This window comes from Carcharhinus amblyrhynchos, chromosome 9 (genome assembly GCF_965287045.1).
Source record: "Carcharhinus amblyrhynchos chromosome 9, sCarAmb.v2.hapA, whole genome shotgun sequence".
Classification (NCBI taxonomy): domain Eukaryota; kingdom Metazoa; phylum Chordata; class Chondrichthyes; order Carcharhiniformes; family Carcharhinidae; genus Carcharhinus; species Carcharhinus amblyrhynchos.
This window is the reverse complement of record NC_137332.1, coordinates 96,607,585-96,679,673: the sequence shown is the minus strand read 5'-3', so window position 1 is coordinate 96,679,673 and position 72,089 is coordinate 96,607,585. Positions and strand designations below refer to the sequence as shown.

At 42.1% G+C, this 72,089-nt stretch overlaps 1 protein-coding gene across 1 annotated transcript; it reads right to left on the bottom strand.

Annotated features, from left to right (window-relative positions):
• Window positions 1-37,997: 37,997 nt before the first annotated feature.
• Window positions 37,998-46,253, bottom strand: LOC145348635 (FMRFamide receptor-like). The gene is made up of 2 exons (XM_080196801.1): window positions 46,139-46,253; window positions 37,998-38,899 (listed from the first exon to the last, which is right to left on the bottom strand). Exons 1-2 carry the CDS (start codon window positions 46,251-46,253, stop codon window positions 37,998-38,000), a joined length of 1,017 nt encoding a protein of 338 aa, XP_080052927.1.
• Between the last annotated feature and the right edge of the window lie 25,836 nt (window positions 46,254-72,089).

Below are 72,089 nucleotides of genomic sequence, written 5' to 3'. Positions count from 1 at the left end.
TGGTGGAGTTCCTATGTACCTGCTTCCCTTGCCCTACTAGATGGAAGTGTTTAGAAGATGCTGTGTCAAGGTCTTTGGTAAATTACTGCAGTGCATCTTTTAGATAGTAGATTTGGCTGCTACTGATCGGCCATGTTGGAGGGAGTGGATATTTGTGAATGTGGTGCCAAACAAGTGTTTTTTTTTCCTCGATGGTGTCAAGCTTTATCACTGTTGTTGGACACTCCTGTCATCCGGCCAAGAGGGGAATATTGCGTTGTACTCCTGGCTTATGCCTTGTAGAGAAGCTTTGGGGAGTGAGTTACCCGCCGGACTATTTCTCGCCTCTAAATTGCTCTTGTAGCCATTCCGTTTATGGGGCAAGCCCAGTTGAGTTTCTGTTCAATGTTAAACTCAATTATGTTGGAAGTGAGGGATTCAATGATGCAAACAGTGAATGTGAAATGGTGGCGGTTGGACTGTTTTTAATTGGTGATTGTAATTGTCTGACATTTGTGTGCCGAGAATGTTATTTGCCACCAGTCAGCCCTTTTTTGTATCTTGTCAACCTCTTATTGAATTTGAACATTGACTGCTTCAGTATTTGAGCATACGCTGAACATTGTGCAATAATCGTCGCACAATCCCAATTCTGATCTTACAATTGAGAGTATTTCAGCAATGTAGCAACTGAACATCTCTGACCTGGAAAACACCCCTAAGTGACTCCCGAAGATATCCTGGAGGGAATACAACTGACTCTACACAACCATAACCATTTACCTATGTGCGAGGTATGACTTCAACCGGTGGAGGGTTTACCTCCTGGTACGCAATGATTCCAATGGTACTCCAGTATTTTAATGCCGCACTCTGTCGAATGCGGCCTGATTGCAAGGGCTGTCACTTTCACCGCAGCTCTGGACTTCAGCTCTTTTGTCCATGCTTGAACCAAATCTTTAATAAATTCAGGAACTGAGTGACACTAGCAAAACTACGTAGCAGGTTATTGCTGTGCAGGTGTTGCTTTAAAGCACTATTGATTACCCTTTCCATCACTTTGTTGATGATTGAGGATCGTCTGAGAGACTGCTCATTGGCCGGGTTGGATTGCTCCTGTTTTTTGAGTTCAACCCAGTTCTGGGCCATCTCCCATATTATCGGGTGGATGGCAGTCCTGTTACTTTGCTAAAATAGCTTCTTTAGGAGAGCAGGAAAATCTGGAGAGAAATGTGTCAGTACTATTGTCAGAATTTCGTCAGAGTCCATTGCCTTTGCAGTGTTCAGCTCTTCCAAACTTCCATTGATATCACGTGGAGTGATCAAAATTGGCTTAAGACTGGCATCACTGAGGCTGGAGACAATTGGTGGAGGCCGAGATGAATATCCATTTGGCACGTCTGTCCAAAGATTGCTGTGAATGTTTCAGGATTGACTTTTGCATTGATGTACTGATGAGTTGGAACATTGTGCTATAGTACAGTTCTGCTATTGTTGATGTCCTATGGAGCCTCATGAATGCCAAGTTATAATTTGCTTTTAGAAGTCCATCACATATAGCACATTTAACAGTGACGCACAGCATGTTAGAAGTTATGCTCAATGCGGAGTTGGCACTTCAACTTCAGAAGGACTGTGAGATGGTCTCTCTTAACGATACTGCTATGAACAGATGCATTTACAGCTGGTAGATTGGTGAGGATGAAGTCGATTTTTTTTTCCCTCGCTTGATGGTGCCCTCACCACGACCGCACACCTCATATGATAGCTAATGAAGTGAAATCATTGGGGTTCAATTGATAGATATTTAACTAAATCGTATAGCATCATGACAGTCACAGTCTGAATCGTAGTAAATGGAGATTCCATTTTACGAGTGATATTAAGTCAAAGGCTATGGCCTACATCACTGAAGGAATAATTAAATGATGAGAGGAGACTAAGATCGATTTATTTAACGGGGTGGTGGCGTGGTGTGGGCTAAATGTCAAGGAAGGAATAGATTTTGGGACCTCAACTATTCCGACTTTATTGATGTGCATGATCAATACGCCAACTGTAATTTAGCAACGTTTTGTTTTACGTTGCAATGCAGGTTCTGAAAGGTAAGAGTGCGAAACGAGATATACATAGCTCATGTTGTGGGCAAATGTTTGCATATAACATGTGGGAAAGTGCATTTCGTCCAACTTTAAGGAAAAACAACACTACAGAATACGACTGAAATGCAAATAGGCTGCAAATAAAGAGGCGTTCATTCTCCTGTGCAAGAACCAAAGAATATAGAGTTCGTACTACAACACACAGGTCAGAAAGCAAACGGATATTAGAGAATTTCAGTTGGGAAATTGAATATGAAATTGAAGGTGAAATTCGCCTCGAGAGTGTGCTGTGCATTTTGTTGTTCAGAGCGAGGCCAAAACATTCCAGAATTGGTTGAACTACAGGTTGGGACGGTGATGGCCTGGTGATATCATTGCGAGACTAATAGTCCGGAAAATCAGATAATGATCTCGGGAATTCCGGGTTGGAATCCCACCTTGAGCAGATGGTGGAATTTATAAAAATGTGGATTTAGAAATCTACTGATGATCGTGAATCCATTGTCGATTGTAACAAGCACCTGGTCTTTTAGAGGAGAATCAGCCGTCCTTACCTGACCTGACACACACGTGACTTCAGAGCTACAACAATATGGTTAGTGGACGGCACGATGGCACATTAGTTAACACCGCTGCTTCACAGCGCCAGGGATCTGGCTTCTGTTCCCGGATTGGGTCTTGGTCTGTGGGGAATTTGTACAATCTCCCCGTGTCTGTGTGGGTTTCCTCCAAGGACTCCAGTTTCCTCCTGCAGTTGAAAGATGTGCGGCTTAATTGGATTGGTCGTGCTAATTTGTCTCTTAACGTCAGGAGGGCGAACTAAGGTATAGCCTGTGGCTAAGGGAATGCGTTCTGGATGGGATTATCGTCGGTGCAGATTCGACTGGCCGAATGGCTTCCTTCAGCACAAATAGGATGCTATGACTCTATGCTACGCTTCTCAACTCTCCTTGGGGATCGGTAATATATACTGGCCAGCCAGCGACGCCCATGTCCCTCAAAAAACAACTGCTCTGTCAGCTGATCCCTGCGTTGAAGCTTTTGCCTTACCAGGAAATGTTAAGCAGGGGTTTGTTCTTTGAAATTCGGAAGAACAAGAGATTTTCTGATCAAATACTACACAGTTACCTGCCTTTATGTGCTGACATTTAAGGTAGTTAGCGGCGGAGGCCCACTGAAGAACTGATTGGAGTATACATTAATGAGAGGGATCGATCGGGTTGATAGTTGGAATGTACTCCCCAGAGTTGAAATGTTTAATACTATGAGACATGCAGTAAAGTGAGAGGGGAAAGTAGAAAGGAGATGTGAAGGGCAGGAATTTTACACAGAGATTGTAGGTATCTCAAACGCGCTTCCACGGGTGATGAGGATGCAAAATGCTATCTGGACTTTTAAGGGTCTTTTAGATAAGCACATGCATATGCACGAAATAGAGGGATATGGACCAAGTGCAGGCACGTGGGAATCGTTTCATTTTGTTTCTTGTTGGGCACAACAAAGGGCCGAAGGGCCAGTTCCTGTGCTATACTCTTCTATAATTTTTTTTTAATGTTCCATGTTCCATGTTCTGTTCAATGGCTAAGGCAACTTAAGAGCACGTTTTCAGAGCGAGTACTCTGTCATTTCTTACGTAGGTATGGAGGAGGTAACAGCGCTGTCAGCCGTTCGTATTTGGAACTGTTTCACCAAATGAGTAATCGAAACTCCGTCATTGACTATCAGCTGAGGTTGAAAACTTTGATTTAGACTCATTATTGGCTGCCCAGATTTTCACTGGTCATACCACTGAGGAACGAAAATTGTTTCGTGGCCACTGTGGATCAATAATGTTCGTATTGATTAACACAGCTGGCTCTATTGGTCGAATGGTCCACAGTTCCCCTTACTTCACATGTGAGGTGATGGTCTGTACAATTGACTTTCTGGTTGATTGGGAGAGGTTGAAGTTCATTTCACACATGCATTTATTACGGCAATGAACGTGCACCTGGTAAGTGAGATTCGAAGGATGTTCAGGAAATGCGGGTCTTAATGTGTCCATTCTATGCCATGCATCATGAAATGCTATCCCCTAATATTGACATTTTTGGTAAACCTCGCTGATATTCAGTCAAATGTGTACGGGCGTTAGAACAGAGCAGTGCAGAAAGAAAAGAGCAACCCAAAAGATTTGATTTGGGGCTGTGAAGCCCTGCTAAGCAGTTAGGCTGTGTAGGTTCAAATTAGATAATAAAAAGGCTTGAGAGATTGAATAATTGTTTTTAGTGAAGTTCCAACTACTTATTAAATCTGCACATCGTTACTTCTAAAGAATGAGTTTTTTTTCACACAAAGGTTTACAATTTGGAAATTATTAGTTCCATTGTTCCAACAATAAATAAACGAATACATTACGAGATGGATACTGAGAGATCTAATTCAAGACCACGATCACTTTGATGAATTTGGAAGATAGACACAGGAGCAGATCAATCGATAGAAATGCCTGTTTCTGAGTTTTCTATACTGCTAAAGCACTTTTCATTCCTGTGAAACGAAATTATTTATAATAAAATATAATTGATTATTCAGTGAAAATGTCAGCCAAAATATAACAAACTTTATTTTGGATCGAAAACAGGAGGCCATGACACTCACGGAGAGTTGATGTCCCCTAATAAGCAGAATACTCCCAGCCCATTGATAAACTTTTGAGGCAAATGGGATTTCAGCTGTAAAATAGTTGGTGCTAGTTCCCGCCAAAATTCAGCATTTATGAAGTGGAAACATCAGAACTCATCACTGTGATTTCCTTACTTCTTTAGAGTTTCAACGAATTGAGTAATTGTCGTAAAAGGATATTTCAACAGGTTTTTGAACTGCTCCCTGATTCTGGACTGTGTTACCACACATATAATTCTGTTTGTGCAGCAACTAAAATTCACCAGCATGACTCCTATGTCTCGAAAGCATATAAACCACCAACATAAAGATTGGGATTACTTCCTACAAATGCACAATAGGAAAAGGCTACAACAGATATCAGCCATAGAAGTATAAAGCTACCAGATATGGTAAAGAGCAATATGATAGATTTCCTTGTGCTTTCAATTTTTGGGTCATGGCATTTCTTAGAGTTTCTCTGACCCCTCAGACCCTTATGGATTTGACTGGCCACTAAAATGCATATCACTGTCAAAGTGTTGAGCAACAACATTGAAAGGAATGGCAACCATGGGCTTAAAATCATATCATATCAGTCAAATACCACCCATCGTGGACCAGTATAATAGCTTGATTTCTGACGGCAGAAGAATGGCACATTGATAATTATCCTTCCAGATTAATAAGTTTAAAAAAAGAACATTTCTTAGCAAAGCAGAATGTGTGTTGTTGATAGTATAATACTGGCAACTTTCCGCTTTGCAAAACTTATCTTTCAGCTTCTGGCAAAAATTGGCCACAGTTCGGTCAAAGCTGAAAGCCACGGTGAACCAGACAGAGTAGTTTTGAGCTGCACGAGACAAGACCAGAATCCATCTGCACACATAAGTGATGTCTAGGAAAGATTCTGCGAAATAGCAATAAAAGACTCTCCACAGTATGACATCAGAGGTGATAAGTAGTAGATCTGCCACTGCCGTGGCCACCAGATAGCGAGTGGGGCACATCCAAAGCCCACACTTATCTCTGGAGCGGATCACAATCGCCACTATGTTAACAGTGAAACAAGAGAAAGAGATTCAATATTGCTGATAAATTATTTGATATACCCCTGAGCCTAAAGTGAAACAACTGAAGTTCAATCAGAAGTAAATGGATATAATCGGAAGAATATGTTATATGCAACATAGAAGTAGCTCCAACCCATTCACCGCAAGGTTGAATGGAATGAGGGATTTAACTGTCCACCTACACTCCCAACTGTCAGGTTGATACATTATTCATTGGAGCCAAGCTACAAGCCTTTGACATATACTATTAACAGGTTGAACTCTCGCAAATGTTGCCCACATGTACGACATCGGCAACACTATCTGCTGAAGAAGGCACAACGAGGGATCTGGTGACCCATTGTCTAAAACAGGTAACAACAAAAATAGGGAACCCTATTCTGGGAATAAAAAAAAGGTTAAATCGCAGTGTAAGTTTTTTCTACAGTACATATACATGAATCATCCTTCCATTACATTTTGAGACAGGATACATTATAAAAGGGAATAGACAAACAGTAAACATGTTAAACCTTTTCTAAATCTGTTTTTGAAGTCACAATATCAAATTCTTACTATTCCAGTCAAAGTTATTACTGGTGGACAATGCCCACGAATGGACACATGTCTCAAAACTTGTATATTTTAAAGGAAGTTGGATAGGCAGTCTCTCCTCTCCCACTTAGCAGTTAACGACAAAAAGTCTAAACATGAAAAAGTTTCACTTTTAAACAATGCATTTGCATTTCCGCGTATCTTCACAAGCAGGCAGCAAGGTTGTCAAACTCTACTACCGGAAAGGTAGGCCTTTGAAACCTCGGCTACACAATGCTTCTGTTCAACTGTTTTCGGTGAGGATCCACTTTCATGATTTTGAGTTGTCCTTTTAAGCATTGCCTGTCTTTAAAAGCCAGCATATTTATGTTTTTAGACAAACTCTCAGGTATGCAGTCATGCCTATAGAATTCTTGTGCTTCACAGGCAGTGTCATGCTCCCCGCTAGCCAATTTCACTGACTCTGCGCTTTTCAGATATGTCTTTAATTTCAAGAAACATTGCCTTTTTCAATCCCAGTTATATTTGTCACTCAAACATTACATCTTCGTGTTCCTTCATTTATTCCCTTTCAATTCCCCAGTTTTGTAGAACGATATATTTATTACTTTCTGTAACGTACTTCCCCTCACCCCCGTCACCGCCCCTGCACCCCCCCCCCCCCCCCCCCGCCCCCCGCGCCTTTATTTCGTTGCCATGCTTCTTCTTCCGGGAGAGTTGTTTCTTCGCCAGCTGATAAGCTCCCACTGACATTACTTCAGTAAAATAGGAACAAAATGATTTATGGAATTTAAAGGTGGGCAGTGGCTGCTAAGCTAAAACTCAGCCCTTCCCTAAAATTGCTTCTCACATCTCAAATTCGGAAATCAGAATCCAGACACAGTTGCCATGCATGCATACTCCAATGGTTAGCATCAATCTTACTAATGTCCAGTGGTTTCTTTAAAAGAAACAATTAGTTAAACTTCGAATATTCTTAAAAAAAAACTTCTGTTAACTGTTGCAAGAAGGGAAAAGAGATATAATAATGGAGAAGCTAAGGAGAAACTAGAAAAATAGATTATTAAGTAACATTTCATACTTAAAATGATGAACATTCGAGACAACAAATCCGCTATATCGTTCATTCTGCGGCTCTAAAACTTATGTCTGTGGAAGTAATGCCTCCAGTAAAACGTATTTTCCAAAATCGACGAGATGTTAAAACGTTTTCAATACATTGTAACAGAGGAAACAATATTGCTTTTCTGGAAATGCACTCGATCGAAAAAAAAAATGGGGAAATGCAGATCAATTAGCTGAACGTCCATCTTCAACAAATCATTAGGGAAATTTATAATTAGAAATTTATAATTTATTGAAACAGAAAGAAATGAAGTTCACGAAATTGTATTTGTGCCAGTTTGTGGAATTAACAAAGCGAAATATTATAAGTGACCAACGGACTTGGAGCGTCTGTATTTCCAAAAAAAAGTTGACACGGTAACATATGAAATGAAATAAGCAGAATGGAAAGAATATATGAGATATAAGGCATCCGCAGAACAACGTTCATAGCAAACATAAACTGAGATTAGCAATGCACCAATAATTCTCGAGATGAACAGGGTACAATTGTCAAGCGTTAATGGCTAAAATGCAAATTTAAATCTGTCCCTTCCTCTCCGTCGAGTGCCGCTGACTCAGTAATTTACAATCTAGACTCAGAATGTTGGAGAAGAACTGAAAGCCATAATTCGCGGTACGTTGGCCTTACACAAATAGGTCTGCATGGAAACTTGAGGCCAAAAACTAAAACAGATTAAAATCGTGTGGGCATGCTGGGTGGATCGCCGATCAGGTTGCCAATTTGGGGTGCACAATGTTGGGAACACGTGAAGTTATTGTTGGGATGAATTGTTGAGCAGTATGTTTTAAATGAGTAGGCAATGTAGTCTACAAATGTTAAAAGTGCTTATTCTCTCGCGTAAAATAAATAGAGTGAATTGACATATTCTTAGGCAGCAATTTGAAAAGAAAACAAGTGAAATGTTAGCCTACAAGAATCTTGAATAAATTGTCACGGTAAGGCTGAATTGAATTCTAGCCCAATATAGTTGACGCCCTGTGCAAAGATTTTGCCCGCTTAGCTAAGCATGAAAATATATTTCTTTCATGCGGGGCTGGAAACGTGGATTAAATTTACTCCTCATGCGAATGGATGTACGAGAGTTTGCATTGGTTAGATCTGTGGACTGGAGTTCAGAAATATAATAGCTTCTATCACTGAGCGTTTTAAGCTTGCAAAATCAATTTTATTGATTCATTATAGTATATCAGTTTCATCATATTGGTCGTTCAGAGTAGCGTTAGTGTTTATGGTAGCAATAATATAACATTTAGCACTTATTTTCAATTGACTCTCAGGATCATATTAGGCGAGGGTGTTTAATTTTCATTATTACAATACAATAATTAGAATTAAACGGTTTTGACAGTGAATTGTGCCTTTTTTGGCAACATCAAAGAGATATCAACGATTGTATTTGTACACTTTAATAGCAAACATTTGAATACCAGTTCAATTCAATGTAAGGCATAGTTGCATGCGTTTTCAAACAAAAGCAAAACTGGTCCCCTTCGCCATGGGAACATTACTACTAAAGTATTGTAAAAATTAAGAGATCAGTCACATCAAACCCCAATATTTCCCTGTCTCACTGGAGTGCTGCATTCCCGTTTATGTATGGACTAAGTATTATTCTGCGGTAGCTGGCAAATAAGGTAAGACATGATAGGTGCCACGTAATGTCATGAACCAAGTGTGCAACTCAACAATTCTCCAAAGCTTTGGAGAATTGACTGCACTGAAGTTTGATTAAGGAGTGCATGATTTCAAAATAGACTTGATAGTTTGGGATTTTTTTTTTGATTCAGGCAGCATGACTCATTTTTCAATTTGACAATGAAATGAAATGAAATAGTCAACTTGGAACGTTTTCAGGAATAGCATTATATCATTGATAACGCGTCGGTATAATGATGAACAGTGGATTGAAATAAATAAGCATGGGCATGCAACAAAAGGAAAACTTCAAGGTAATTATCGCTGACCAGGAACACGAATGAAGGTAAGGATCGTGTAATGTATCTTCTTGACAATACGTAACGTTTGAATTATTTTCTGCAAAACAAACCAATGCTTTCTGAGGCCACTCATCTAAGTGTAATTATCTCTGAGACGCTGCAATTCAGCCACTTGCAATTTATGCGTTGTGGAGCACACGGACATTACAATTGCAACATCATTCTTTTTCGAGCTTCCTGAGAGTACAAAACAAATGAATCATTCGAGTTACACAAATTTAATCATAGGCAACTTTTGTTTATGAGGTTCAACTGGAGAACAAGAAAAACCCCACATATTCCTGAATATTTAAGCTGTGTTATCCGAGAAATGCTGTTGTTGCAACAGCAGTTTGAACACAATGGCCACGATGCTACCTTTCCCGGCTGCCACTGTTCTGGCGGGTCCGGCCAGGAGTCGCGGTTCTGGGGCCTTGAATGGCGATTTGTACATGTGCCGAAAACATGTGCGCATCTCCCAGATCCAGTGAACATTCCCAGCCAGACCATGCTGGAAACCGGCGGGAAGGCAGGTAAGCAATTTAAGTTATTTTTAATCGATTTTAAATACATAGATTAGTTGATTATTTCAGGTCATTCAGTTCCTGATCGAATCTCCCACCCGGACAACAGTACTTCATTCTGGAGGGATTCAAACTAACTCCCCACGTTTGGGAAGCTAGCGGGATACACCACCATAATAGAAGGGGGAAATTAGGACACCCCAGGGGATAGGGTGACGGGTGGACGGGGCGGCGATCGTGCCCGCTGGGCATTGGAACCGAGCAGTTCCAGCTTGTGCATTGGCAGTTCCAACCTGGGCCTCCGGCACACCCAAGGACAAAATGTCCATGGCCAGGCGGCACTTTGGCAAAGCCCATTGGGCATCGGGCAGTGCCAAGGGGGCAGGGCCTATTGCAGGTGGGGCCTGGGGGCGATTAGTGTGGTTGGAGGGATCCCTCTGCTGGTCTGCATTGGGCTCGATGTTGGATGGAGAGAGGGCAGCCTTTGGGTCGGGCTGGAGTGGGTCTGCTGGAGAGAGGGGCTGCCTCCGGGGGGTCTGACCCCTGGGAAGGGTCAGCGGTGAGGGTGCGGGGGGGAAGTCTGCCGGGCTGAGGAGGGTGGGGGGTGTTGTACCTGGGCATCGGGGAGCTGTGGGACAGGGAGGTGTAAACACAGTAAGCGTTCTCACAATACCAGTTTTAAGTCCAAAGGTTCATTTGGACTTTAACCCGGCGTTATGAGACTTCTTACTGTTTTAACCACTCCAACGCCAGCATCTCCACATCATGACTGGGAGGAATGTCAAAGCTGTCCAAGAATTGTTGTGGGGATCGTAATTAGGACATGGGGGCGGGGCGGTGGGGGCTGGAGGGGTAGCACTGCGGGGATCCCAGGCTGGCAGCGATCGGGCAGACCGGCAAACGGGACTTTTACAGTTTGGGGCCAGTGCACATATGCAGAGCTCCAGAACTTTCAAACTCCGGTGCAAATTAGATTTTTAATTAGGTTCACGACTGGGACTCTTCAGTGCACAGATTGTGGAGATTCAGGTGAGAAGTTGAACTGTCTCGATCTAGAACAGATTTTTTCCGCCAATTCGGTACTTTTGCAAGAATCGTCTCCAATATTTCGCCATTTTTTTTACTGACATTCTTAAAACTTTCATTCTCATGGTGTTGCACTGCCCTCATAGTTTTATAGTCAATGTAAAATGCTGATTTTCAGGGCAATTTGCCTTTAGTGTTGACACGAGCTACCATCTGATTAGTGCGGCAAAAGTTATTCTATAGGAATGTAAATGTTGGACCTTGATGCTTAACGAAGATACTTTGATGATAAATGCATGCATTTTCTAAACTGTCTATGTCTTAATAAGGCGACCAATGTTTTACAGCATACATTAAAGTTTGATGGATAACAAATAGAGTAATTTCTTCAATTAACGAACAGTATGGTTGTTGTGCTACTTTCAAATGTGAAGGGAGAGTGTGGCGTAAACTAGACGTGGTGTATTAGACCATAACACATAAGAATGCAAGTCAGAATATGGACCCAGGAGCCACCTCTGCCATTCAATGAGTTAATGACTCATCAGGTATGAAAATCCTCAATTCGACTTTTTAACCGCTCCTGCATGAGTGTTGGTTCACAAACTAAACAAACCGTGCCTTTCTGATCTTTCACCATAATTAATGACTCAACAACTATACCTCACTGCAACAATGAACTCTATAGATTCACGACACTCTGACAGGAACTCATCTCTGTCTTAATTTGTCGACCCCTTACTCTGAAGTCATAGAATCTCCCATAATTGTTCCTCTCAGTATCTACTTATCCAGCACCCTAAAAGGTATTTATGTCTTCATATGGATGTCACTCATTCATCTAATGAATACACAACCAACTTACAGAACATATTCTCAGAAGAAAAATGCCTCCAATCTCTGGATCAAACTATTCCCAAAATTCCCTGTTATGTGTTTGAATATAGTGCAATTATTTTGTTGAATTGTTAAGACATTTGAGGAGGAAGCAGCTTGGATATTTGTTTACATCTGGTACGCTTTTTGACACAAAATAAACTTGGTATTCAACTGAAGGGAATTCTGATGCAGAACTGAGGTGAGAAGATAGTTATTTCACTCTGAAGCTTGTCAAACAGTGGAATCAGCCTTAAAACAGTGCAAATTCAACGGTGGAATGTATCTACTTTTGTGCACAGCTTGTAGTGTTATTCATTTCGTAAGCATGTTGTCTCCCATATAATCTACTTTAAACAGACGGGAAGAAGCTGTTCCCGAGTCTGCCTCGTACATGATCTCAGATTTGTACATGTTTTGCCAACGAATAAGCTGTAAGCCCTGGGCTGTGGTGATCCCTGAATGTGCTGGCTACTTTTCCAGGGCAGTCGGAAGAGTAGATAGAGTCAATGTATGAAAGGCTGCTGAGTGTGATGGACTGGAATATGATCACGAACCTTTTTAAATTCCTTGAGGTCCTGGACTGATCATACCAAGCTGTGACACAACAGAACAGGCGCTTTCTACGGTGCATCTGTAAAAGATGGCGAGCATGGTAGTGGATATTCATAGGTTATAAGTCGGTCCGCCTCGTGTCCAGCGAGGGGCATACACGCGATGGGGCTGCTCTTGGTTGTTCGAGATTGGCCTAGTGCTTCATGTCGTCAGTGTGTGCCTAAACTGGACCAGATGCTGGGCAAGACGACAGCTCAGTGATTATTGCTGATTGCTGTGCAGACACATGGATTTGGGCCGGTGTCTGTTGGAGTTTGCGCATTCTCCCCGTGCTTGCGAGGGTTTTCTCCGGGTGCTCCGGTTTCCTCCCACACACCAGAGATGTGCTGTTAGGCTGATTGGCTGGAATAAATTGTCCCTAAATCAGTTTCCCTCAATCTGGATGGCCATAAAACATTAGACAAGGTTCGTGGGTGGAGAGGGGGACTGGTGGTGTTGAGATGGCAGCGCGGGCTCGTTGGGCCGAAGGGCCTGCTTCCCGGGCTGATTTTGTTCTTTGTTCTTTGATATGCCGAATTTGACTTTGCACCAAAAATACCCTGAAATTCTGATTTTTTTTTTCCATTTCAGTTCCGTTGATGTAGAGAGGGGCATGTCCTCCAGTACTCTTCCTGAATTCGATGACTATCTCTATCATGCCTTGACATCCAGTGAGAGATTCATGTCAATGCACCAGTTCACCGGATTCGGGGCGACTTTACCATCGAACTGTGCTTGTTTTGGGGCGCAAAATAAAAAAGATAAAGTCGGGCGTCAGGCGAGTAAAGTGATCTGCGCCACCTCTTCGCTGGTTCCAACTTTATCAAGACCCGAAAATGGCCACTATTGGGAACACACCGAAAACGAGCGTGAGGTTCATTTAAATGCATTTGCATGTATTAAAAAAAAACACTTCCTGAGCTGCACACCTGATTTTACCGGCAGGTCTGCCTTTACAACTGCATTGGTCAATCCGGAATTGGCCTGGAAGATATATGTTCCACAACGATTCAAAGCGGGAGCTCCATCGGTGAGGGTTAATGAGGAGGTAACTGTGTACCATCAGTCTGCTCACTGCTGCCACCGTTTCGTGGTGGTCTTTTTGTTTCTTTGTGTCGGGGGTAATAACTGAGTGTGTCTGTGTGAGTGGATGGGTAGAGGGCTATCGAATATTACGGTGTCCAATGTGCCACATTCAGCACAGAACTGGGTCTCAGCACTGATCTCAAGTGGATGCTGCTGGGTCCTTGTGCACTCAACACATTTGCTGAAGGACGTGCACAAAGCCTTGGAAATTGTCCTCTGCAACCTCAGAACTTTTCAAGGAGTTATGTTGCTAAGGGGTATGTGGGACCGAAATGGGTATCTGTGTTGGTAGGGGCATGTGTGTTTGGAATTGGGGGCCTGTGTTGCTGGGTGCCTTGTGGGTGGGGAATATAAGATTTGGGTTGCTGTGGGGCATGTCAGTGTGGGGAAATGGGCAATATGGGGAGTGTATGTTGCTGGGCTAGGCCAAGGAGCGTTCCTTAGCCCCATCCATGTTTTTCTATCCTTCCCAAACCCAACTCCCACTCTAGAGTGACGAGATGGTTATTGTGATAAAACTGATTGATCTTTCTGCCCTCTTGGTTGAGGTTGGAGCTGAGGAGGAGGAGCAGGAGGAAGAATTGCAAGCGTAGGAGGACCAGACCTTACCAATCGCAGGAGCAGAGGGATACAGCCAAAAGAGGCAGGAGGTAGCCCCCATTCGCCCAGGGACGGTGGAGGGGTGGGGGGGGGGGGCGCAGGAGAAGGAGGGAGCAGAGAACCTGGCACTCCCACATATGAATGTGGTTTGAACAGATGTCGGACATTGGGTTCCACCGACGGTTCTGCCTCCAAAAGGAGATAGTCCAAAACCTGTGCTACTTGTTACATGACTGGGCCACACGGGGAGTGGGGTGCGGGGGAGGGGGTGGTTGGGGAAGGGGGGAGGGGGAGGTGCCATCCCTTCTCGGTGGCTGTTAAATTGACGACCTCTCTGAACATTTATGTCACTGGCTCCTTCTAGATATCCAGTGGAGATGATGTGGATATTCCTATTCAGCTGTGCATGCTACAGTCAAAACAGTTATCTATGCTGTGTATGCCGGGCTGGCCAGAAAATCAACTTTCACGTACGGCAGACCCATCAGGAAACCCAGGTTGCAGGGTTTGCCGTCATTGTAGGGTATGCTTAATAGGGAGCCATTGACTGATCCCATGTTGCGCTCAAAGTCTCACTGCAGAATCCACGAAGATTCATCAATAGAAATGGGTTCCACTTCCGAAATGTCCAAAGGGTGTCTGACCACAATATGAACATTATGCACGCCTGGGCGAGACACCCTGGCAAAATGCATGGCAGTTTCATTCTGAGCAGCTCCAACATACTGAAGGCCTTTGAGGAGAAGCACAAGCTGCAGGGATGGCTCTTGGATGGCATGGGTTACCCTCTTCAGTCAGGGCTGATGACGCCTGTGCAGTGGCCTACGACTGCAGAGGCCCGGTGTATTGAGGCCCATATAGCCTCCCACTCCAAAGTGGAAAAGTGCAGAGTGCTTCTGAAAATGTGGTCCTCGTTCTTGGACAGTTCTGGTGAGTTCTACAGTAACCTTCTGATCTGTTCCCGCACTGTGAGGTGTGCTATGACCTACAAAACCAGTTACAACAGAGAGAAGATCTTATGGCAGAGGATGAGGACGTGAAGATCGGCCAGCGAGGCATCGCTGGGGAGTACACCATCCAGCAGGAGGAGGTAGAGGAGAAGGAAGAGGATTATGCCGAGAACACCACACAGATGCTACAGGGCAGGCAGCAAACAAGAGTCATGTGTGAGCATCTAGGGAGACATTAATGACCAGGTGCTTCACTAACTCGAAGTCTCTGTCTGTGCACGTGGGTTCCATTCCCCATCCCCCCGCCAGCCCTCACCCTGCCCCCCCTCTTCCCCGCTGCCCCCCCCCCCACCCCCGCGAAGTGATTGTATGTACTCCACCATTTCCTCAACAGAGTGGTGGGCCTGAAAATGCTGTGTTAGCAAGTTTCTTTGGCAGACCGATGTTTGACAAAAACTCAGTAAGCATCATTATGATGATGCCCTGGAACAAACTAGTCTGAATCCTACCTGAGCTCCACATGCTCGCTGGCATTGGGCTCTCGTCTGCGTAGTGGAAAAAGGATCTGTAAGCTCCCATACAGGTCGCCGGAGTTGTTGGGTTGGGGGAGAGGAGGGAATTTCCCCTGGGTTCTAGGGAACTAATGGCCTATTTTGCCCAGTGACACAGCGTTAACGGGCCTCCCCAACTGGCAGCAACATGAATCACGCCTCCAGCAACAGCCAATGGTAGAGGATTCCTGTTCAAGGCAAATCTGAGGCAAATTAGGTGGGTGGTGAAAAAACATTTAATGATTGCAATAACTGTTTATAAATAGTATGTTCGAAAATAAAAGTGTGTGAACAGAAAACGTAAGGTGCTTAAAAATCTATCTAAGTAATGCAGCTCTTGCAGCCCTTCATCCGTGCCATCTCAGTACAAATACAAATTTCGAACCTCACGTAGCCTATGTCTGTACCTCAATGTCTCTCCAAAATATGCGTCGGAGATAGAGGGAGCCAGTTGCCTACCACACCCCATTGGCTATGATGCGCTTGGCAGACATCCTCTGGAGGCCCTGGAGTCTGGCTTCCATGTGTCTGGAATGTTTCTGTAACACAATCTTCATTCCAGTGCACCTGAGATGCCCCGGTGTCAGGAAGGGGGGATTCAGAAGGCTAGGAGGCCTTGGCATGGGCTCACGTCCTCCTTCTTGCTGTCGAGAAATTGTGGGCCCTGGATCACTGCATGGGATAGTGGTGTTTCTGAAGTGAGCTCCGAAAGCTCTGGCATCACTTGGTCCTGCCTGTCCTGGACTACCCATGGTGGTCAAACCCTCAGCGATAGCCACGTGAGTCAGTCGCCGCCGGTCAATGGCTGCAGCACGTACCCTCTAAGATTAGGCTATGTTCTGCAGCCCCTCTGTGACTGGACCAAGCTCTCAAGGGCTGCTGCCGTAGCCCTTGTGTCTCAGCACTGTCCCGCAGGATCTCATGCAAGCTCACGAGCCTCTCAGCCATGGTCTGCAGAATCTCAAGAAGCCTGTTGAATCCTTAGGTCGTGGCCCATGGTGACTCACTCATTGCCTTCTGGGGCTCTGCTGTACGTTGCCATGACTCAGCCATTACTTCGAGCCTGTCAAAAATGGTAAGGATTCACTGTCCCAGGCTTTCCACCGCGAAGCCAGCCTAGCACGTTTGGCCTGAGAACCATTTAAACGATAGCTGGTCTGCCAAAAATCTTTGGAACTTCTCCTAACATCCTCAAACTTGGTCCAGTTTAACTGTCAGCCCCTTCTGCGTTCTTTCCTTCTGTTACAGCATCTCCAGAGACTGCAAAAGAAATGTTGTCAGAGGCCCAGTAAATAGCCTGGGGTTAGCTGAGTCCTCGGCTCCAGTTTCACCCCGTATGCCAGAGGCGTCTGACGTTCCTTCCTCTATCCGATGTAAATTATGAAATGTAGCGTGCTCACCATAGGCTAACGCAAAAGCCTCGTCACTAACGGGACCCACCAACGCTTCATTATGCGGGATGGTGAGCTGTGAGGTGCAAGCTGACGCCAAAAAGATGGCACCTTCATGGGCCACTTCACCCATTGCCTCTGACGATTCGTCCGAGCAGTTGGGCGTAGGAGCTACAATGGCGTCCGCGATTCCAAATGGTCCTAGAGACTCCGGATCTGTGCCTACAATATAGGATACAAGGTTAACTGCAAGAAGGAAGACGAATCCACAATGCAAAAAACTTGATTTGTATTCCTCCATTGAACTTCGAACAAATTGCAAAGAAGATTTTATCACAGGAACTTCGGCCCACCAATACTGCAGCGACCAGGCTGCCCAATTGAATTGTAGCTCCCGGGGGGACCATATGCCTCCCTTCTCATCTCATTCAAGGAGGTATAAAGACGCCCCTTAAATGTTACTCTCGTATCAGCCTTCACGAGTCCTCCAGCAGCGAGTTCCAGGCACACACCACGCTCCGTGTGTAAATTAATACGCCTGGTACATCTCTTTTAAACCTTACATCTCGCACCCAAAACACATGACCCCTCAATTGCTTGAAATTGAGTAAATGATTTACAGGTGCTCAAATCCTGACTTCAGCTGGCCACGCTGAAGGTGACAACTCGGATGTCCCCTTTCCTGGCCAATTGCATTGCCGTTCTTCAAAGGGGCTGAGGACCCAGAAGTTTGGCTCACTATCCCCTTTCTGCATCCTCTAACGGGTGCTATTGCCGATCTCCTCCGGTGCCGACAGAAGGAACAATGAAATAAATGATGGCATGAGTTCTGCAGAGTGTAAGGGAGTGGCCCTCAGAGGGCAAGAGCATTGCAACTCTTGGGGAGAGGGAGGAAGGAGCTGCTTGGTGGTCAGGGAATGGAATAATGCAGAACGCTGGAGTGAAGGGATCGGGGGTGATTTGGAGAAAGATGCTAGAAGGGTTTAAACATTCACTTGCTGTCCCGAAGAGGTTATTGAACATTTTGCAGCTTCCCCGTATTGGGCACGTGTGCCATGGCACTGAACGAAGCGCCAACTGCCTACCAGGCCGCAATGCCGCCAGTCTTCTGGGTCTGCGTCTTGCCGGGAGGTGGGTGGCCCGTCTCGCCTCTGCCGCGTTTAGCAGTCTCTCGTGTTCGCCTTCAGTGAATCTCGGTGCTAGGCATTTGGACATTTTTTTTTCCCTGCAGTGCCTGCCTGCTTACCCATCCTTCGTGATTTTCTCAAGCTATCCACTGTTATGGCAAACCAGCTGCAGGCAGGTTGAAAGTGCATTCCACTGGGAGCCACACTGCAACAAGAGGAACGCATATGTGACCCGAGAAAGAGTTCTCTCAGGAAAGGAAATTATTATTCTAATCACAGATATGGTCCAAGTGGATAAGACCTCAAACAATGATGAGACGGAGAACTGGGAAAATGTGTATATACATGTTTTACGATGTTTTATTCTGAGCGCTGGCGGACTTGAAATTCAAAGTCTTTCGGATACGATTTGTGGGAGCGTTTCGAGTCCCCCTCCTCCCCACACCAGCCATAGGCACTCTGCCTGCAAAAAAAAATCTGCAATTCCGAAACTCGCTGCAGAAGGCTGTGGATGGGGCTTAACTTGCCCGAAACTCTGCAGCACCGATTGGAGTGGGTCGAAAAGGGGGTGGGGGCTGCCACTCTGCCTGTGATCGGTGGGTGGGAGGGCAGAGGGGGCAGTGATCGGTCTGTGTGGCGCGGGGTGGGGGGATAAGGAGATCAGTACTTTTCGTGGAGTATTACGTGGTGACAAGGAGGAGGCATGAACGGCCCGGGAGGAATGTGGCAGGGGAACAGCGTTCTCCACCTCCCCCCCACCCAAACACCAACCCCCCCCCCCCCCCCCCCCACGCACGTTTGGTGGCTCCAATCAAAATTGCAGGGTTCGGGCATGTTAACCCCCGTCCACTGGCTTCCGCAGCGAGTTTCACAATCACTGATATTTGTGCATACAGAATGCCTATCCCTGGGGGGTGGGCGGGGTGATGGGCTTGGAATGCTCCCACTAAAGGGATCAAACTCTTCAAGTTTCAAACCCGCCCGCACTCAGAATAAAACATGGTAAAATATTTCGTTCCTGTACTCCGCCTCATCTTTGTTTGAGGTCTGACCCACTTGGACCGCATCTGTGAGTAGAATAATCATTTCTTTCCCAGAAAGAAGTCTTTCTCTGTTCAAATATGCGTTCCTGTTTTTACAATATGTTTCCTCTTTAATTTCCATCAATAATTTTTAGTAAGTCCAGGAGTATTTCAGTAAAAACATATTGTATCATTTTTCATCACTATTTTGCTTCTAGCCTATTAGTTTGTTAATTACCGTCATTTGTTTCCTCTAAAACTGGTATATTTTTGATTAATAATTTTTTGTATTCGTTCAATGTCAATATGACCACGTCCCCTTATGTTAATGCCTATGTGAGATTCCATATGTGTCACAAAATATCCCAAAATAGTACTGCTACCCTTTTTTTTCTCGAGCGTCAATACTTTCTCTCACTTAATCGTTACAGGAATACTACTTCAGAACGTTAGCATACTCATGAGTTTTCTCACGTTTTCAAAGGTTTTCTTTCACTTTAGCGATCACGGCATTAAATCCACCGCAATTCACTTTGTATTGCAAATATCTCACTGGACATTCTCCTTACATCCCTGGACTTTAATTGTTACACTTCTGGGACAAGTTCAAAGTCGTTCAATGTATGTGTAATGTACTTGATTGCTTTCGTTTTTTTCACCGCTGAGAAACTACTGCAAACATTCATTCATTTACCTGGCAGGAAAAACGTTCTAACATTAATGTTGGTGAATGTTGCCCATTGCAGCTCCCTTGACAAATCAGGTGAACGATGTTCCAATCTATAGAAATCAATGGTATTTTAGACACTAAACAAAGACGATTAGGTTAAACAAATTCTTCTGGGGAATGGGATACTCATCTGATTCGGACAGAACAAAAAAATAAGCAGGGGTAGGCCACCACTTCCTAAAAGTTGCCCCGCCATGCAAAACAATATCTGATCTACGCAGGCCTCAAATCTGTTTTTGTGTCATTTCCACATAGCCCTCCATTCCTTGAGCTATCAAATTTTTTCCACCTTCACTTTAAGCATTTCTAATGATTCGAACTTCGCCATCCTTTGTGGCAGAGAATTCCAGACATGCATCACCATCAGCGGGAAGAAAATTACATGTACCTCTTCTTTAAATGACCTGCACTTTAACTTGTAGCTATCTCCCCTCGGTTCAAACGTTTCTATTAGTGAAAAGTTTTCTCCATCTACCCTAGAGCTTCCACGGGATATTATATGTTTGAAAGAGGTCACTTCTAAACTAGAAGGAATACACAATATATATCTAGTTTCTCTTCGTAGGACAGCAATCTCATCCGAGAAATTAGCCTGGTAAATATTCTTTGCGCTTCTTCGAATGTTATTATAGAATTTATTAGGTTAGTGGACAAAATGGTACGCTGTATTCTATATGAGGCCTCACCAACACATGTACAATGGTAAAAAATAACCTCCCTGTTTCATAGTCCAACCCCAATGCAATGAAAGGTAAAATGCCATCTGTCTTCTTAATTATTTCTTGGACATGCCTGTCAGTTTCCTCTGTGAGACAGACAGTGGAACAATCCAATCGGCCTGGGCTTGACTCACTTGCAAGGGCGATTTTTTTTACTATCCCGCCAGCAATGGGAGTTGAAGGGACGGGTGGAACAAGGAAATGTCCAAGGACCTCGGGCGCGATTTTAAGGTTTCGGGACGAGAGACGACCTAAGTTTCTGTCTGTAGTCTCTGTCCATTTGCGTAGTTTTCTGTCTTTTGATTGTTCCTCCCAAGTGGATAATTCCGTACCTTTCTCCCATTTTTAAGCAAGGGACTTTCATTGACTGATTTGCAATCTTCTGCTACCAACGCCGCGTCGCCGCCCGCCCCCCCCCCCCCCCCCCCCGCCCTCCCAAACCACCGGAATTTAGCGAGAAATGAAAAAAAACTCAAACAAAAATTCAAACATTTCTGCAGTCTCTTCGATTAAAAACCTAGCCTGCTGTCCATCTGGTCCGAGTGATTCGTCCAATTACAGCCATCTCAGTTCCTGTAAGACTCTAACCCTTAAGATGTTGATTTTTCGAAGTTTTACAATGTTATCTGAAATCAGCCTGCCTGAATTTTAAGGGATATTTGCAACGTTTTTCATAATGAACTCCGATGAAATAAATACTTATTTCGCCTGACATTTCGTTGTTGCCATAAACAATATACTGGAGATGGAGCTGCTTTCAGGAATTCTATCACATTTTGGCCGCTTCCACTTAGGGGATCCGTTAAAAAAAAAGATTCATTATTAATTCTTCTGTATTACATCAAACCAAATTTCAAATACCCTTCGCACGGGCAGGTTCCACAAATTATTGCTGTAAAATCAGGTCATGACACGACGCACACATTATACTTCTATGCTGGCCTTGCCGATTCGGCTTGTCCAATTAATATGCTGATAAAATATTTCACGCCAATTGCATTTACTTCAATTTTGCCGTTTATATTTCTTCACCAACGCGCTGAATTGTTGAGAGTTTCAACTTTGGGTTTTATAGACTACTTCCACCTAGTATGTGACATTTCGTTGTATCAAATCAACAGTGTCATTCAGCTGAGCTCCCACATTTACCTCCGCGCCCACTTCCTAAGTCTATTCTGTAGAAACTCTTACCGTTTACTTTTATGCTACATGCAAGTTTGATCTCAAAAATTATTTATTTAATTCTACTTGACTTTTTAGTCTCTTGCGTTTGGATCCTAAAAATACTCGGTACACGGATTTATATTGTAAGTTTTATATTATGCTTTTCAAAGTAACAATATTCTCGAACTCCTTCCTTAACCATGGATAAATCCTGCTGAGCATTTTGGACAAGATTTTGCAATTTCTGCTACCACTCATTTACTGACCTTCACCTTAGGCAACCCCACACTCATTCGATTATAACTGCCCTTAAATAAGCGCAAGATACTGGGGATGGACCTGTAGAGTTTAAGCTCAATCTGATATTAGGAATTCTATCATATTGTGGTCGCTTCCATTTAGGGGATCCGTAAAAAGAATATTCATTATTAATCCCTCTGCATTACATATGACCAAATTTAAAATACCCCTTGCACGGGTAGGTTCAACAAATTATTGTTGTAAAATCAAGTCATGGCACGACGCACACATTATTTTTCTATGCTGGCCTTGCCGATTTGATTTCTCCAATTATTATGCAGATAAAATATTTCATGGCAATCGCATTTTACTTCAATCATGTCGTTAATATTTCCCTACCAATACGCTGAATTCTTGAGTGTTTCAACTTTGATGTTTATAAACTAATTCCACATAATGCGACATTTCTCCTTTGTTCGTACCACTTAATTTTGTTTTCGTGTAATGATTGCTGTATGAGCTATTTTACTTTGCGAAGTTGAAGTGATTCACATTTCCATTTCTTGCATTTTTTCCACATTTTTCTGCTTTCCAATTCGGGCTTCTTCATGATCTTTGCTTTTTTAAAAAAACATTCTTTTATGACTGTTTCCTCAGAGTTTGCCCCATCTTTTTTCCCCAATCAATGTTTGTCATTTCTCTTAATTTGTCTTTTGCTTCCCAATCAACTTTGTCTTTTTTTCTGTATGTAGAATGGAGGTTAGCTACTTCTGTCCAGGATATAGCAATTTCAGATTTTTATTCCTTTAATATGAAATGTGAGGTACTGCCGTTATTCGCTTCATGTCGATGACATAGATTTATTTTCATCCCTGCAGACATTGCTAGTTTAAGTCAACTCAAGGCGAACAAGTAAGTCACTGTTAAATCTTCAACTCAGAAAACAAATCATTGCAGAAGTCGAAGTCATTTTTAATTTCAAAACGGCATTATTTCTCATCAAATCGTATTCTTCAGTACAGTAACTTCACTTTTAACCAGTTTTGTTTTCATATGTATGATTTAAGTGCAAAATAAACCTTTAAAATGAATCTTTCTTTTATAAAACTGTGTATTAAGAAAGGCTAATGTTTCTGTAAGCATCAATTCGTCCCATTTAATATCATGTATACTGAACGGCGCAAGAAATAGTGATTATAGTTTATTGAAAGTCTCCAACATCCAAGAGGCTGCTCTCCGAAGATATTTCAGAGTGAGAGTGGACTGGCGTTGATTTCACGCGTGCGTCAATACACCTGGGTCAATGCTGGAAATGTGAGCCGTTCGTGTGTGATCGAATTATCTGCTGGAATTGTACCACTGCTGGTGTCATTCCACATCACCCCCCAGTCGTCCAGCCAACTTTGCTAATCGAATGTTTATTAGCCAGCAATGTGTTTGAAATATTTCGAAGCACTTCTCCCAGAATTTCTATTGTAACACGCGTTGTCCATTTTATCCCAGCCCACGCAGTTCCCAATAAATATCTGCAATTAATTCCACACTCAGAGTTGCACTGGTTTGGTTGCATGGAGGTTCGTTTTCCAGTAGATTTCTCACGATTCATTCAAAGCCCGTCCGCAATTGGATTTATTCCCTTGAGATATCAAGAAAGCAATGTAAGCTCACGATTAATTTAACTTTTTTAGAGCACCATATTCCAGTTCATTCAATGTCTATTATCATTTTCACCCGGAGAGACTTTTCATGCCGACAGAAACTATCTGTTACTCGGCGAAAATACAGATTTTTCTTTCTTTTTGGTGTCGTAAATTGCCCACCCTATGAACTCTTCATGTCAAAAGTAGTAAAAACCTCTTTCTAATTTATGTGAAAAGTAAGTCCCCAAATGGATCTGATAAAACTGAAACCAACATTTGTCTTTCTTAATGCACAAATAAAACATGACAGTTCATTCTTAAGGTTTATTTTATACTTACCATACATATGCAAATAAAACTGCGTTAAGGCTATCTTTATTTGTCAACAAACCGTCTGTACACCACATCAGCAGCATTACTATCATCAGCACTCTTGGTTATTGCATTAAAATGGCAAACTTTATAAAGGACATTAACAAAGTATATATATTAGTTAATTAAATAAGTTCATATTCTTACGTTAACCAGCATTTTCCAAAGTAATTAGTAATTTTCAACGAATGTTCATCCTCATTGTTTCCAGAGGAGCAGATGGAGTGGAGACTCAGTGCAGACAGCTGGAAGGTAAGGAGGATTTTTACCTTACTTTTTTCAGAGGATTTTTTTTTCTAAACTGGGAATGTAAAACCGGAAGCAAGCCCCAGTGACCACTGGAAAGATTTTTTTTCCCCAATAAATTTGGACGGAATGGAAACTTGAGTCTCTAGACTTTTAGAGTCTTCCCACCTCCCTCTCTCTTCTAAACTATAAAATAAGGCTGGGAGTGAGAGCAGGTCGGCTTTTTTTTTCTTGTTTCACTTATTCCTCTAATCTAAGGGGGTGAGGAAAATCAGACAAGATTTTTTTTTTCTGTTTATCTACAGGGAATGGCAGTGAAAGCAATGCAATGTTCCTCCTGCAGGATGTTTGTGCTGAGGGATGCTGTTAGTATCCCTGCTGAATTCAGCTGTGGGAGGTGCACCCATCTCCAGCTCCTTCAAAACCGCGTCAGGGAGCTGGAGCTGAATGAAATTCGCATCATTCGGGAGGCAGAGGTGATCATAGATAAGTTTCAGTTATTTGGAGACTCAAAAAAATGAAAATAGATGGTTGACAGTGAGAGGGGCAGGGAGGAAGCAGTCAGTGCGGGATCCCCTGTGGTTGTACCCTCAGCAACAAGTATTCTGTGTTGGATTCTGTTGAGGGGGATAACCTACCTGTGGTATGCCAGAGTGACTAGACTTCGAGCACTGTGTCCGTCCCTGTGCCTCAGAAGGGAAGGGAGGAGAGCAGAAGTGCAATAGTAATTGGGGACACGATGGTGAGAGGGACAGATAGGAGGTTCTCCGGCAACAAAAAAAATACTCTCGGATGGTATGCTGCCTCCCGGTTGCAAGAATCTGTGATGCCTTGGACTGTGTTTTCAAGGTCTTTAATGGAGGGTGGGGGGGGGGGGGCGGGGGGGAGGATCAGTCACAGGTCACGGTGCACATTGGTACCAACGATGTAGGTAGAAAGAGGAATGGGGATTTAAAACAGGAATTTAGCAAGCTGGGCTGGAAGCTGAAATCTAGGACCAAACATGTTGTCATCTCTGGTTTGTTGCTGGTGCCACGTGCAGCTGAGTTGAGGAACAGGGAGAGAGTGTAGATTAACATGTGGCTGCAGGAATGGTGTAGGAGAGAGCGTTTCATTTACTTCGATAATTAGAGCACAATCTGAGGAAGGTGGGACCTGTACAAACAGGACGATTTGCAGTGAGCCAGAGGAGCACTAATATCCTGGGAGGGAAATTTCCATCTGCTCTTCGTGGGGGGCGGTGGGGGGTGGGGATGGGGGGGTGTGCGGTTAAACTAATTTGTCAGGGCGTTGGGAAAATGAGATGTAGCCCGAAAGCCAGTGTTGAGGATCGCGAGGTACTGAGGAAGTTGCCAAGGTCACAGTAGGGTACAGGCAAACAGAATGGTAGACTGAAGTGTATCTACCTCAATGCAAGGAGCATCAGGAACAAGGTAGGTGAACTTGGAGCGTGGATTGGCACTTGGGACTATGATGGTGTGGCCATTACGGACACATGATTAGAAGAGCGACAAGAATGGTTGATGACAGTTCCGGGGTGTAGATGTTTCAGTAAGGGTAGGGAAGGCGGTAAAAGGGGTGGAGGTGTAGCCTTGTTAACCAAGGATAGTTTAACGGCTGCTGAAAGGTATTTCGAGGGCGATCTGCCTACTGAGGTATAATGGGCTGAAGTTAGAAATAGGAAAAGATCGGTCACGTTGTTAGGAGTTTTCTATAAGCCCCCAAATAGTAATAGAGATGTGGAGGAGGAAATGACAAAGTAGAGTATGGATAGGTGTGGAACTCACAGGGTAGTCATCATGGGCGACTTTAACTTTCCAAATATTGATTGGAACCTTTATAGGTCGAATAGTTTGGAGGGACACTTTTTGTACAGCGTGTACAGGGGAGTTTCCTGACACAATATGTGGACTTGGTACTTGGTACTGGTACTGGACTTGGTGCTGGGTAATGCACTAGGCCAAGTGTTAGATTTGTTTGTGGGAGACCACTTTGGAGGCAGTGAACACAATTTGGTGTCCTTCGTTATTGCATTGGAGAGGGATAGGATCACACAACAGGGCAAGGTTTATAATTGGGGCAGGGGTCATTATGATGCGATTAGGCAAGAATTAGGGAGCATAGTGTGGGAACAGAAGCTGTCAGGTATGGGCACAAAAGGAAAGTGGAACTTTTTCAATGAACAAATACTGTGTGTCCTTGATAGGTATGTCCCTGGCAGGCAGGGAGGAAATGGCCAAGTGAGGGAACCATGGTTCACAAAAGAGGTTGAATGTCTTGTTAAGAGGAAAAAAAGAAGTGTATGTAAGGATGAAATAAAACACGGTTCAGTTGGGTCACTTGAGTGTTACAAGGTAGCTAGGAATGAGTTAAAGAAAGGGCTTAGGAGAACTAGGAGTGGGCATGAGAAGTCCTTGGCGGGTCGGAAGAAAGAAAACCCCAAGGCTTTTTACTCTTATGTGAGGAATAAAAGAATGACAAGCGTGAAGTTAGGGTCAGTCAATGATAGTAGTGAGAACGTATGTATGGAGTCGGAAGAAATAGGTGAGGTGTTGAATGAATATTTTTCTTCAGTGTTCACTAAGGAGAGGAGTCATGTGTTTGAGGAGGAATGTGTGATACAGGCTGACAGGATGGAGAAGGTAGATGTTCTGAAGGAAGATGTATTAACAATTTTGTAAAACCTGATGGTGGATAAGTCCCCTGGGCCAGATGGGACACATTCTAGGATACTTTGGGAGGCAAGGGGTGAGACTACAGAGCCTTTAGCTTTGGTCTTTGGGTGTTCACTGTCCACAGGGATAGTGCCAGAGGACTGGAGAGTGGCAAATGTTGTTCCTCGTTTCAGGAAAGGAGGTAGGAATGACCCTAGTAATTATAGGGCAGTTCATCTTAATTCGGTGGTCGGCAAGTTAATGGAAAGGGCCGTGAGATATAGGATTTATGACCATTTGGAAAGCTTCAGTTTAATCCGGGATAGTCAGCACTGTTTCATAAGGGGTAAGTCTTGCCTCACAAATTTGATTGAATTCTTTGAGGAGGAAACTAAGTGTGTAGATGAAGTTAGAACAGTTGGTGTTGTATACATGGATTTTAGTAAGGCATTTGATAAGGTTCCCCATGGTAGGCTCATGAAGAAGATAAGGAGGGGTGGAACAGAGGGAAGTTTGGCAATTTGGACAAGTAGCTGGCTGAATCATAGAAGACAGGGGGTGGTGGTGAGGGAAAATTTTCAGATTGGAGGCCAGTTACCAGTGGTGTACCACTGGCGTCATTGTTAGGTCCTCTGCTTTTTGTGATTTTTATCAATGACCTGGAAGAAGGGGCTGAAGGATGGGTTAATAAATTTGCTGATGACACCAAGATTGGTGGAGTAGTGGATGAGGTTGTGGGCTCATGCAGGCTGCAAAGAGACATTGAAAGGATGCAGAGCTGGGCCGAAAAGTGGCAGATGGAGGTTAACCCTGATAAGTGTGAGGTGATTCATATTGGTCGGGCAAACTTGAATCAGATTACAGGGTCAACGGCAGGATTCTAAGGAATGTGGAGGAACAGCGAGGTCTTGGGTTCATATCCACAGATCTCTGAAGGTTGCCACTCAAGTGGATAGAACCATGAAGAAGGCTTATAGTGTGTTACCGTTTATTACCAGGTGGTTTGAGTTTTTGAGCCATGGGGTTATGCTGCGACTATACCAGATGTTGGTGAGACAACATTTGGAATATTGTGTTCAATTCTGGTCACCTCATTATAAGAAGGATGTGGACGCATTGGAGAGAGTGCAGAGGAGATTTACCAGGATGCTGCCTGGTTTGGAGGGTAGGTCTTATGAGGGAAGGTTGAGGGAGCTGGGGCTTTTCTCTTTTGAGCAGAGTAGGATGAGGGGCAACTTAATAGAAGTTTGTAAGATGATGAGAGGGATTGATAGGGTGGACGTGCAGAGACTATTCCTCGGGTGGATGTGGCTGTAACTAGGGGGCATAGATATAATGTTCATTGTGGGAGGTATAGGAGGGATGTCCGAGGAAGATTCTTCACTCAGAGAGTGGTTGGGATATGGAATCGACTGCTTGCTGTGACAGTGGAGTCGGACACTTTGCGAACTTTCAGATGGTTATTGGATAGGCACATGGAGCACTCCAGAATTATAGGGAGGGGATAGCTTGGTCTTGGGATTGGATATAGCTCGGCACAACATTGAGGGTTGAAGGGCGCGTACTGTGCTGTAATGTTCCATGTTTCTATGTAATGTATTTTTTTTCTAGAAAATTCTCCATTATCTAAATTAAATTGATAGATCTGTAATTGCTGGACTTTCCTTTGCCATTCTTTCAAATTTCCAGCAATTGTATTTATCCACCACTCATGCATTCCACTTGCTTCAAATTGAGTCAACAACTTTGACAGAGGGTCATTTGGATTCGAAGCGTCAGCTCGTTTCTCTCCTTACAGATGTTGCCAGATCTGCTGAGATTTTCCTGCGCTTTCTCTTTTGAGTCAACTATGTATTCACTCAGTCTTTACTTTGTTTTGCTTTGGTTTCCTGGACACTTTTGAGTAAATCATGCAGCCTTATGAAATGTTAGTGCAGAAAACCCATCCAATGCCTCGTGATTTCGTGTATAAATGCTACAAATTCCTCAACTATCTCGACTTTAAACATGACTTTTCCAATCCAGTCGTCTTTACCAGAGGTTGAAGTAACATATGCATGCACTAATCCAGCTATACCCCCGCCTCCACGTGTGATTACAGTCGTTTCCCTAATTGTCCCTATGCACGTGTATATAAATCTTGGAGTCCGTTAAATATTAGCTGCCAGTTGACTTTCACATTTCTTTCAACATCATATTCCATGTACCTTGGAAGGTGCGTTCGACAGCCACTCCCTTGCACCCATATTGTTGCATGCGCTGTTAAGGAAACAACAATAGTTTATGGCATTTATCTATTTATCATTACATGTTAGAAATGTGGTATAATGTTGAGTGGGTATGATTTCATATTATTATTCTGCCAGAAAGGGTAAAACCTGCAATCTGATTCATATTGGGAAAAGCTGTTTGCATGCGACGTTCTCATGACATTTCTGTTGTGCTTAGCGCGGGTTTCGAGTGAAGGGTAAATGAACCAGTAGTAATTGCTGAGCTACAATGTTCCATTTTCCAGAGGGATGGGGTTTGCTTTGTTCTTACATTTAGGCGAGTTTAGGGTCGGACAGCAGGGAGCAAATCACCCTCAAGTTTGCCAGATAAGCGGGACAGGACGAGAGAGTGGCAATGACGCAGAATTCCGAAGGGAAAAGTTACAATACAGACAATCAGGAAATTGGTCGAAGGAATTTTAGAAGCGTTGGAAGTTAAGGAAAAAGTGACCAGGCTATTGGTACTATTCAAGGATGCGTAAGCTAAGCGTTTTGAGTTAAATGGTAATTGGAGTAATCAGACCTAATGTGCGGTAACATAACTGAAAGATAGATCTAACATCTGATGCCATTTTGTTCAACCCTAGAAGTTGACATTTTGAGAAACTGTGAATGTTTTGTGGAGCAACGAACTTTTGGAGGGTTGGTGTACGTCCTGGGTTGGATTCGCCGTTAAAAGTGGAGCAGAAAGATTGTTGAAAGATGTCGTTTGGAGAACCTGAACGGGATTGTGGAATGTAAACTGCTAAGACAAATTTTATTTGAGAGAATATTTTGAAGAGTTGTTTTAGGATATAATTTTTCAAATGCCTATAGGACAATTGTTTGGAAGTTATTACGATACTGTGCCCTCGAGAAAAGTATTTTGATGGAAATTTTCTGCAGAATATTTTAAGCAATCCCTGGCACTGCGTCTGATCTGTTTTGGCTGCAGTTGATATCTGATTATTACTGATGTGCTATAATTGACATCTTAAAATAAAAGTGAACTAATAGAGCCTACTGTAGTTTTAGAGTCTCGCTGTGATTGTACAGTAGAGCTTGATTGGGTTACTTGGCACGTCATTTCATACCAATGGAGACTGCAATATTTTTACAGAAAATTTCAGCTTACCATTTCGAATGTTGTTTTTCAATCTGCAGAGCTTCATCATTTCCCGTGTCTGATGTTTGAAGACTGGAAGCTGCTAGAGACAAGGTTTAGTTTTGTTTGTTGTGTGGAAGACGTCTCATTCTCTGAAAATGGCTGTCTGAATGTCTGTCTACAGGTGTTAAATTTGGATATCTGGTATCACTTCAACAGACCTGTTCAATTTTAGTTAGTTCTGAAGAAGCATGTATGCCTATGGGTAATTGATTTTAAATTGGAACAACAGATTCCGAGTTGTTAAGGCTTACACTGTGTGTTAAGTCTTGTAATTGGTAAACGTTATGCTATTTTTTGTAATATTCTCACTCTGTTCTTGAATAAACTTTGAGTTAAATGCTTCCTAGTGGGTCACTTGAATATTAACTGGAGTGAAACAAGTCATGTTCACCAATGCCAATATGACATGTAAAACTTAATAGGAATAAAACACTGCTAGCGAAGTTGAATCTCCTCTCGGGTACTGCTGAATTAAATCAGGAGCTCTACTGTTCGCAGTGTTTCTAAAATTCTATGCAAAAGCATAAGACAAGCACATCCTGACCGATCTTCAGAAATGTGTCAAACTAAAAGATCCATTAAAGCGAGTGGTGATAATTAAGAAAATAAAATGACCTAATGCTTAGCAGAACACATTTGCCTGTGCAAACCAAATGAACAAATCAAGTGGGGAAATGGAATGCGATGGGAACACCAAAAACGTGAAGAGTGGGCGCCTGAAAAACCTGGTGCAAAAGGCTGGTCATTTGCATTAAAATTCCGAATTAGAAAAGCAATTGAATTAAAATTCACAAGCAAATCATGATACAGGGATTGGTTTAAAACGTTTTCTTCGTTGAAATTTATTCCTTAAAATAAAGTGGATTTCCAGAGGTATTATAGTTGAGAAACTTAATTTGGAGGAGGAGAAGGTATGCTGAGAAACGATCATTAAGTTCACAGTATGGCGGATGAAGAAAGATCAGCTGTGCGTGTTTAGTCAATGCAATTATAATTCGTGAACGCTTCATGTATGCTATATTCCTGTAGAGATGGTCGGGCAAGGAAATTATCGAGATGTGCAATCTGTGGACTGCAGACAATAGGGACCATGAATTGCCTATTAGAATTACGGTACAGGAAAGGGTGATAGTGAATAATAGTGACATTTTGAAAACTTTTCAGAAAGAATTCGTTCGTCAGTATGTTCTCGCTCAAACTCAAATCAGGAATTTCCTGCATCTGGTCCGCAAAAAAAACATGGTGAATCGAGTGTTACTGAAAGAAATTGAGTAAACATGATAAATACATCAAAAGATTCGGATAAGTAATGGCAAGGAGCAAAGGACGCTATACTAGAGGTCGCCCACATTGCTCAGAAGTTAACTGAAACAAGGACGAGAAGGGTCAAATGGAAACATCAAATAGAATAAAACAAAATGGGAATCCGGCGACTTTTTATACTCAACTTGAAGGATGAGTAGCTCGGGAAATTAACTGAGTAACATACAAATTTTAGGAAAACCCAGGAAAAGAGGACCAAAATGAAACTCAGTCGTCATACAGAAAGCATGCAACCTGTGGAGAACAGCTCTGTCAGTCCATTCCGGAGTTGGGAAACAAACAGCCTAATTCGTTTTTTTTTCTCTTTTAAGGCACTTTTTTATTGAAATGAGTTGAACTAAGGAACGTCCGTAAGGAAGAGTTAAATGCACAGTTTAGAAATGAAGCAGTGAGAAAAAGGTGCCGAGTTTACCAAAATGCTAATGATTAATACATAGATATGGATAAGGTAGCAATGACGAAAAACGGGGGCGGCTCTGCTGAGCACTGCTGCCTCACAGCGCTGGATCCGGCTTCGATTCCGGCTTGGGTGACTGTCACTGTGTGGAGTTTGTACACTCTCCCTGTGTCTGCATGGGTTTCCTCCGGCTGCTCCTGTTTCCTCCTACAGTCCAAAAATGTGTGGGTTAGGTGGATTGGCCATGCTAAATTGCCATTTGCTGTCATGGGACGAGCTGGGTTAAATGCAAGGGTTATAGCGATCGGGCTTCGGTGGGATGTGGTCGGTGCAGACTCGATAGACCGAATGATCTCCTTCTGCATTGTCGGAGTGTATGATTCTATGGAACATCAACGTGGTATCAAAAGACAATAGGAAGCATTTGTGAGGCGGCCAGTATAACTTGAACACAAATTCCAATGGTGCGACTGCAGGTTAACTAAAATCATTAAGAATGCCTATTGATAGTTCAGTTAAGTGAAAGGTATTTTAATGGGACATTAACGCTTGCCCTCCCAAGCGATCATGGGGAGCTTGAAGAATTCAAGGTGATTCTGATTCGCTGAAACGTTAACCTCCTTTGGACTGGACGCTGTGCTTACTTAATCGAACGGGTTTTGAGTTGATAGCTATCGATAAAGGGGTGGTGTGAACGAATATTGCCTTTCCCAAGAGTACGGAGGTTCCTATTCTTTCCTGACAGAGCCAACATATTTGACTTTCCTCAATGTAACAGTTCAACTGGGCCTATTTTGTTGGCAATTTCACTGTGATTTCAAGTAGTCATTAATATGAATTCCATATCTCGGCTCCACTCCTCACAGTCGCTTTGGAAGTAACTTAATGGAACACTTCGTCAGTTTAAATTATACGTTGTTCCCGTATTGTATCTGAATTAATCGGCGTCTCAATCTGTTATGATTGGACGACATTATCTACAGGAAATTATTAATCTAAATCAGAGTGTGTGGGAATCCACATCTCACCCTTATTAATGTTCATTATACATTTTATTGTAACCAAGTAGTTTGTGTCAGCAGAGAATGCATCTGTTCTCATGCAAGCAAGATTACGTAGAGAGATTAGTTGTTGCTTTAGACGTAATTGTGCAATGATACCCTTAATTCTCTTTCTATCTGACTTTCAACTCATTAAAGGAAAACCAGTGGTTTACTGTATATTCAATAGATCAAGGCTCATTTTCCAGTGATCAACTAGAATGTCATTTTGTTTGTAAAAGCCAGATAGCTGTTATAAGTTTAAATATTTTAATTATGTTCAGATGAAGTCCGGCATTCACATTTTTAAACAATTGCTAAAAAAAAAACAAGAGCTGCAATTGCTGAGTGCGTTACAGTTCAGTTTTCTTGGGGCACACTTCGACAGTTCAATGACGATTCACTCTGATTGCGCTGTGTTGTAGGCCGAGACGGGGAAATGGTCGAATTATGCAATTGAAGGAAAATTTCTCATATCTATATATTCTTACAGAAAGCCACAATTATTCCAGAATTAGTAATTAATTAAAGTTGAGGTGACAGCTTGAAAAAGATTCGTTTAATTGACGAAGTATAGAGTCATAGAAGCCTACGGTGCAGAAAGAGCATTCGATCCATTGAGTGCACCGACTTTCTGAAAGAGAAAATTTGTGTGGCTAATCCAGCTAACCTGCACATCTTTCCAATATGGGAAGAATCCGGAGCATCTGAAGGAAATCAGTGTAGGAAAAGGGAGAGCGCCCAATCTCCGCACCGTCACCGAAAGCGAAAATCGCACCTGGGCCTCTGTGGCTGTGAGGCAATAGTGCTAATCGTTGTGCAACCGGTTCACAACAAACGTTCTGCTAAGAAAAAGTCACAGGATGTTGTAAGAAGTAATGTAAAAGTGTAAACATTTATTTTAGTGTTAACTTAAGAAGGATTGGCTCTTCTTTCCAGGAACCATTATTCTTGGTTCAATAACACACATGTCCATTTTCGGAACGCAAATCGGCGTACTACAAAAAAAAATCATCTCAAAAATAAATTTTACACCTTCAGTATTCTTGAAAAGTGCATCGAATGCAAATGAAATATTCGTGACATTATCAGCATAAATATTCATCGTGGACCGTAATTGTCCTTTCGATATTTATTTGTTTCATTTACTTCAGCTTATTCCGTGCATCCCCAGGGAAATATTGTCAACTTTCGCCTTAAATCAAAAACTGACTGGACGATATCTATAGCCCTACAATAATCAAGTCTCAGTGCTGAAGTATATGAGGAGTTCCTTGTTCTGTTTTTGAAAAAAAGCTAAGAATGAGACAAGTAGGGATGTTAACTGACATCAACCATTGCTTTCTGTCCATTGCAAGTTGTGAGGGCTTTTTGTTTAGAAGTAGGTGTGGAACATAAACGGTAACCTGGTCTGATACCTGCTTTTATAAATGGAGTGAAGAAATACAACATTTGACATTGCAAACACCATCATTACATATTCGGTCTTTTTACAGTGATTGTCGTTATATGAGTGGTGTGAGGAAGGGTTAGGCATAATCACTGCTGTTTTGCAGGGGTCACGTTGCAAAAATTCTAATCCGGCATCAAAACCAGTTCCTTATTTAGTCAACGAGCATTCCGTTGGTCAGGTTAGTGTCACATCAATTCCATGTGCAAGACATTGATGCTGAAAATGAACATGAACTTATGACGATCTTTAAAATGATCGATACAATTCGGAAGTCGATTTATAAAACAAGGACTACGAGGTAACAAGGAAGTCAGATAAAGGACAACCAGTGACGTGAGTTATTTAGATTTCCAGGAAGCCTTTGCCGAGGTGCCGCATAGAAGACTCTTAAATGAGTTAAGTGTCCATGGTGTTATGGGCGAGATCCTGGTACGGAGAGAGAATTGGCTGACCGGCTGAAGGCAGGGAGGGGGATAAAGGGGTATTTTGTCAGGATGACAACAGGTGACTCGTGGTGTGCCTAAGGGGTCTGTGTTGGGGCCACACATTTTCAGAACATAAATTAACGATTTGAAGAAGGAACTGAAGGCTCTGTTGCTAAATTTGTAATTATACAAAGATGCGTAGAGGGACCGGTGGTATTGAGGACACAGGAAGCTACTGAAGGAGTTGGACAGGTTAGGAGAGTGGGCAAAGAAGTGGCAGATGGAATACAATGCGGAAAAATATGAGATTATGCGCTTTGGAAGGAGGAATCGAAGCATAGGCTATTTTCTAAAGGGGGAAATGCTTAGGAAATCAGAAACGCAAAGCGACTTGGGACTCATTGTTCAAGGGTCTCTCATGTTACCGTCCAGGTTCAGTCAGCAGTTAGGAATGCAAATGCAATGTCACCATTCATGCCGAGAGGGCTAGAACGAAAGAGCAGAGATGCACTTCTGAGGCTGTATAAGTCTCCGGTTAAAAGTCATTTGGAGTATAGTGAACAAAGTAGACGAAGGTAGAGCAGTTGATGTCGAACACATGGATTTTAGTAAGGTGTTTGATAAGATTCCCCATGGTGGACTCATGAAGAAAGTAAGGAGTTGTGGGATAGAAGGAAATTTGGCCGATTTGATAAGTAACTGGCTGTCTCATAGAAGACAGAGGGTGATGGTGGAAGACAAATTTTCAGGCTGGAGGTCGGTTACCAGCGGTGTACCACAGTGCTCAGAGCTGGATCCTCTTCTATTTGTGATTTTTAGTAATGACTCAGAATCGGGGGCTAAAAGGTGGGTTAGTAAATTTGCTGACGACAGCAAGATTGGTGGAGTAGTGGATGAGGTGGAGGGCACTTGTAAGCTGCAAAGAGACATTGATTGGAGGCAGAGCTGGGCCGAAAAGTGGCAGATGGAATTTGAACCTGATAAGTGTGAGGTGATTCATTTTGGTGGGACAAACTTGAACGGAGATCACAGGGTTAACGGTAGTGTTCTAAGGAATGTGGAGGAAGAGAGAGATCTTTGGGTTCATATCTAAACATCTCTGAAGGTTGCCACTCAAGTGGATAGGGCTGTGAAGAAGTCTGACAGTGTGTTGGCGTTGTCTAACTGGGGGTGTGACTTTAAGAGCTGTGGGGTTATGCTGCAACTATACCGGACCTTGGTGAGACCACATTTGGAATATTGTGTTCAGTTCTGGTCACCTCACTATAAGAAGGATGTGGAAACATTGGAGAGAGTGCAGAGGAGATGCCTGGTTTGGAGAGTAGGTCTTATGAGGAAATGTTAGGGGAGCTGGGGCCTTTCTCTTTAGAGCGGAGGAGAATGAGAGGCGACTTAATAGAGGTTTATACGACGTTGAGGGGGATTTATAGAGTGACGTGCAGAGACTATTTCTTCGGGTGGATGTAGCTGTTACTAGGAGGCATAACAATGTAGGAAGGATGTCCAAGGTAAATTCTTCACTCAGAGAGTGGTCAGGGTGTGGAATAGATTGCCTGCTGTGATAGTACATCGGCTACTTTAGGAACTTTCAAGCAGTAATTGGATAGGCACATGGAACACACCAGAATGACAGTGAGTGGGATAGCTTCATTTTGGTTTAGGACATAGCTCGGCACAACATTGAGGGCCGAAGGGCCTGTACTGTGCGGTACTGTTGTAAGTTTCTATGTAATTTTAGGGCTCATATCTAAGGACGTATGTGCTGTCCTTAGAAAGGGTCCCGAGGAGATTCACAAGAATGAAGTTTTTGTCGTATGAGGAATGGTTGAGGACTCTGGATCTGTAGTCGTTGGAGTTTAGAAGGATGAGGGGGGATCTTATTGAAACTTACAGGATACTGCGAAACCTCAATAAAGTGGATTTGGAGAGGGTGTTCCCATTAGTAGGAAAAGGTAGAACCAACCTCAGGCTAAAGGGACGATTCTTTAAAACAGAGATGAGGAGGAATTTCTTCAGCCAAGGAGTGGTGGATCTGTGGAACTCTTTCCTGCAGAAAGCTGTGGAGGCCAGGTCATTCAGTGCGTTTAAGACAAACGTGTTCTTGATTAATAAAGGGATCAGGGTTTATGGGAAAAAGGCAAGAGAACGGAGATGAGAAAACTATCAGCCATGATTCAAGGGTGGAGGATACTTGATGGGCCGAGTGGTCTAATTCTGCTCCTAGGTCTTATGGTCGTATGAAAAGTAAAGATTTTTTTTCATATGTCGAATCAAAGCTGAGAGATTATAACATTTCTTCTGACGTGTTTTTTTTCCTGTTTTTTGATAGTGTAAGTACTGAGAAGGTACTTGACAGACGGTGTTAGAATTAGCAACTGTGGAGCCAGTGGAAATGCCAAATGAAAGTATTCAGTACTAGGAGAACTAAAAAGAGGGGTTAAGATAAGTGGTTGAGACATATAAATGTGATCATAATATGAGCCATCACATTTATCTACTGAATTTTTAGTAACTGAAAATCATATGGGACGTCGCTGAGCCACTAAATTTATATACATCAAAAGTAAGCTTGTAGAGCATCTGTGAAAGTGCACCATTTATGCAATTGTTGAAAGACTAAGATGAGTTAGGTTGAATTGGCCAGCTCTGAGGTAGGTGAACAAAACTAATAATTTAGCCGCATGAAGTGATTGGACATTCACACTTTATGTGTTCTGATCATCTATCGTCCAAGTGACAATTGAATTGTTGCTGCACATTTCGGAAAGGATTGCATAAAATGTAATTCCAATGAAATGTCCAAAACATCTATGAAAATAAAGGGTCATTACTCAAACATCGATCCCAATCTGGCAGGAGATGTTTGCAATTTCATTGGCTTCATTCTCAAAATATTATTGCTTGTGTAATAAAATTGCTGCAAAAGTTGGGCTACAAATGTGGCATTGCTGTTGTGGAATCAATGTGACATTCCCACAATGACAATCAATTGTTTTAGTTTCTAATTATTTGAATAACCGAAGATACTGGGTATTTAACTGCATTCAGGAATTGATCTCTGAACTTGGATTGTGTCACACCATAAATGAATGTGTTTGTGCAGCAACTTAAACTTAACAGCATAATTCCCACTTGCTGGAAAATATATAATGAGTCTGTATATTCTTCTGGATTTGTTCCTGTAATGTTATAATAAATGAAATGTAGCACGTATGTCAACCATAGGAGTAGAAAACTGCCAGATATGCTGAATAGTAAAACCATTGACTTCTTTCGATTCTCCAACTCTGCATCAACACGTTTATCGCCATGAGCCCGACACTTTAGTCCCTTACGTACTCGACTTGCTATTAAAATATGCCTGACTGTTAAGGTATTAAGTAATAAAATTAAAGCAAAAGGGAGCGCTGGATTTAAAATTGTGTCAAGCCAGTCAAATCCTATCCATCCGGGATCAGTGTAATAGACTGGCTTTGAGTGACAGAACCACGGCACATTATCAATTATCACTGCAGGTTCAAATGTAAAATAGAAGGGAATATTTTGAAAACACAATAAAATGCATGTTGTTGCTAAAACCAAGGTTGCAACTTTCTCTGTGCAATATTTGGTCTTCAGTTTTTGGCAACAAATTGCAACAAATCGATCGAATGTAAAGGTAACAGTGAACCAGACAGAACAGTCTCTGGCTGCACATGTCATTGCATATATTGTACTGCACACAGGAGTTATGTCAAGAAAAGAACCTGGAAAATAATAAAAGCTGATCCGCCAAAGTATGACATCAGTGATTATGACCAGTAGATCCGCTGCTGCCATATCCACTAAGTAACGAGTAGTGCAGGTCGAGAGTCCACACTTTGCACGAGACAGGATCACAATCGCAACTAAATTAACTGTAAAACAGAGAAGAGGAATACAGAAAAAAGTGCTGATCAAAAGGAGTCTGTGCCTGAACCATTGTTAAGGTTTGAGGATAATATTACTAGCATAGACACACTGGAAGCAGAACACGGTGAAAATCCCGTTGAAAATCTCAGGTAAAGGTGAATTCAAGAACCCTTCAGCTGGCCAGGTCAATAAATTCCTCTGGGGCTCATTCGGCTTTCAAAGAATTGCAAGGCATTTCATAGAATAACAGTTTGGGGGCAATGATAGAAACACAGGAAATCTGGGAAGGGAGGGAAAATAACAATGAGGAAATGAAGGACAAGTTGATGAGATCAACGAGTTATTATCAAAACGATTAAGTCAAAGTTTAATGGCCACTCTCAAGTAACACTGAAAGTATCAATTGGTGGTATAATTCGTTTGAGAAAAATAATGAGGACTCAGGGCAGCATGTTTAATTTGGAATCAGGAAAGAGACACAAATGTAGCAAGAATGTGATTGGAAACATTTATTTTCCTCTGCAGAGTGCGCTAATCAAACAGCCCTGTGCAAATAAACTTTTCCGGACGCGTGACATCAAGACAGCATTGGGCCGAGCCTAGCATTAAGGAGCCCAAGCAAAATTGGAGTCAACGGGAAAGGGCGGCAAGAACTCCATTGATTGGAATCATACCCGGCTTAAAAGACAATGATTGTGATAATTGAGTTCAATCACCTCAACTGTTGAACATGACTGCATGGGTTCTATAGGGGAGTGTCCTAGGTTCAACCAACAAAGTCTGCTTCACAAATGTTCACCCTTCCATCAATGTGGGTATTTTCGCTGATGAATGCACACTGTCCAGTGTGATTCACGACTTCTCAGATACTGAAGCAGACCATGTCCAAATGCACCAATATCCGGACTTGGGATGACAAGTAACACGCACGCCACAAATGTGCCATGCAATAATGGACAACCACAAGAAGAAATCTGACTATCGCTTCTTGACTTTTCATATCGCTACCATGGTCAAATACCCACTTTTAATATCGTACAGGTTACCAATGTCCAGAAAATGAACTAGAGCAAGTATGTAAATCCTCTGACTTCCACAGTAAGTAAAATGTTTTGTATCCTACGCGACTAACTTACACCTGACTACCTGACGACTGTCGGCTATCTACAATGCTTAAGTCAGGAGTCTAATGAAACAGTCTTTACTATTTTAGTCGGATCAGTGTGGCTCCAAGAAATCTCAACAAGCTTGACAACAAAACCCAACATTGGAACATCTGGATAACAAACACACTTCGGACTCAATTTATAGACCACAGCTCAATATTCAACTCCATTATTCCTGCAAAACTCACCTCCAAACTCTGTCGCCTAGGGCTCAGTTCCTTCATCTCCGACTGGAGCCTAGACTTCCTAACTCACAGTTTGCAATTAGTATGGATCGGCAACAATACATCCTCCACGATTATCCTCAACATCAGTGACTCGCAAGGCTGTGTCCTCAGCCCCTTATTATAATCCTTAAAATCATAAGACTGTGTGGCTAAATTTCCCTCCAATTCGATCTTCAAGTTTGCTGATGACACTACCACAGTTGGTCTGACCTCAAAGAATGAAGGTTTCGAGTACGGGAAAGAGGGAGATTCTGGTGAATTTGTGCGAAGACAAGAATATTTCCCTCATTATCAGTAGAACGAAGGAGATAGTCATGGACTTCAGGAAGCTTAGTGGAGTGCATATCCCTGTACACATCAACGGGAACAAAGTGAAACAGTGGACAGCTACAGGTTTCGAGTTGTCCAGATCATCAACGAGCTGTCCTTGTCCCTTCATTCTGAGGCTACATTTTAAAAAACCCACTAACGCATGTACTTTCTCATAAATGTAAGGAAATTCGACATCTGCGCTTTGACTGTCGCCAACTTCTACAGAACCACTGTGGGAAGCATCCTTTTCTGGATGCACCACAGCTTGGAATGGCTCCTGTTCTGACTAAGACCACAATATACTACAAAGTGCCGTGAATGAAGACCAGCCTATCGTGCAAATCATCCTCTCACCCAATGATCCTGTCTACACGTCCATGTGCCTCAGAAAAGCAAGCAGCATATCAAGGAAGCCATACGCCCTGGACAAACTCTCTTCCAATATCTTTCATTAGGAAAATGCTACAAAATTCTGAGATCACGTACAAGCCGATTCAAGATCAGCTTCTTCCCTGCTTGCATCAGATTTTTCACAGGAACCACCTTTTATGGATCCAGAGGTGGATCCAGAGGTGGATCCTCTAGGATCCACCTCTGGATCCTAGCCATGAATTTAGCATTACATTTTGCACCCTCACTTTTCCTACTCTATAAACAGTATGTCTTGTCTGCATAGCGTGCAAGAAACGACATTTTCTCTGCATACTAACACATATGATAATAATAAATTAAATAAAATCAATTTCCTTCCACGAATACTCTATGCGTCCTCCACCAGTGAATAGTAGTAATCTTATTTACAACAACAAGATGAATTGCATAAACCTACCAAGGCTCCATGACAACACCAATTAAACGCACATCACTTTTCTACTCGAAGGACAAGAGCAGCAATTCTCCTATCTGGAGCTTCACTTGCAAGGCCCCCATCGTCCTGACTTGGAAACTTATTGCCCGTCGTTCATTGTCACTCGGTCAACATCCTAGATCTCCCTCCCTAAAAACACTTCTCCTATAGCTACAAAAAGACAGCTCAACTCCTCCTTTTCAAGGGTAAAAGACTATGGGCACTTAATGTTGCTCAAGCCAGTGACACCCACATACCATAATTGAATTAAAAATCAAGCCCACTTCGAAATTCATTTCTTATTGGCTTTTCTGCAGTTATTCACTGTTCTTATCTCGTGACGTAGGAGAAAAACGTAGTCTGGTGATAATTGCTATTCAGAAAACGTTCATGGAATGGGTTCATCTTCCGTGAAACGTCGAAAAATGTTAACATATATATAAAGAGTGCGAACGCGGGTGTCAGGTTGTAAGGTTCGATAGAATATGCGGAACATCAAAGGATGACTTTCCGATTAACATGGAGGGAAAGTCAAGTGTGCCAGCAAAAGCGGACACAATATCAAACAGAGAGTTGGAGTATTCTTTGGCGAAATAAAAAGGAAAATAGTTAACATAGTGAGCTATAGAAAATAATGCACAAATTGTGCCTGGAGAACTGATAATGGAAAAGAAGATGTATGAGAATGTTAAGTTATTTCTCCGGGTGGGAAGAATAAAAGCTAAATATTATTTAAGTGTGTAAATACTGCAGAACGCTGAAGCACAGTTGGATCTGAGAGCCATCCTGCATAACCTATAATAGTTAGCATGCATTTTCTGCAGATAACAGGGAAGACATGGAACGTAGGGATTATTTTCAAACGGAAATAATACGAACAACAGAGAAGTCTGGTGAAAACTGTTCAAGTGACTAATTGTACCATACTTGGAAATTATGAACACTTTTGTTCCACTTTTCGAATGAAAAATAAATTGGCATTGGAATGAGTCCAGAGAAGTTTCACAAGGTAGATCATGGCTTTGGAAGGATTTTCTTAGGAGGAGAGTTTGTGTAGTTTATGCATCTACTCATTAGCGTTTAGAAACATGAGTTCCGATCATTATTATAGATATTGGCAGAAGATCAGCAGTATAGATGTTCAGAGGTTGATTCCTCTTTTCGAGATTCTACAAGCAGAGGGCATCGTCTGAGATCAAGGGGTTGAAAATTGAAAGCAGACATGAAGAGGAATTTCTTCCCTCAGAGGGTAGTAAGTCTATGGAATTTATTCCCGTTGAGGGCTGTACAGGCTGGGTAATAATTAATCATATTCAAGGCGGAGATCGAGCCTCTTTTAATCAGTTAGTAAACCGGAGGTCAAGGGGTTAAGGTGGAACGTAGAGCTCATAGACTCGCTGAGTCCAGAATGTGGTGAATTGGTCTATCGATTCAGCACTGGCTCTCTGTAAGAGTGTTCCACGCAAACCCTCCCACTCAACGCTCTGACAATTACCACGGAGAATCCACCAAAGTTACATATCCTTTGATATTAAGGGGCAATTTGCCAGAATACCCAGAAGAAACCCAGGCAAACACGAGCAGGACTTGCAAACCCACACATGCAACCACACAAGGCCAGATTGAACCTTTGTCCGAGATGTTGCCATGCTGCAGTGCTCACCACTGTGCAATCGTGTCACCCGAGTTGAGGAATGTGACATCAGATCACTCTTAATCTCACTGCATTGAAGGAAAAGTGGTAGGGCTGAATGTCTTCTTTCTCCTCCCATGTCGTTTGATTCAATAAAGGTGTTGCATGATTTCAATAGACATTTGTTTTGCAATCACTATAGAGGATGCAAGTGATACAGTGAAAGCAGCATCAAACTTGACAATGAATGGCAGGGACGAGCTCATCAGAATTGCAATCACTATGGAATAAGTACTAAACTTTTTTTTTGGAAAGGGGGGCTAACAGGTGTCCATGACCTGAAGGCTCAATCCTAATTTAGTAACCTGGGTGCAACTTGAAAATATTGCAGCACTGATTTTAAATGTTATATATACCCACCCCCCTCCCAGGTTCCGGGATGTTTTAATTACACTGGAAGTGAGCAAATTTAAATATGTTATTCAAAAACGGGTGGATTCAGGAATCAGGGAAATGCGGAGAAATTAGCTTCAGAGCAGTCATGATGAAAATGTTGGCATCTGTTTTTAAATAAGTTATATCAGGACACTCGGTTATGCTCAAGGTAATTAGACAGAATTAACATGGTTGTGAAAGACAAATCACATTGAACCACATTGTTTGTGTTATTTGAGGGAGAAGGATGTATTGTGGGCATGGGAAACCAGCGCATGTGTTGTACTTTGATTTCGTGAAGATATTTGATAAGCGTTGCATCAACGTTTATTGTGGAAATTAAGTGTTCATGTTGTTAATCAGATTTCATTGAGTGATTAACGCTTTCAAATGTGCAAGTTGTAAAGTCGTACACCACATCGATCAGAACCCATATATTTACAGTTGGTATCAATTGCTTGAAACAGGGATTAAAGCGACTTCTGCCAAATTTGCTATGACACTCAAATGGGCAGGAAATAAATTGTGAACGGACTTAAGGACGCTAGAAAAATGTTTACATAGGTTATTTGGATAAATAGGGCAAGCATCTTGAACATTATAATGCGTAATGTGAAAAAATATTTATTTGTTCATTTTCACATGAAGAATATGGAAAAAAAACATATTATCTAAATGTTGACAAAGTGCCGAGCTCTGAGATGCACACTGATGTGTATAATCAGAGCCATGAGTCACAAAAGGCAAGTGCGCAAATGCATTCTGATAGGTTAGTTAGACAATTCGTGGAATGTATTCATTTATCCCGAGTAACCCTGGGAACAATAGAAAGAAGATTATACTTCAATTGGACACTATTAACGAGACAACATTTGCAGGAATCTATTGCAGGTTGGCCAAATATTTATGGAAGGGCGCGTTGGAAGCAATTCAGAAAAAGTAATATTTGTTAGAGTGAGTTTTCTTATGGGGAAATGATGGACCGTTAAGACTGAGATCCGCTAAAGCGTAAAAAATAACGACGTGACTTCATTGAAACTAATAAGATCCAAAGGTGGCTTGACCTTGTGGATGTGGAGCGGGTTTGTCCTCTGATGGGGCATTTTTGAACAATGTTTCCGACTGTAAAATTGTTGTTGGGCATTGAAAACGGAGATACGACTTCTCTGTCACTCAGAATACCGTGAGTCTTTGAAAGTTTCTTCTTCAAAGGTTGATAAGCAAGGTCGTGTAACATTAATGAGTTAGGCCAGTTGTAAATTTCAGATTATTACCAGAATCCACATCATCTAATAAAATGGTGGGGCAGGATGAACGGCTAAATAACCTTCTCATGCTCACCGAATACATGAGCGTGACATATGAAACTTCACTAACTTTTGGAAATCTTGAGTCATAGGAACATCACGAATACAGTACAACATTGGAAAAATCTTAAGAAAATTAATATTCATCAAATTGCAATTTACTTTTAATCAAATTACTGCGCTCTGTATTATTTTGTTGGAAGAATATTGAAATGGATTTTGCAGCCCTACATTGGGCGTATTGCTTGTTGAAACATCGTAAATTGCTAAATATGGAAAGTCTGCCACATTCCCACACCTGTCCGCCTCTAACACAGTTATACACGTTTCCGGTATGGGTACAGGTGCGTGCGGGCTTTGGTATTATAGCAAGACTGCAAATCAAAATTAACAAGTATTAGCCAAATGTTGCTAAAAGAGATTCGGTAGGGAGTCACGTGTTTCGCGCATGTTGATGCAACTGGATGGGCCAAAGGACATCTTCTGACTGCGTGATTCTATGACTGTGTGATTCTATTCAAGACCTTGTGATCAGGCTAACTGACGAAAATAATAGTTTACATGTGGCAGTACTGTTCTTGTGTTCAGTTGGGAATATTAGGCAGACAGCCTTCTTCAAAAGCGTGAAGGAAAGGGAAAACCATTGGAGGATGCCCAGTGCACGTCCAGGGAATAATCTGTTTTCTGTGCCTGCTTTCCAGTAAACCGACCCAGCCATTTTAAGTGCCACATATTTTCCCTGATGCTACAGCATCTAAAATCGTAGAACAACCTGGGCCCGGAACCCAAGGGTATCACTAGCTCTTGGCTTGTTTGCAGTACCAGCATTGCACCAGATTATTTTTTGAAATCCATTTAAGGTATGTGTACGTCTTTGGCTAAGACAAAGTATAATGACCATCCCTCGTTGTCCTTGAAAAGCAGGTGCTGAACTGACGTCCTTGACTGCAACAGTCGCTGAAGAGTAGGTTGATCCATGCTGCCTTTAGGGAGGGTTTTCCAGGATTTTGACCCAGCCACTCTGAAGAACAGCGATAGGTTTCCAAATCAGGACGGTGAGTTGCTTGGGGGAAACAACTAGGTGGCGTTCTTCCCAAGCTTCCTCTGCCGTTTTCCTTTGAAATGCTAACGATCCTGGGTTTGGAAAGTGTTGCTTACGGATCCTTCATGAGTTCCTGGAATGTATTTTGTAGATGGTATGCACTGCTGCTATTGTTCTGGCGCTGCCGTGGGCACTCAAATCATTTGCCAGCTCTGGAAGGTGGGGTTTCTGCTCAATGAGGGTCTAAATCCCAACTCTCGCGTTGGTTTTCTTACCTGAAGTGCGGTATTGCTCTATTGGTCCTGCGCTTAACATGTTTTGTTCATACCTGGCATTTCTCCAGAATTTGGCAACACACGCTCCTCCAGACATCATCCCACCCGCCGCCATTCGCAACCGCCACACCCCCACAGTCCGCTTGCGGTCTACCGAGCCGCCAACAGCACGGATTCAATGAAGGGTTTCTAAATATATCTTGGAAAATTTAAGTCTGTATGGAAAATTTCCAGCGTGCGGAATCACAACTCACTTTCCCAGGGGAACAAGAAGAAAAATGAAAACATTAAAATGCAAATTGATCCGGTTGAATTCTTTGCGATTTAAAACCAAACGTAATAATGCTATATGAGTTTCAAACGAATTGTTGTTCAGCATATCCACATGTGTCTGATACAAAAGAAGCAGGACGCATAGAAAACCGCCCAATTACCTTCCGATCAGCCTACTCACGATCATGTGTTAAGTGATGGAAGAAGGCATTAACGTAGATATGAAGCGGCATGTATTAGCAGTGACCTTCTCATTGATGCTCAGTTGGTCTTCCAACTTAACTCCTGACCTCATTGCACGCTCATTTCAAACGTGGACTAAAAAGTTGAAATAAAGACTTGAGGTGAGGGTTCTTGTCCTTGAAATGAAGGCAGCATGTGAGACCCGGTGTGAAATCAAGAGCCCAAGCAGAACTGGAGTCAGTGATAATCAAGGTGAACCCCATCCGTTAGTGGCAGTCATACCTGGCACAATTGAGCACAGTTCTGATAGGTGCAACTTAATCATCCGATTTTAAGGCCATCACTTCAGCAGTTCCTTATTGACATCACCTAGGCGCAATCGCCTTCGTCTCCTGCATGATGATTTTTACTTCTATCTCTGAAAACCGCAGAATGTTAAGCACTATTCCCGACTCATCAGATATTGAAAGTCCATTTCCAAATGCAGGAAACCTGGTGGATATGCTGACTTCAGCTGACAGTTTGCAGTAACAGTCATGACAAATAAGTATCAAATGGTGATTATCTGCCACAGAAGAGAAACACGCCATCGACGCTTGCCATTCAGTGGTGGTAGCATTGCTGAATCTCCCACTGCCAGCACCTAAGGTGATACCATTGACCAGGAAATGAACTGAATTAACCGATTATATATTGTGGCTACATCAGCCGATAAAACGCTAGGAATCCTGAGACGAGAAAGTCATCTGCTGACCTCTTAAATTCGGTGCATCTCCTGAAAAGCACATATCAGGGGTATGATTGAATGCTTCCCGCTAGACTGAATGAGTGCAGCTCCAACAACACATAAAACACCGTGACACCACAGAGGACAGTGCAGCCTCCATTATTGCTATCAGATTCACAAGTTTTCAGGATCTACACCATCGACGAACAGTGGCAGCAATCTTTACTATCTAGAAGACGCGCTGCAATAACTCAGGAAGGTTGATTAGGTGCCATTTACTATCCCAGGGCCATTGCCAATTAGACGAATAAGAGCAGATGCACAGCAAACCGTTAGGTTCTCCTTCAAGCCACTCATAATCCTGACTTAGAAATATATCGCTATTCCTGCACTGTCGCTGGTTCAAAATTCTAGAGTCGCATAACTAAACTTCAGTGATTGAATTGGTTCAAGAACATTGCACATCACGAACTTCTCAAAGACGAGTAGTGTGGTCCGTAAGCTTTTGCCTCGACAGTGATGCGAACATCCCATAAGTGAATAAAAAAATGCATTCAGCAAAGGAAATGTTGTAAGGAACTCTTGATATCAAAACAGAAGATCAAGACCATTGTTTTGTATTGACAAAACAGGAACTGATAATAATATTGTACGCACTGGTATTTATGTGTTTTTTTTTCAGTGTGTGTAAGTGCGAAGACAAATACAAAAGGTTCCGAGCAAACATCATTCCATTTTACTACATGTCAAGGCAGAATTTTAGGTGAGGACCCGTCTGTAAAATTCAAAGTTCAACGGGAACAGAAAATTATACAGTGTATCCAATTTTAAAAACCAGTCGAACAAAGTATTATTATCATGACCTGCTGCTTCTCAGTTTCTCTGACTGATGGTTCAAGAGGTGGAGCATGAGCTCCAAAATCTCATTTTTCTTTAGTAATTATTCGTGGAGTAACAGTAAATTAGTATGATGAATTATAGAGTATCACAATGTTCGTTTCCTGTCCTGTTTCTTCCGCGTTTTTAGACTAGGAGTTCAAAAGCACAGGAAGAATTCCCTAAACATTCCAAATTTACACGTACTGTCATATCTTCCAATCCGAAGTGATAGGATTCACAAACCTATGGCCGGAAGCTTAATCTTGGAATCAGAATGTTCCAGCATGCAGGGTTAGCTGGCTAACCAAAAACATTCGAATTTTCCTATGAGACACGTAGAGATTTTTGAAAAAAAAACAAATAGAGAGTTACATTGTCTTACCAGGAACGCCAATAATCGCAAGGGCCAAGTAGTATACTTTTTCGATGTTGGGTATGACCTCCATTTTTTTTTCGGTGCGAATTGAATGGTGTTTTTGTCCTACAGCTTCTCAGTCTGAAGTAAGTTCTAGGTCGAGCCAAGCCTTATGCTTTTAATTTATGTCATATTGTATCTCAGGGGAGGGGCGTTGGAGGGGGCGGGGGGAGGGAAGCGAGATTGCAACATTTTGTTTTGCATTAACGAAGTGATTACGATACCCATATTTGTCACTTACAAATTAAAACATAATAATTCTGAGGATGCGTGTAGAAATTGAAAATATTGTAAATTCTATTCAGTCGTACGTTCTAAATTAGCAAATCTAAAATGTTTCTTGAATTTATGGCAGCCGGAAAATAAAATACATTAAAACAATGAGACACATTAAAACAATGCAAAAACGCAGGTTGACCAAATAATCCAGGAATTTCATCCCTTGGTTTCCTCAACTGAATGTAATTCGTCAACCTAATGGTGTTTGCCAACAGCGAGCTCAAGAACTTTCCGAATTGATACAGCAACAAAAAATGGAAGTATTGTACATATTAGTTTGAATATTTCAAACGAAAACAGAATCTCAAACTAAAGGAACATTTCAATATGAGAATTTATTAACGAATATTGCACAACAGGTTAATACAGACCCTGGGTGCAATATGACACCTAGAGATTTACTCGCTCACGAATATGAACAGAAATGCAAATTGTTATATTCCTACAAAACATTGTCCGTTCCAGATGGGCATTCAATCTAAAACAAAGAGCGAAACACAAAATAATAACGCTGCATGACGTCAAGTTTTGGCAACGCTGTAATATAGACGACGATTCATCCAGATACTGGGACGAATAATTGATCACCTTTGAGATATGAGAACAGAAATTGGTCCAAAAGTCGGCGGACGTTTCGCAAAGATCACGTTCATTTGTGACTTACATCTCCGTACCTATGTTTCCACCACATCCCTTCTATATTGATCAATAGAAATAAAACACAGATTGTAAACGACATTTCAACACTGTCAAATGTTTCCGAAGGAACAGATATTCAAGTTTCAATATTGTATTGATTGCAGAACATTTCCTTCATTTAATCTTGAGAAGTCAGTTAATATTTTTGCAGTGTTGATAAACCAAAGTCTCCCAAACGAGCATTATGTTGAACTCTTAAAAAAAACTTTGCTTCATTTGATATACTGGAAATATCTCGCAGATTCACACATAGCATGCGAAATCGAAGGGAATGGGAGAATACTTCCCCTTATGATACTTAGCTGCATTTTCAATCACCATCTGCATGCTTGTGCTGGAGATTGCAGAAATTACGAAAGTCAGGCATAAGTAAGACAGGTAGATGCGACTCGTCTGTTTGATATCACTCCAAATATTTTACAGCAGTGAGCTCAGAATAATGAAATGTTGTTACACATGATTACGGGAACTACTTTTTTTGTGGACAAGGTGAAAAGATCAACATGCTTGAAAACTTTAGGGGAAAATATATGTTTAGCTAACGTGCATAGATGTTTTTTATAAGTGAAGTGCGAAACATCCTGCACATTTTAAATTAAAATACCAAATGTTTGATAAACTCAACACATTGAACAACATCTGTAGAGAGGTTAACATTTTAAGGATTTCGAGTCCATGCCTTTACTTGACATACCGAAGGAGGAACAGAAATATGATGAATATTGTTGCAAAATGGGGACAGGATGTGAGGCAGAATGAAAGGTCAAGCATAGATTAGGTCTAAGGAGAGATTGACAAACACTAAATGGATATCAGGCAAAGGAGACATATATTTTGAATTAAGGACTCACACAGTGTGGCACGGTGGCACGGTGTGAGTACTGCTGCCTCACAGCACCAGGGACCTGGTTTCAATTGCCAGCTGGGGAAATGTGCGGAATTGGCACATTCTCCCCGTGTCTGCACGGGTTTCCTTTGAATGCTCCGGTTTCCTCTTGCCGTCCAAAGATATGTGTGTTAGGTGGATTGGCCATGCTGAATTGTCCCTTAATGTCAGAGGGAGTAGCTAGGGTAAATGCATGTGTTTAAGGGGATAGAACCTGGGTGGAATTGCAGTCGGTGCAGATTTGATGGGCCGAATGATCTCCTTCTGTACTGTAGGATTATATGATTCTATTGCAAGCATTAATATTTTCCGGAAGGTAATATGCGAAAACATGTTAACAGAAGAACAAAGATCAGTGACCAGTGGAAGCAAAGCTGAAAAAAAAGTGAATGATCCGTCGGGAAGGTGGTCGGATTAGCTGGTGTTTCATAGAAACAGAAATATTGAAATTAGAAGTAGGAGTAGGTCATTAGTCTCTTCGAGCCTGCTTGGTGATTCATTTTGATCGTGGCTGACCGTCGAATGCAATATTCTGATCACATTCCCCAATATCCCTTGACCTGTTAAACCTGAAGCTACATCCAATTTTGTTTCGAAGTCAGATAACGTTTTGCTTTCAACTATATTCTATGGTAATAATTTCCACACATTCACCACGCTCTAGGTGAAGAAATTTCTCACCTCATTTGAAAAGATTTACCCTTTATGCTCAAACTATAACCCTTACTTCTGGACTTCTCCACGACTGGGGACATTATTTCAGAATGTACGCTGTCAAATCCTGTTCGAATTTGATAATTTTCTATGAGATTACATCTCTCTCTTCTAAAATACAGAAAATTATATCGTAACCAACTGTCCTCATTTAATAGCCCTGCCATCCCAGGAATCATGATGTGGAGATGCCGGCGTTGGACTGGGGTAAACACAGTAAGAAGTCACCCAAAACCATTCACCAGGTACACGGTAGGTACTCTTGCAACTCGGCCAGCGTTGTTTACCTAATGCGCTGCAGGAAAGGATGTCCGGAAGCATGGTACATTGGGGAGACCATGCACGCGCTACGCAACGGATGAATGAACACCGTTCGACAAACACCAGGCAAGACTGTTCCCTTCCTCTTGGCGAACACTTCAGCGGCCCCGGGCATTCGGCCTCTGACCTCCGGGTAAGCATTCTCCAAGACAACCTTCACGACACACGACAGCGCAGAGTCGTTGAACAGAGACTGATAGCCAAATTCCATACACATGAGGACGGCCTCAACTGGGATCTTGGGTTCATGTAACACTATCTGTAACCCCCATGACCTGCCTAACACATCACACAGTAAGCGAGGCAGTACACATCCTTTTAACCTTTGCTCAATGCTATCTCCACTCACATTGTCTGCACCTATAAGACTTGAGTAGCAGATTAACGTAAAGACTTGCATTCTAATCAGTACTCTGTAAATTGTGTGTGTCTTTATATGCCCTCATCAGAACTTTGCACTCAACTGACGAAGGAAAAGCGTTCCGAAAGCTTGTGGGTTTACTATCAAATAAACTTGTTGGGCTTTAACATGGTGTTGCAAGACTTCTTACTATTTTTACCTCAGGAATCAGCATGAAAAAAAATCCCTGTCCTCCTCTAAGGTAAGGGCATCCTCCCTCAGAAAAGGACACCACAAGTGCACACAGTACTCTAGGCGTGGCCTCACCAATTCCTTTACAATCGCTGCAAATCAATCTTATCACTATAATCAAATACTCTTACTGTGAAGGTGAACGTATGATTCGCTGCTGTCCTTTAGCTGCGTGTTTGCTTTCAACGACTGATGCACGAAGTCACCAAGATCTCGCTCAGTATTCACCTCTCTCAATTTACCCACTCAAGTAATAATCTGTCTTCCTATTATTGCGACCAGACTGGATAACCTCACATTTATCCACATTATATTGTACTTGCCACGCATATGTCCACACACAGCCTGTTCAAATCTCGCAGAAGCACCTCTGCATCCTCCAACCAGCTCACCGTCCCACCCAACTTTGCATTATCGGCAAATTTGGAGATAATAAATTCAGCTCTCTCATCCAAATCATTTACATATAATGTGGGCAGTTGGGGTCTGAGCACAGATCCGTCTAGAACTCCACGAGTCACTGACTGCCTATCCGAAAAAGACCCACAGATGCCAAGCCTTTGTTTCTTTTCAGTCAGCAGCTTTCTGGACATCTCAATGCATTACCTGCAATGCTATGTGCTCTAACCTTACATAGTAGTCTGTTATGTAAAACTTCGTCAGAAAGCCTCGGAAAGTCTGACCACATTCACTTGTTCTCCTCAGTAAACACTACAAGTTACCTTCTCCAAGAATTCCAGTAGATTTTTCAAGCATGATATCCGCTTTGAAAATACATGATTAAACCACTGGCTTCCAAAATCTGAGTTATGAAATAATTGATAATGGATTCTAGCAACATCCTTAGTTCCAACCCTCGGCTCCCTGGTATTAGTGGCGAGTTGGAAGCATTGGGCTGGACAAGAAACAGCCAGGAAAACCAATAAAAAAAGGACACGATTGAATTGTAGTAGTATTGATCATTGGCGAGCGACGAAGTTCTAATTTCAACAGTAGTGTGGAGGTGTCAGCGTTTGTCTAGGGCGGGCAAGGAGTCTCACAACACAAGGGTAAAGGTCAACAACTTCATTTAGAATCGCCTGCCTTCTGAAAGCTTGTGATTCCAAATATATTTGTTGGACTTTAACCTTGTTGTGAAACTTCTTAGCTAATTTCAACTGACAGCGGATTACCTCAGTCCTCATTAAGGCTGTCCACAGGCTAAATTAGATGAGTCAAAACAGAATATAACAGAAAACGTCCAGGCTGAAATGCAAACAAAGTAAGGCTGAGTTGTGACTCAAAACGACTTGAATCTTGAGCAATTTGTTACGGTGGAAACGTATATCTATGTGCGTGTTAATGTGAGAGGTAGCATTGGGAAAGAGAAGATCCAGCTGCTGCGGCCCCTGTTGATATCAATGACTGATGGAGAATGACAAAAAGAGTTATACACATATAATTAAAGGAAATTACCAGTCAGAAACTAATTGTTACTTCAGCCATGTGCAAATTGGCCTGGCATACATAAAGATAAAGAGATTCATAAATGGCTCAAAGACTGGTGTGAGAGAAGGGGGGATTGCCTCCTTCAGCACTTGCAGCAGTACTAGAAGAATTCAGAGCTGCTTCGTTGTGACAGCCCTCATCGGAACTGCATTGGGACCAGCGTTCTGGCAAACTGCACAACTGCTGAATACGAGACAATTTAAGATTAAGAGGTTGAAAGATTGATCATCATTTGGGCATGGAAAATCAAGTTAGCTGAGGCAGCAAGGAGGGAAAACTTCTGACAATTTGCTGGAAAAGCAAGAAGTAAACAATGTTGTTGATCCAACCAGAGTGCAGGGCATTTTGCAGTTTTAATATGTAATGATGCAGGTTTAATTAGTAATTTCAGACGGATATTTCTCCAGCAAAGAATGAGGATTACGTGTCATAATTCAGTTGAGAGGGGCAGGCTTTGGGTCAGAAGTAACTGTGCTCAGGCTATATAGTTTAAATTATAAGGGGTGAGGGTAGAATTGGCAAAAGTGCGGACGATAATACCTCATGGCTCACAAAATGCATCAGTTGCACAGATGAAAAAAAATTCTAGGAAGGGGGTAGGTCAACGATTGCTGTCGAAGGCAATTAAGGATAGCACTCAAGTTGAAGAAGGAGAAAAAAGAATTTGCAAAAGGGTAGTGATAAGCCAAAGTGTCGGGAATCTTTTAGAAACCATAAAGGATGACGAAAATCAAGTAAGAGTGAGAATGGGGGCAAATAGCAAGTAACAAAATAATGAACAGTTAAAGCTCCTTCAAATACATTAAAAATAATAATCTGTAGGCCCTTGAGGAATCCAGTGTGGGAAATAATAACAGAGAAAAAGGAAATTACAGAATAGTTAAGGAATTATGTTCTATCAGCCGGCAAGTTAAAATATTTGAAGCTTTTTTTTAAGTTTGTTTCCCACAAAAATCTTTGAAGTAAGATCTTCTAAGTTATGTTCTGGACATCTAAGTGCAGTGGAGCCAGCCATTGTTCCAATGCACTAGTTACTCGCCCAATGAACTCAAACAAAACGCGACTTCACTTTCAGAAAATAATGTTCACTCCGTCTGATTGCGTTGCAGTTTTCCAGCTGGACTGTGCGACTGTACTGTCCATTTAATAAATGTATTTTAATCATGTTTCTTTACAGTTTTTAGAAGCAGACAAGCTTTTTTTGTGTGTGCATGACGTCTGTTGAAGGCACATAACGGACCTCTTTCGCTTCTTCTCAATTTGAATTTCATGCATTGTCCGGAAGTATCACAAGTCTTATGATTCTTAAATTGGTGGGGATGACTGATTGTTAGGACGATATTCCTTCGCAGAGGAATCCAAGGATTCACTCTCCGTTTAACTACTTAAAAGCTATTCAAATCTGGACTGAACATTAGTTTGTTTCTGTGTCTCTCCCTCGAACTTTAGCTCTTGTTGGCTGGCTAGATAGTAACTAGAGGCAAGGAGTGCGTCTACCTTTTGACGTTATTTGCTTGTTAACAGCTAGCGACCAGCAGGGGTTCTGTCTATATCTCGACCTGCGCTGGTAGCTGCAGGATAGGTCAGTAAGAGTTTCGATTCACCATCCAAAGGGCTAATGAAAGCAGTTGTTACAAATCTGCAAGATCCAGCATTTCGTTGGCATACTTCCTGTGTTAAGGGTGTAATGGGGGTTTTACTTTGTGTGTTTTTTTTATAAAAATAAACTATTAAGGATTAAACAAACTCATGTTTTTTTTTCTTGTTTGCAATTGGTAAAAGTTACTACTACTTGTCTTATCAGATTTTAACTGTATTCTTAAATGATTTTTGCTTGGAAAAGTCCCCTCGTAGGACATTTGAATCATACCTGGAGTGAAACATCTTATGTTTACGCAAGCCAAGTTCAAAGTGCAAAACCTATGGTCTAGGCTGACACCATAAAACACCCTGGAGTTCCTTCATGGATTACAACGACTGCTACATCATTTAACATGGTTTTGAAAATGTTGCTATGGCATTAGGCAAACTCAGCCAACGTTTACTGATTACCCCCGTTTATCAATAAATCAGTGATATTAGCTATCGTCCAATCTGGTCAACCGTTCTGCAAATCAAGTGAATTTAGAAAATAAAAGACAATTCATCCATTATCTCATAAACACTTTTCTGAATGCACCGCCGAAGGGTCTATTTGTGCTGTACTTTTTCTATGTTCTATGTTCTACGTTCTATTATGTTCAATCCATCATGATCCGGGGAGTTCTCAAACAGCAGATCTAGCAATTTGCCGAACATAACTTCCCCAGCGATTATGATTTTTCCTGAGCTCCTCCCTCTCTTCCATTTCTTAATTGACATCTGCTTCTGGTATGTTACTTGTGCTTCTGTAGGCGAGGCTCTTGAAAACCCATGTTTAGTCATCACCATCACAATATTATCGAGTATAGTATGGCATGTTAGTTATATTTGGTACTGATAGTACCATGGCTTAATTTATTAGCTCATTTCTTATTAAAATAAATATATAAACTCTTACCGTCTGTCGCCATGTTCTTTTTATTCATTTGTGATACTTGGGCGTCGCTGGTTGGTCAGCATTTATTGCGCATCTCTAGGTGCCCTTGGGAAGGTGATGGTGAGCTGCCTTCTTGAATCACTGAAGTCAACATGATGTGAGTTGACCCACAGTGCTAATAAGGAGGGAACTCGAGGAGTTTCACCCAGGGATTCAGAAGGAAAGGAAATATGTTTCAAAATCAACAGAATGGGTGGCTTGGAAGATAACTTGCAGGTGGTGGTGTTCCCGTATACCTGCTGCCAATGTCCTTCCAGATGGAAATAGTTGTAAGTTTGCACGGTGCCGTCTAAGGGTCTTTGGTGAATAACTGCAGTGCATATTGGAGATAGTGCACACTGCTGCTTCTGAGTGTCGGTGGTGGAGGGAATTCATGTTTGCAGATGTGATACCAATTAAGCAGGTTGTTTTGTCCTGGATGTCGTCAAGCTTCTTGAATGTTGTTGGAGCTGCAGCCGGCCGTACAAGTGGGGAGCATTCCATCACATTTCTGACGTGTGCCTTGTGGATGGTGGACAGGCTTTGTGGAGTCAGGAAGTGAGATACTATTTACAGTATTCCTAGCCTATTACGTGTTTTTGTAACCAGTGTCGTTAGATTGGCGAGTCCAGTTGCGTTTCTGATCAATGGTAACCCCATGGATGTTGACAGTGGATGGTTCAGTGAAGGTGGCACCACTGAATGTCAAAGGGGGTGTTTAGAGTGTCTATTATTGGTGGTGGTCATTGCCTGGAATGCGTGAAGTGGGTAAGTAACTTACTACAAGGTAACCCAACCCTTAATATTGTCCGGAAATTGTTGCATTTCAACATGGAATTCTCCTGTATCTGAGGAGTCAGGAATGGTGCTAAAAATGTTACAATTATCGCCGAACAACCCCACGTCTGACCTTATGACAGAGGGAAAGTCATTGCTGATGCCGCTAAAAACGGTTGTGCACAAATCACAAAACCTGAAGGGCTCCAGCAGAGAAGTCCTCGAGTTGCGTCGACGGACCATCCACAACCGCAACCATCTTCCTATGTACTAGCTATGACGCAAACCAGAAGCATCTGCAGCTGACGGATTGCTAGGGGTTAGGTCATTTATGTTTTTCCATCCTTTTGCTCCCTTCATCGTTTGCTGCAGCCGCAGTCCAGCAGTTATATCCTGATGTTCCTGGCCAACTCGTTCAAACGTGCTTCTGCCGACCACTTCTATTGGCTAACATTGAAATCCCCCACCCAGAGTACATGTTGTGCCCTTGCCACCCTCAGTGCTACCTCCAAGGTTTGTTTAAAGTGGAGGGGCACTGATTCATCAGTCAAAGGAGGACGATATATGGTAACGAGAAAGATGCTTTCTTGCTCATGTTTAACCTAAAACAACAAAGCTTCATGGGGTCCTGAGTCGACGTTAAGGGCCACCAGGGCAACGCCTTCTCCACTGTATACCACTATGCTGCCACCTCTGCTGGGTCTTTCCTACGATGGGACAGGACAGGTCAAAATGTGAAGGGCGCTCCAAGTTGTCCTGCCCGATTAAGTCCTTTCAAAAAAGTTACCTTTCTCTCTGAAAGGCATAACGTCACTGAAGATGTCGCAAAGGAAGAAAAAGGGGTGTCTGGGATGTTATTTCTCAGGCATGATCTCGTGAGAATAACTATGTCAGACTATTGCTTGACTAGTCTGTGAGACGGCGCTCCAAATTTTGACACTAGCCCCTAGATGTTAGTAGGGAAGGCTTCGCAGGTCGACAGGGCTGTTTGTTTTTATGTTGTTGTCTTTTCCCATGCCTATGTCGATGTCAGGTGATCTGACCAGTTTAATTAGCAAGTGCGCCTCGTATTATAATATTTCCTTCCTTTTCAATTTTTTTTTCTCGTTTGTAGTTCTTTATATTCTTTCCAATCTCCTTGTCAATTGCCTATCTTTTCAGAAATACATGTTATTTTCTTCTTTTCCATAGGCCTTATATCTCTTTGCATAGCAGTGGGTGGCTGGCCCTCCTCTTGGATATTTAGTTATCATTGGAATGCCTCAATTCTGGGTATTCTGAGACATTGTTTGATATGTCTGACACTGAAACTCTACTGATCTATCGTTAAGCACATTTCTGAGTTCGTTTTATCGGCTGCAATTTCACAGTTGCAAAAGTATTTATTTATTGTAAAAATATTATTTTTGGATGCATTATTTTCTTCATCAAAGTGAATGCAAAATTCAATCATGTTATCATTGTTTCACCCTCAGCTGCATGCACTATGTGGTTGTCAATGAATCCAATGTCATTGCACATATCCAGCGTAATATGGCCTGCCCGCTGGTAAGCTACAGAATGTACTGTTCTACGAATCGATGCCGATCATCCTCTATGAACTGTTTATTTTCCTTACCTTTTGCCCATCTGTGTTTTCATATTGGTATGTAGGTCTCAATCGCCCATGATTTCCGAAAAGCACCCATCGCCTCTTCTTTTATATTTGGTTTTCCCATGCGGTTCCAATTATAGTGCCCGCACAGCACTTCTCGAATCAAGTTCTGCCGTTGTCATCTTTCATCTCAACGCAAACTATATCTACACTTTGCTCGCCTTAGGTAAGTCCCTCCCTCTCTAATGAGATAGCACAAACATTAAATAATTGAGGATCCCCTCCATCATTTCTTAAGGTTTTATCCTTTATAAATGCTGCATACACTTCAATATTCAGGCTCCAATATGTGTTTCTCTGTAGGCATGTCTGTACAATAGCTGTCAAATCGATATTGCTAATTGATATTTGCCGTATCAGCCGTCTGTTTTCCACCAAATGTTACGTGCCTTTATGTATAGCCATTCTAGTATTGCCATTTTGGTATTTTCGTCGAAGCGAGCCTTTTGTGGTGGTTGTTGTGAGATCTGCACTCTCTGTCCTTCCAGGCAAAATTTTACAAGGCGTATTTCACTACACTTATCAACAGGACATGATTTTACTTATTAGTGTTTCAAGTAGGCTTACATTAACACTGCACTTAACTAGCATATCTTCTGGACACTGGGAGAAAACTCGGGCACCCGGAGGAGACACAGTAAGAAGTCTCATAACACCAGGTTAAAGGCCGACAAGTTTCTTTGATAATAAACCCACTAGCTTTCGGGGTGTGTCCCTTCGTCAGGTGAGTGGAGAATACTGGTCACAAACAGAGCATATAAAAGCACACGCAGTTTACAGAAGGCTGACGAGAATGCGAGTCTTAAATCTGCACTCACCTGACGAAGGGCCAGACACCGAAAGCTACTGTGTTTACTATCAGATAAACTTGTTGGACTTTAACCTGGTGTTGTGAGACTTCTTACTGTGTTTACCCGAGTCCAACGCTAGCATCTCCACATCATAACTCGGAGTAGTAGACCCAAGGGCGCGCGGGGTGGGGGGGTTGCGGGGGAGGCGGGGGAGGTGGTCGTGGGGGGGAACGTGCAGAGTCCGAACAGGCAGAGATCCAAGCGTTGAATCGAAGCCGGCTCACTGGCACTGTGCGGCAACAGTGTTACGGTGCCAGCCAACTTTTAATCTGTGGTATCGATTAAGCTAGTCTAGAGCATTTTATTGACGAATGAACGTAAATTGATGTGGTGGCAATTGAGTGATTTACATTGTCCTCAATTTTATCAAGGCAGCGTAACAAGATAATTAATCATATTATCGGGAATGACGACTGGAGCCACGAAATTAAGCCAAAATGGTTATCCACGTAATCAAATCTTTCAACCTTGTGCTTTCCACTGACAGGTTGCGCCCCACTTGGATATTATGGGGATAATTTTGGACTTTCTTCTTTTGATTCTTTTTCCAAATTTCTATGTTTACGGACGAACGTGTCAGCGATGCACAAAGTTGATTGATCCTTTAATTTGGGGGTAATTTATCTCGATCGGACCTTTTATATTGCAGCAATTATTTCATTATCGCTTTTGCAAACTTTTATGTCATTTGCAAATATGACTGGATGGCCCCTGGTTTGCCATCAAATGCTTTAGGTTGAAACTGCATTGATCCGCTGGCTTGACCTTATTTTTTGAAAAAAAGCTGCAGAGGTAAGGTCAATTTTGAGGCAGTTCTATGACCGACCGTATTTAGTAAATTTAATTATTAAATACAATGGGTAATTAATCGCAAGTTTTAACTCCATTCTGAATTTTGTCTGTGACACTGCATAAATGAATGTATTTGTACACGGACTGAGAAGTTGCAGCATATACCCAGCCTGTTGCATGATGACTAGAGGATGACTGTAGTCGTTATAAAAATGCTGGGCTTCGGTGACTTTTACACATATATAATGTATGGTCGCTAGCATCCAAAGCAGTATAAAACTTGCAGAAATGGCAACTAGTAATATTATGGATTTTCTGCGATTCTGCTCTTCTGTGTCGTTGTGGTTTCCGCACATGTTTGTGCTCCGCAGAGTCTTGCGGATTTTACTCGCCATTAAAATATGTCGAATAGTGAAAGCATTAAACATTAAAATCAGAAAGAACGGAGCGAATGGGGTTAAAATGCTATCCATCCAGGAATATGCTACCCATCCTTGTACTGTATAGAAATGTGTTTTTAAGCTACAGTACCAAGATACATCGTTAACTATTTTCCCAGGTCGAAACACAAAGAAAACGGGCACATTTTCTAAAATACTCAGCAGACATACTATTGATATTATAGTGGTGGCCACAGTTTCATTGCAATATTTCGCTCTGAGTTTCTGGCAACAAATGGCCACAAATCGATCAAAAGTGAAAGACACAGTGAACCAGACAGAACAATCAATAGCTGCAAAACCAAGTATATGTTTCCAGCTGCAGACGACAGTGTAGTTAAGGAATGAATTGGGGAAATACATGTCATTAAGCTCATAGAGTATTATATTGAAAACCAGGACCAATAAATCGGCTGCCGCCATGGCCATGAGATAGCGAGTGATGCAACTGGAAAGACCACACTTTCCCCGAGTGAGAACGAGTATCGTCAATAAATTGGCTGCAACAAAAAAGAATAAATTTACGAAAGTTGTTGTCTCTTGAACACAAGTTCCAAAAACTTTCTGTTGGGTAGTCAGCCTGTTTGAATGTACTTTATTTGTACACATATTTGAGGCGCACCTAATTAAAGAATGTTCACCGCCTCTTGCTGGTGTTTACTCACACTTAGACAATGAATTCAAAACATAAATTTTACCTCTGAAAGGCACACTGTGGTAAAAATTGCAAAGTTCTAAGTTTGAATTTGATATTCCAGGTGAATACAATTCACATCACAATATAATGTTCCTCATGTTAACCTATTCAAACGATATTTCAAATGTTAAATGTCTGATTAAACTGGCTCAAACGTTCTTTTGTTTCTATTATTTTTTTCTGGAACTATTCATTTTCCTTATCTTCTTTGAAGTGTATGTTTAGATTCTATAAATCATTTTCTTTCTTTGCATGCCTAACAGGTTTGTTTTACAGCATGTCTCATCCATAAGCAATTCAAAAGTTAAACTAGTCATAGGTTGCTGACATCATGTTTACTTGAGTATATTGCTTGCACATTTCGGGTCTGAACACAAGGAACACAATGATTAGTGGAGGTACTGACTTCCAAATTGTCTTTGGAGATCATAACTTATGTCTGTCTGGTGAATTCAAAAAATTGGGAATTCCACCTAGCTGCCACTATTGAATTAATGCAAATATTTTCTCAATATCGAATATGTGCAACAAATATTTGTGATCATTAAACAGTCAGGCAGAGCACAGATGAAATTGAATATTTACCATATGAATATTAACTGTTCATAGGAACGTACCAGGAACCCCAACGATTGCAAGAATCGGATAGTAAACGTCTTCTATTGCAGCTATAAGTGGTCGCCCCATTTCATTCAGTAGTTAATGTTATCTGTTGGATTGATAGGCAAGCTGCCGAACTGATTTCAAAGTGAGCGTTAATGTATACCTAAGCAATGTCTCAAGGGAAGTAATTAAATTAGACACCCTTGGAATTAGGCACAGTAAACTGAACAAACAGACTAGCAGTGCTTTACCATTAACGTGAAATTCAGGTGTGGCGAGGAGAAATTCAAAAGAACGATCTTACAATTAAATTGTATACAAAATATGTAAGAACAATTTATCGAGAAAAGATATGCTTTACCACTAATATTTGCAGACTGCATCTCTCCATTACAAATATTATTCTATTTCGGATATTACATGGTAGCAGCAATGACAGGTCTCAGACACTGTAAACAACAAGTACACTAATTTATTTTCAATTAGTTACATTTAGACTGATTGTTTATTTTCCTTCAACCATCTATGGAAAAAAATAATTCGCATCACCAGTACAATAACTGTTTTGTTCAGCTGGTAAATTAATTTGTGACCGTAGAATTTTCTGCTCAGCATGCAACTTTAACAATGATTAGTAAGTTATCCTCCCGATAATTGCTACAAGAAGATCGAGAGGCCTGACCACTAATTACATTGCCTAACTGTGCATGAACCTGATTGAACCAATTGGTACGTACTCAAATGTAATTACAGCTCCTTGTCACAGAACGTAAATCATTAAACTCAGCTCTCCACAATTGTTGCTGCAATTGCTGATTTTTTACTTCCTTATCTTTATTTCAGATTTTCAGCATTGTTAGAAGTTTTGAGCACATATTTGCTTCAATGCAGCAAATGACCTTCACGTTTTCTACATCAAAAGATTATCAAGGTCAATGGCATTCCAGCGGGCTCATACGTCGCAGTAAAAAGTATTTTCAGCGTACTACATAGTGCTTATTGTCTACGTGTAACTGATTGAGAAGTGTTGTTAGATCATTAGTTTGATTTTTTGTAAATTCACTGATCATATTTCACAACATCAGGATTAATTTGTAAGTTCAGGCCGCAACTGGGGAGAACAACCGGGGTAACGTTTCAGGGCGAGTGACCTTCCCTCGAACTAAATAAAAATATAAAAGCAAGATGTATTAAGATGGAGGGACCAGAAAAAAAAAACAAAGAACTCCCCAGTTTTCCTGTCCTCAAATCTGGGGAGGAAAGTTATGAATAATCAAGCTTAACTGGTTAGAGCTGCATAATTAGAGACAAGTGATGGCAAATCATTGTGAAATTCAAATTCGCCCGAAATCCTTATGACCGGAGATAAAAGATTAGACATTTAGACCATTTTTTCACAAAAGTAAAGGACAATGTGTTTGCTAACCACCGCCCCCGCCGCCGCCCCCCCCCCCCCCCCCCCACACACACACACACACACACACACACCATTTTCCTTCTGGCAAGTTGTCGACTGTTACATTTAGAAGAAATGAAATAACAAGACAAACGCAAGAGAAATTGTGAGTTCAGGCCGCATTTACGGAGTGAAGCAGGGTTATTAATTCAGAAAGAGTGACCTTTCCTCGGACCTGAACAAATATGCAAAAGTAAGATTTATTAAGTAGGAGGAAGCAGGAAGAAAAAGTAAAGTTATAATAAGTTGAATGCAGCAGAGATTTTTTGATGGTTAAACTGTGAAACTCATTGTTGCTTTGTATAGATAAAACAAAGTATTTTCAATTGCGACGCAAACAGCTGAATGAATAGCATCCAAATGCCTTAGGAAGACACAAAAATAAGAACGTCAAACAGGAAAATAAAATGCAGTTCACACGATACAATTAAGACTGTTCTCATGACCAAATTTTGATTTGCTTGACTCTGAGTCCAGAAGGCTGACAAGTGTAGAGCAAAACAAAACGAAAACGAAAACGGTGTTGTTCCAAAAGCTTGGCATGAGTTCACTGAAATATTGTGCAAGGCCAAAGGCAGAAAAGTAAGAGTGAAGATTCGATGTCGAATGCGAATGACAATCAAGCCGACCTCGATATCATGATTGGCCAATGAAAGGGTGTGTTCCTTAAAGCGTACAGAGTAAATACGGTAGAAACAAAATTCAAAAGTTAATGTAAATCGATGGCCGTCTTGTAGTGAAGAAGGGATTGGTAATAACAGGCATTGCATGCTTTGCATTTGCAAGGAATTGTAGTGTGTGTTAACGATTGGACTGGTGTTGTCCACTGCTCCTGGCATGAACTGAAAAATAACATTAGAGCATAACTTCCGGCTCGAAAAAAAACTTATTGGATCAAGAAAACCTCCAGTAACGTCAGTAAACGGCAGGCATACGCGTTCGACATCACGAAATTGCTGGTGTATATCCACTGAAACAGAAATTTTAAATTTCCGATCCAGGATCTGAAAGCTAATGGTCCTAAAGAGCTAAACTGCAATTGTGCTGAAACCACCACGCTATTGTTAGGAGAGTTTTCCTCTTATTCATTTGCACATTTATTTATTGGCCTAGCTGTTACGCACAGGGCACCAGGCATTATTGGGGTTCGTTATTTTTGTGTTCATGTTTCAAAAAGTTGTTCAACATTTAAGTAAAGCACAGAAACTGAAAGAATGTGATTTTTTTTCCATCTTTGTCATTACAACTAGTTCCGTTAAAAAAAAAGTTCGTCCATATATAACAAAGTGGATATTACTGTCTAGAATGAACTTCAACATTTGGATTTTGCAAAATGTTTTAAGCAGTTTCTTAAAATATGTGTTAACATTTTCCCTGATGCAACGTTGATCCATGTGTATCTCAGCTAGTTCAAACACTTTAGGAAATCATATCACTGCAGATGGCATAAGCAAGTCTGCTGTAAATTGATGTGAACTAGGCATTACAGAATCCAATGCAGCTTGAAAATCTGGAGTCATGTTCTTCCATTACTTGAACATTGCATTTTTTCACCTGGTTCTTAACTGAAATTATTTTTGAGACTTTGATGAAGACATGGAAGAGTCACGCTACATGTGAAACCAAACCCTCCTTCTCCTCTTGCCCTCCCTCTTCCTCCTTCTCTCATTATTTACCCTCCCCCATTCCCCCTACCCCCATTCTCCATCCCCTCCCCCTCTTTCGCCTTTTCCCCTGTAGCTCTCCTCACATTCACTTCCCCACCTTGTTTAGAGACAACAAAATGTTTGTGTTAATATGTAGTTAGATTATTGATTGTTCTCAAAGAAATATATTTTGTAAAAGAAAACTTTAACTGATGAAGCATTTAAAGATATCAGTCCAGAAACTGAAGTATTTTGTTTGGTTAAATATTGACATACTGATATGGTATCAAAAATTTGTTTTAATAACTTTATTTTTGCTAGTAAATATTTTGCCTTAAACTTCAATATTCTACTGATGCTTGAACTAAACAAAACCAGCAGTTAAATGTGTTTTTTTTTGCTGAAACACTTAAATATGAGAATTATAAAGAAAGAAAGCAAGCCAGAATAAATCCAACGATAAACACGTCTAGAATTTTCAAGGCCCAAAACCTGAACTTCCCTTTGATTGGTCTCATGCACGTATCTAAATCATAGTTCAAGAAGTTCTGACCATATTCGAAACTAAAACACAGAAACGCTTATAAGCATGCCAAATCTATTAAAAAGTTAAACAATTACACTATGGGGATTTAAGGTGACACTGTGGCACAGTGGTGAGTACAGCAGCCTCACAAGTCGAGGGGCCCAGGTAAAATTCTGGCCTTGGATGATTGCCTGTGTGGAATTTGCGCATTCTCCATGTTTTGTGTGTAGATTTCCTCCGCGTGCTCCTGTTTTCTCCCACAAACCAAAGATGTGCACGTTAGCTTGACTGAATGTGGTAAATTGCCCCATAGTGTCAGGGGGATTAGCAACGCAAATTCATGCGATTATGGGGATAGGACCACGTGGAATTGTTGCTGATGCTGGACCGATGAGCCGAACAACCTCCTTCTACACTGTAGGGGCGCGATGGGTGGGATTTTGCAGCCGTGTTCGCTCCGAAACTTGAAGAACTCGCCCAAAGTCAATGCACGCTTCTATTATCTGCCCCTCATCCACAGCGATTTCCATCATGGGTGGGACAGGAAAGTTCACTTATATGATCCTGTGATCCCAAATAGCACGTTTATAAATTTGAAACAAATAAAACATTTGTTCAGACATGTTAATCAATACTCATGGCCAATAATTGAAACAAATTCAGAAATTGTGGGTGCGACCACAACTGTAGAGCTAACTTCTTAAAATAAAGAGAAATAAATAAATAAATACTAATACATAACTTTTTTATAAGAGCAAGGTTTCGTCTTCAATGCAAAGTTGCCTGTTGGAACATGAACCTCAATGGTGGTTGGCCGGTTTGTTGCGTCACAAAGGGGCGTGGTTAGCAATGCATTGCGATGCGCTGGGGCCTGGTCAGATAACTGCGTTGAGGGTCGAGAGCTGCTGCATCCATCGGCTCTTTAGGAAGAGCTGCTCAGGAAACGGAACCATGCATTTCATTTTATTTCTAACGGTGCACACATTTTCGGCCGGAGATTAGAAATTATGGACCATTGACTTATTTTCACTGTCGAGCTCGCACTCAAACGATACCTGGCCCTTTTCTACGAATCCCCTTCAAATTCTAAAGAAGAAGAAAACATAGGACATGAGAACAGACGTGGATATCTCAATCCGTCGAGCCAGCTGCAACATTCACTTAGATCATGAATGAGTTGTTTTGTTATCTCCATACCAGCATCTTGGAGCCTTTCTTTGTCTCTTGGCTCCCGCTACTAATGTTCAGAATAACTCATGTCCAGTCTAATATGCGCTTATCCATGCGGGGCCTCCTGCAGGGTGTTAATTATATTCTCTCAGTTTCTACAACTTCAGCACAACTGTTTTCGTGATGCAACCTTACAAACGACTCATCTTCAATGTTTCCTCGAACGAAGTTATTCCAACACACCCTTCACCCTCTTATCCCCATCACGGTTGACAGTGCCACAATCGTGTGTTTTTTTTTAGTCTGCACTTATTACTGTCACAAATACGCTTACCTTAACACTGAAATGAAGTTACTTTGAAAATTCCTCTAGTCGCCTGTCTAGGTACACTGAGGTTGAAATTGTCATGACTACTCCACCAAACAACACGTCTTTTGGATTGTGGGAGGAAACTGGAACACCCTGAGGAATCCCATGAAGGCAGGGGGAGAACGAGCAGGCACTGCACATACAAAACTCAAGGAAGGAGTCAAACACGTGCCCCTTAAGCTATGAGGCAGCAATGCTAACTACTGTGGCACCATGTCGCCCGTGTCCAAGTCGTTTCACACACACTCCAGTTCGTACTAAGTCAGTGGCTCCCAAAAACAAATGCATTTTGCCCCTTGTACTTGCCACTAAACTCATTAACCATTTTTTTTCAGTAAGTCATTCGCAAGCATGTCCGATGTTTCTAGCATAATGTAACCACAATAACAAGCTTCTAGTCGGCCACTGTTAGCGTTTCAATGTGACGTTTCGTTGTCAACACCAGAAACAGGCAGACAGCACAGACATCTGATCAGCTGCTCCTAATTCTACTGATAAACACGTCCACTATTTTTGTTGGGACGTGTTTCTCTTTCATTTTCTTCCATTTTGTTAATCGAATAGAAAAGTTGTAACAAAACAGAATGAGCTCATGTTATTTAATTAATCCACCATATCTGTCAATCCCTTGGACCTGATCGATCGGGGATGCAGGCCATTCCAAAAGAACCTGTTCACTGTGAAAGAGAATTCATGATTTAATACGGAACATTGAATGCAAGAAGAAAGAGAAAAAAAAGCTTATTGAGCAGATGGATAGCTGAAGTAAGTAAAGCAGTTGAAATGTTGAAAATGAGTTACACTCAGGATCCTCACGCTTCGAATATTACAATTTGATTTGATTTGACTTAATTTATTATTGCCATATGTATTGGGATACAATGAATGTAATGATTTTTGCACTCTGTACAGACAAAGCATACCGTTCATAGAGTGCATAACGGAGAAGGAAATGAAATGGTCCAGTTGCAGAGGAAGATATGGTAGGCCCATTTTAATGTCTAATGGCAGCAAAGAACAAAATGATTTTCAGTCCATTGGTACATATTTTGAGAAGTTTGTACAATTTCCCCCTTCGAAGATGGTGAGTGATGGTTGGACCGAGAGGCATGGGTCCATGATTATGTTTTTCTGAGGCAGGAGGAAGTGTGAACGGAGTCAGCGGAGGAGAAGCTGGTTTGCATGAGGGACTGGGCTACTTCCACAACTCTTTGTAGTTCTTTCCTCATTCTGGAAGAAATTGCCGAAGCAACATTTACTAAGAAGTGGGACGTGGAAGAAACCTCCAGTAACAAACAGAAGGAAGAGCATCCAGTAGAAGTGGCAGGGGGCCTTCACTGCAGCACTCTGGGAAAATTCGGCTCAGCAACATTTACTAAGAAGTGGGAAGCACAAGATCTGCTGTCAAGGAGTGGTTGAGCAGGAAATACACAAATAGTGTTTCACTCTTCCACTAACCCAAAAAAAAGGCGTTGTGTAGAGTAAAAGTAAAGATTTTTTTTCCTGCTGCAGCAGTAGAAGACACAAGAGAAAGAACTGATTGGTAAGTAGAAAGGAGCAATAAGTATTTTATAAACTGTAGCACAAGTAGTCTCAGAGACAGTTTCTGAGGTTTATAGATTGTGAGGTTTATACTCGGTGGTAACGAAGAGCAGGAAATAAGGACCCTCGGAAATTGGATATAATCTGAGAGAAATCTTTCAGAAGTGTGGTTTGAAAGCGGTAAGATATGACAGGAGAGCTCCAAGACATGGTTTTCTTCCCTTGCTCCATGTGGTAAGCTGGGGACAGTTCCAGTCTCCCGGGTTACATGTCTGCAGAAAGTGTCTCCAGAAACAGCTCCTGGGAGCTCGAGGTTCAGTGCTGCGGCAGTGGCTGTGGAGGCTGTGGCATCCGCGAGGCAGAGGGTCATGGAGAGCACATATAGACAGTTGGCCACCCATAGGCGTGGACTCCGCAGGCAGGAAGGGAATTGGTGACCACCAGACAGAGCATGAAGAAAGACAGGAAATGCTGGATCCCCCATGACCATTCCTCAGCAGAGCAGACATACCGTTTTGCATATAGCTGAGGGGAATGACCCTTCAGGGGAAAGCAGCAGCAAAGAAATTCGTTGCACCACGAATGATTCTGTTGCAGAAAGGAGAGGTAAAAACTACGTTCCTGCAATCATTATAGGGAAGTTTGTAAGTATAATGCACCGGCGTTTTCGTGGCCACAAACGAGACTCCAGGATAGTATGTTGCCTCCCTGGTGCTTGGGCCATGGATATCTCAGAGTGGGTAGAGGACACTCTGGAGAAGAAGGCTGACCATAAGAACATAAGAACATAAGAAATGGGAGCAGGAGTAAGCCATCTAGCCCTTCGAGCCTGCCCCGCCATTCAATAAGATCATGGCTGATCTGTCGTGGCTCAGTTCCACACTCCCGCCCTTTCCCCATAACCCTTAATCCCCTCTCTTATCAAAAACCCGTCAACCCGCGTCTTAAAAATATTTAGCAAGGTAGCCTCGACCGCTTCAACGGGCAGAGAATTCCAGAGATTCACCACCCTTTGAGTGAAGAAGTTCTTCCTCAACTCCGTTCTAAACCGCACCCCCCCCCCCCCCCCCTTTATCTTGAGGCTGTGCCCCCTAGTCCTACTGTCCTTTCTGAGCTGGAAGAGTCTCTCCACCTCTATCCTATCCATCCCATTCATCATCTTATACGTCTCAATGAGATCTCTCCTCATTCTTCTAAACTCTAACGAGTATAAGCCTAGTTTATTCAACCTCTCCTCATAGCTCAACCCCCTCAACTCCGGCATCAGCCTAGTAAACCTCCTCTGCACTCCCTCCAAGGCCAAAATATCTTTGCGTAAGTACGGCGCCCAAAACTGCACACAGTACTCCAGCTGCGGCCTCACCAATGCCCTATATAGCCGCAGCAAGACCTCCCTACTTTTATATTCAATCCCCCTCGCTATGAAGGCCAGTATCCCATTCACCTTCCTGACCACCTGCTGCACCTGCAAGCTGGGTTTTTGCGACTCATGCACAAGGACCCCGAGGTCCCTCTGCACCGTCGCCTGCTGCAGTTTTTCGCCACGTAAGTAATAGTCCTTCCTACCAATATTCCTACCAAAGTGGACCACCTCGCACTTGCCAACATTAAATTCCATTTGCCAATTCTTTGCCCATTCGCCCAGCCTATCTTGATCCTTTTGTAGACTCTCCACACCCTCCGCGCAATTTGCCGTTCCACCAATGTTGGTGTCATCAGCAAATTTCGAGACCATACACTCGTTTTTTTCCTCCAGATCATCTATATGAATGGTAAATAGCTGAGGCCCCAGCACCGACCCCTGGGGCACTCCACTAGTCACCAACCGCCAATCCGAATAGCACCCATTGACCCCCACTCTCTGCCTCCTATTTGACAACCAATCCTTTATCCACGCTAACACCGTGCCCCCAACTCCATGTCCCCAACTCCATGTCCCCTGACCTTCTGCAATAACCTCTTGTGAGGTACCTTGTCAAACGCCTTCTGAAAATCAAGAAAGACCACATCCACCGGCTCTCCTCTATCCACCGCCCTAGACACATCCTCATAGAACTCCAGCAAATTTGTCAGACACGACTTCCCCTTAACGAAACCGTGCTGCGCCTGCTCTATCAAGCAATTTCCCTCAAGATGCCTCGCTATTTCCTCCTTGATGACGGATTCTAACATTTTACCTACAACAGACGTTATACTAACCGGCCTATAATTCCCCGCCTTTTGCCTGACACCCTTCTTAAACAACGGCGTAACATTAGCCGTTTTCCAATCCTCCGGCACTTCCCCGGAATCCAGCGATGTTTGGAAAATAACCACCAAGGCATCCACTATCACCTCCGCCACTTCTTTCAGAACCCCCGGATGCATTCCATCCGGTCCTGGGGACTTGTCCACAATCAGCCCCTGCAGTCTGCCGAGCACCGCCTCTCTAGTAACAGTAATGTCATTGAGATCCTCCTGTCCTACCACCTTTCCATCTCTATCACCCGGCAATTTATTCACGTCCTCCTCCGTGAAGACTGAAACAAAAAAGTTATTCAAGACCTCAGCCATTTCCCCATCCCCTATCACTAAATCCCCCTTCTCATCCTCTAAGGGTCCAACGTTCAACGTTCTCATCCTCTAAGGGTCCAACGTTCTAAGGGACCAGCCATTGATCGTGTTGCACGTCGTACACATGAAATAGATAAACAAAAAAAGGATGCGGTCCTAAAAGCAAAACAACGAACTAGGAAGAAAGTTAAGAATTCGGACCTCAAATGTAGTGATCTCAAATGTAGTGATCTACCAGTGCCGGATGGTAGTCTGAGTAGGAATGACGGGGTGTATCAGATGAACGCGTGATAGAACAGGGGGAGTCAAGGAGATGGTTTCAGAATCGTGGGACGTTGGGACAGGTTCTGGGGGAGGTGGTACAGTACAAACTGGACAGTCTACAACTGGACAGGACTGGATCTGATGTCCTCGGGGAAATGCTTGCTAAAGCGGCTGCGGAGGATGTAAATTCATATGCCAAGGGGAAGGGAGCCTAAGTAAGGAGTCATAGAGGGAAGGAGCAAGGTCCAAAACTTAAGGTAGAAAAGGGAATTTAAAAAGTGGTAGAAAGATACACCAAGGGGGAAATAAAAGCTCAATCAGGACGATAAAGAAAAATATGGGGCGAGACAAACAATGTTCAAAAGATAAGCTTAAAGGCTCCAAGCCTTAATGAGTGGAGGATTTGCAGTAAAATGCATAGATTATTTGCAATGAAGTGGATGGACTAATTTCACAGAGAGATGTAAACGAATTTGACATAATTGGAATTACGGAGACATGGCTGCAGCGTGACCAGGGATGGGAACTGAATGTCCCAGGCTATACAGTATTTAGGAAGGACGAACATAAATGAAAAGGCAGTGGAGCGGCATTGTT

Coding starts and splice junctions, on each gene's coding strand:
- LOC145348635 (XM_080196801.1), bottom strand. CDS start 46,253: ATGGCGGCGGGTGGGATGATGTCTGGAGGAGCGTGTGTTGCCAAATTC. Junction 38,900..46,138: donor AGAGCAATACCGCACTTCAG/GTAAGAAAACCA, acceptor TCTGTTTTACAG/TTAATTTAGTTGCGATTGTG.